At 41.1% G+C, this 68516-nt stretch overlaps 8 protein-coding genes and 1 pseudogene across 8 annotated transcripts; 8 read left to right on the plus strand and 1 right to left on the minus strand.

Annotated features, from left to right (window-relative positions):
- Positions 1-11737: 11737 nt before the first annotated feature.
- Positions 11738-12715, plus strand: LOC104919849 (odorant receptor 131-2-like). Its single transcript, XM_010731952.3, has one exon. It carries the CDS (start codon positions 11738-11740, stop codon positions 12713-12715), a length of 978 nt encoding a protein of 325 aa, XP_010730254.3.
- A 6682-nt stretch (positions 12716-19397) lies between these two features.
- On the plus strand, positions 19398-20395 carry LOC109139175 (odorant receptor 131-2). The gene has a single exon (XM_019261811.2). The coding sequence runs from the start codon at positions 19478-19480 to the stop codon at positions 20393-20395; it is 918 nt and encodes a 305-aa protein (XP_019117356.1). The 5' UTR covers positions 19398-19477.
- Positions 20396-21857: 1462 nt separating this feature from the next.
- On the minus strand, positions 21858-22562 carry LOC104939720 (odorant receptor 131-2-like; annotated as a pseudogene).
- Positions 22563-34137: 11575 nt separating this feature from the next.
- LOC113746133 (odorant receptor 131-2-like) lies at positions 34138-36220 on the plus strand. The gene has a single exon (XM_027280737.1). The coding sequence runs from the start codon at positions 35297-35299 to the stop codon at positions 36218-36220; it is 924 nt and encodes a 307-aa protein (XP_027136538.1). The 5' UTR covers positions 34138-35296.
- Positions 36221-37882: 1662 nt separating this feature from the next.
- On the plus strand, positions 37883-39611 carry LOC113746134 (odorant receptor 131-2-like). The gene has a single exon (XM_027280738.1). The coding sequence runs from the start codon at positions 38364-38366 to the stop codon at positions 39279-39281; it is 918 nt and encodes a 305-aa protein (XP_027136539.1). The 5' UTR covers positions 37883-38363; the 3' UTR covers positions 39282-39611.
- A 1841-nt stretch (positions 39612-41452) lies between these two features.
- On the plus strand, positions 41453-44084 carry LOC113746122 (odorant receptor 131-2-like). Its single transcript, XM_027280689.1, has one exon. It carries the CDS (start codon positions 42795-42797, stop codon positions 43716-43718), a length of 924 nt encoding a protein of 307 aa, XP_027136490.1. The 5' UTR covers positions 41453-42794; the 3' UTR covers positions 43719-44084.
- A 4391-nt stretch (positions 44085-48475) lies between these two features.
- On the plus strand, positions 48476-50227 carry LOC113746127 (odorant receptor 131-2-like). Its single transcript, XM_027280712.1, has one exon. It carries the CDS (start codon positions 49096-49098, stop codon positions 50062-50064), a length of 969 nt encoding a protein of 322 aa, XP_027136513.1. The 5' UTR covers positions 48476-49095; the 3' UTR covers positions 50065-50227.
- A 1383-nt stretch (positions 50228-51610) lies between these two features.
- Positions 51611-52975, plus strand: LOC113746139 (odorant receptor 131-2-like). Its single transcript, XM_027280765.1, has one exon. It carries the CDS (start codon positions 51611-51613, stop codon positions 52526-52528), a length of 918 nt encoding a protein of 305 aa, XP_027136566.1. The 3' UTR covers positions 52529-52975.
- Positions 52976-54074: 1099 nt separating this feature from the next.
- LOC113746079 (odorant receptor 131-2-like) lies at positions 54075-55442 on the plus strand. The gene has a single exon (XM_027280386.1). The coding sequence runs from the start codon at positions 54075-54077 to the stop codon at positions 54990-54992; it is 918 nt and encodes a 305-aa protein (XP_027136187.1). The 3' UTR covers positions 54993-55442.
- The last annotated feature ends 13074 nt before the right edge of the window (positions 55443-68516 follow it).

Raw genomic sequence — 68516 nt, forward strand, 5'->3', positions numbered from 1 at the left:
ATAGAAGTGTATACGGTCGTTTGTGATGGCCACAGCTGTCGCCACACAGCAAAAAGTCGGTAACCTTCTGCACTCACACATGTGTTTCCTATAGTTAAATTTTGAATTATACATTTAGTTATTAGTTTAAATGGTTTAACATTTAGTGCAATAAATCACACTTTATGTTTTCAGATAACACACTTTAATTAAATGACATACATTGGTTTCTATTTGAAGCGCCACATTTAGTTAGCTTTGTACAGTCTTCATTTATATAATTTCTATCTGTTTTCTTTGATTACCGGTGCTGCTGGGAGCTGGGAAATGCTGGGCAAAAGGATCCACCCCACAAGCTCAGCCATTTTGTAGCAGAGGATGCTGATTGGTGGCCGGCACATCGGTGGGGGGAATTTAGTGCTTTACGTTTTATTCTTTCTTTCTGCGACAGTTATATTTAACTTGGTTTGTTAAGTATGATTATGTTTATTCAATGAGTTAATTTTCCTGATTTGCTTTGAAATTAGCTGTTGTCTTTGTGTTTGTTTACCCCTCTTGTGTTGGTAGGGGCTGATCACCCATTATAAAATTTCCCTCTTGTGTTTAGTCATCAGGTCTGTTTGTTTTTGTCTTTCTGTTAGTTTGTTCAGTTGGCGTTATACAGTTTTGTTAATTTGACCTCTTTATGGCCCCTGTTCTTTATTTTTTGTTTAGAAATTTTGTTTTCTTTCATACTTTGGGTAAATAAAAACCCTTTTTTTGAAAATACTACGCTGTTGTGCTCATTGCCGGCTGACTCGGTCCTCACAGTCGTACTGCGTGTGAATGTTTTTGGTCGAAAATGCTCGTGTTAGCACAAATCTAGAGGGAGAGAGGGGAGGATGAAAATGTTAATGACGACACACTGTGATGAGCAGAGTTTCACTAGCTGGACTCTGCTTGTACTCTGGTCGTTATATTACACATTAAAGGCTTCGTGCACAGTCTTGCCTCAGAACCACCTGTTCCATTCGTCTTTTAATGTGTGCCATAATGCACACAACAACACTTGCATATTGGCTTAGGAAGTGATGCTAATAACTCATTGGTTGGTGGTGAAGGTCTTGCGACTGCAGAACAAGGTCAGGGTCATTCTTGTGCAGGTTCTGGTGATGATGTTTCTTTGCATCAACTTTTTGCTCATCGTAACTTTTTTCAGAAAGGAGTGCTTCTACAACAACCAACGCTACATCTTGTTGCGCGTACTCTTCTGTCTGATAGTTTGATTTAGTCATGTCTGATAGCTCCTCATCTTTACCCATTTAAACTTGCCATGGCAATTTTGGATATGTATCATTATCTCTGGTGTGGTACTTCTGTATAATATAGGTTACAACACCAGTTAACTCTGACAGCAAGACCCTGGAGCGATATGTGGCATCTGCATGCCCCGCGGCAGGCGGAGTGTGCTCCACACGCAGCACATGCATTGTATCCTCATCATTCACGGCCTCAGCGTCTGTACCCTGCATGGTTATTCTCTCCACCTTTTTTTGCATCAGCCTCGCTTTTTGTACAAACAACACAAGTTAGCACTGTGAGATGTTAATATTGTACAGATGGCAGGGTCATGTTCGATCAGCTGGCATGAGTTTTTTACCTTCTTGATTATGGTTATTATCATTTTATTTTCTTATGTTAAAATCATGAAGTGGCCAAAGCGGCATCAGGAAGAGGATAAAAGTCATATGGAAAGGGCTCAGGACAGTAATTCTTCATGGTTTCCAGTTGTTGCTCTTCTCACCAGATGTGGTGTCCATTCATAGAAGCCCTGTAGTTCAGATTGATTTAAATATGTATTTATTAATGTCAGATTCTATAACTACGTATTGTTTAATCTTACTCAAGGTGTCTGAGTCCGCTTATTTAGGTCCTCAGGGATGAAAATTTTTTTCAGCACTGAAAAGATATGCCTTCTTTGGCTTGTATAAAAGAAACATTAGATAAGGAATGAAGTTTTTGACTTTGACTGCAGTGGTCACTGCATTTGTATTCTCCAACCAGTATTAATTTGAGATACAATGGCAATGGCAACAGGGCATGGCAATAAGAGCATAGAAATCAAGTTTCTGTTTCTGAGGAAACAAAAGTAGTGCCACTTTCCATATAGAGCAGGTCTATATATATTGTTTATAATTATTATTTACAGATAACAGTAATATAACAATATACTGAAGAACAAAAGTTGAAGATATAATGGAGAGTGTGATCTTGGTAGTAAATGACTGAGTGTGTGTGCATGCATTAGAGTCCACGAGGCAAATTGTGACTTTAGGCTATATAATGTGGAAATGTATAATAATGTTTGAATTAAAATAGATGTGTGTTAAATGGATCTGGGTAAGTATAAGGTCACACAGAGTATATTGCTTTTGAGTGTTGTGTAACTAGTATAGTGTTTTGCAGGAGTTTGCAGGTTCAAGGCCTACACACAGAGAGAGAGACGAGCAGATAAGCAGAAAATCGGAGACCCTCCCCTTGGTTAGAACTGAAGCAAGACACAGAACATCTAATTAGTGGGATTATTATATATCTGAAGTGCCTAATATCATTTAAAGATATTAAACTGTGTGTTATGTTGAACTATTGTTTTAGAAGAATGTTGTATAAATCAGCAGAGTTGTTTTGCAGAAGTTGCTGTTTGTGTCTGAGTGCAAACCACACCTGAGTCGGTGTGTGAGCACAACAGAAACTGTTACAAAGCATCTGAATCTAGGCACAGAGTGTACTCAAGGACACGATGGTCAGAAAAGGCACACACACACACCCCGGCGTGCCGGCTGCACCCAGCAAGACTACCCCTGTATGAAGAAAGTAACAATATGTAACCGTTTGTTGTGGATTAATAAAACTACAGCGGAGCCAGAGAGAGCTCAGAACTCAGCAGGCGTGATGGTGAACAGACTGCGGAGTCGGTCAAAGCTGTGTTTCTCCCTCTTTGCAACAGGTGAAAATTGGAGTACGTTGTCTTTGTCTCTTTAAACTCAATATCTCCTCTGCTCTACATCAGGTCTACAGAATTCGGGGGGTTTGAATCACCACAACAATAATAAAATTAACCTTGACTGACATCATTGATCAGAGGGGTTTTTTTAAACTTTGAATTTAAGTGTAAAAGTTATTTTTCTTTTCTGGACTAATTTGGACATAAAATCAGCTCATAACAGTGTTTAAAACGGTCTATTAAACAGTTTTACTTTCTTTCAACGAAAAGATGTTGTGCATGAAGGTCATCACAGTGGTCCAATAATTCAGTTTAAGAAGTCTTTTATAAGAGTAGAAGAGTCTTGACCATCGCTTCAATAAAATTAAGAGGCAGAAATCTTGAGCAGAACCAGTTCATGGTAAGCATCTATTCTTTGACCAGTGGGTTAAGAGATGCAATAAGTTGAATAGAAGAATACTACAGGGACACACAAAAAACAAAATAACTAAGGCGACAAAATCCATCAGTCCAAGAAACAGTCCCAATAACTGGAATTCAACAATTACGACGTGTTCTTGTAATGAAACTCGATTCCGCGTGAAACCGGAGTAGCTTATTTTGTAGTCGATTTCCTTCCCCCCGCAATCTGGCTCTGTGCTGAATTTATGCGCCGTGCTCTGGCAAAAAATCGAAGCCTGCGGATAGTGTTGGCGGAGGGCTGCCGGACGCCGCAGTCGTTCCGGAGCTGTTCCGCATGCAGTGTATTTTAGCCTTCATGTGACGGTCAATACATTCCTCATCAATGAAGTAACCATTTGCTTATTACAGCTTCCGTGTTTCGCCATGACCTTTTAATATGCTTATACAGTATGTGACTTGACAGGAGGGTGTTTTCAGGTGTGAGCAACTATTCTTAATGTGACACCACTTCTTATCAATCAACAGTAGAATAAAACAAAAAACACTACAAAACATGAGCCACAGCCCATAAGAAATGGGGATCTTGTGAAAAAACCCTCTTTTTTTACCCCCCTGGAAATTTAGCTTGACCTGGGCCTACACCCAATGGTTGTCTAGAGGTAACCAAGTGAGGGAGGCCAGCAAGCCGCAGGATAATGTTTAAATTAGCGTTTACTCTGCTTGTACGTACTCACTCTCATTATAAAGGTGCACAACATTGATCGGGACGCTGACTGTCCTTTCTCTATCTGTCTGTCGGTCACTGCTATCTTACTACATGGAGGGGTTTGTTTTTTTTGATATGAATCAAAATTTTATTTCATCAGACTAATTTACGATGAATGTAAACTTTTGTGTTATTCATTATAAAGTGATGGCTGTAACACTCATTAGTTGGTGGTGCGGTCTCAGTGATGGGAACCATGACACACGCATTGTTGTGTCAGTTCCTGAAATAATCTTTCTGGTGCATCAACTGTTGCTCATTATAACCTTTTTCCAAAAGGGATGCTTCACTCACTACAACGCTACATCTGTATTTGCTGTTACACTTTTATCTGATAGTTGATGTTAGTCATGTCTGATATCCTGCTCATAGTGAACTATTTCATTTTCCATAAATTGGGTATGCATCATTTTAATGTGTGCACTTCTTGTATAAGATAGTTACACCAGTTTACTCTGACTGCAATGACCTGGAGCGATATGTGGCATCTGCAAGCCCCTGCGTCATTCAAGCTGTTGCTCCACACGCAGCACTATGCATTGCATCCTCATCATTCACGGTCTCAGCTCGGTGCCCTGCATTGTTTGTTCTCTCCACCTTTTTGCATCAGCCTCTTTGTTTGTTGACAAACAATACAGCTCATGCTCTGGGGGAGATATTTATGTTGCACAGATGGGCAGGATCATGTTAGGTACAGCTGTACAAACAATTTCTTTCGTGATTATGGTTATCATCATTGTATTCCGCCTATGTTAAAATAATGAAAGTGGCCAAAGCTGCATCAGGAGAGGATAAAAGTCATCATGGAAAGGCTCAAACAGTAATTCTTCATGGTTTCCAGCTGCTGCTCTGTCTCATCCAGATGTGGTGTCCATTCGTTGAGAACTGCTGGCATTACATTAAATTTTGTAGTATTTGTGTATATCAGATATACTAACACAATTATTTAATATTACTCCAAGATGTCGAGTCCTCTTATTGTATGGTCTCAGAGATGAAACCTTTTTTCATGCATTGAAAAATTATGCCTTTATTGGCTTTTATAAAAGAAATATTTGAACTTTGATTTAAAGATTTCTCTAACCAAAAATTGTCTGCAATTCACTTTTACAACAAGCAAACTGAGAATTTTTATCTGAGGTATGTTGGTGAATATAGGAGTCTTAATAAGTGATAAGCCCCATCATCAACTTTGAGTTAATAAACAGTCATCAAAGAGGCACTTAACTATAATGTCAGTACGTCACAGCTGTGTCTTATGACTGTTGATACAGTGCAAAATGTCTATCCACCTGTTAAAACTCTGAGTAAAACAAGAACATAAACAAATATGAAATTGTTTACATTCATTTAACTGTCATACTATGGGTTGACATGAGGTTCACGCAGTAATAATGGCTTGTTACAGCTGCATAACTCAGATTGTTACAATGAACCTCTGAGGGAAACTAGCAGAAAGTGGTCATGACGACACTGTAATGAGAAAAGTTTTAATGACTCTAGTTGACTCTGCTTTGTATTCCGCGCTTCTATAAACCATAACAACTGCAAGACCTCTGTCCAGTGTCTTTAGTAATGGGTGCCTCAATGCAAACAGCGACTTGTATATTTGCTTAGAAGTGATGGCTGATAACAACTCATGGTTGGTGGTGAGGTCTTGCGGCTGCAGATCAAGGTCAAGCTCGCTATTGTGCAAATTCCGGTGATAATATTTCTCTCCATCAATTTTTTTCTCATCATGACGTTTTTCAGAAAGGAGTGCTTCTACCAACTACACGTTACATCCTATTTTGCTGTTACTCTTGTCGGATAGCCGGATGTTAGTCATGTCTGATTTTTTGGTCATAAGTGAACTATTTGGAATTTACTATGCAAGTGTGGATATGGTTATCATTATCTTTGTTGTGGGAATTGTGTATAATATAGCACACACACCATTACTCTGACAGCAATGACCCTGGAGCGATATGGGCCATCTGCATGCCCTGCGTCATGCAGAGCTGTGCTCCACACGCAGCACTATGTCTTGCATCCTCATCATTCACCAGGCCTCAGCTCTGTGCCCTGCATTGTTTTTCGCCTCCACTTTTTTGCATCAGCCTCTTTAGTATTTGTACAAACAATACAGCTCGTGCTCTGTGGAGATATTAATATTGCACAGATGCAGGTCACGTTAATCAGCTGTGCATCAGTTTACTTCTTGATTATGGTATCAATCATTTTATTTTCTTATGTTAAAACATGAAAGGTGGCCAAAGCTGCATCAGAAGGGAGATAAAAGTCGTCATGGAAAGGCTCAGAACAGTAATTCTTCATGGTTTCCAGCTGCTGCGCTGTCTCATCAACAGCTGTGGAGTCCATTCATAGAAAGCACTCTGCTTAGTTTGATTTCAGTTATTTATTAATGTCAGGTACTCTAAATATGTATTGTTTAATCTTACTTACTCCAAGATGTCTGATCCCTCTCATTTATGGCCTCAGAGAATGAAACCTTTTTTTCAATGCATTGAAAAATTATGAATTCTTTTGCTTGTAGAAAAGAATGTTTGATTAATAACTTTTGAACAGATAATTGCAGAATGCACAAAAAAAAATATATTTCCTGAATAGTATGAATGTTTTTTCCCTAACTAGTTTTTATAACCTATTAGCCAATGATTTTAAGCTCCATACTGCTTTTGCTTCATCCACTATTTGAAATGACTACCCTTTGCCATTTGTAGCATCAAAAACCTCACAACAAATACAAATCATGAATCACACTGTCAACATTTGACTGAATTTGCTTATTGTGGAAGGTTGGGGTACAAAAAGCTTATCGGAGCCCTTGGAGTGGTTTATTACTGCTTTTGGCATCAGAAAGCGTTATGTGTTTATCATAAGTGTAATCACAAAGCAAGCATCACTTCACAAGAAGTGTTTCCGAACTTCCCTTTTTAGAGGTAGCAACCTTAAACATATAAGTTCACATCTATAGTTTTCTTGCCTGTTTATATCATGCATGCACACAAAGCATTAGGTGTGTGTCACGAATGTTCGATACACACTATAGAGATGTAGTCTTCATAGAAAGTTTCCATACTTGACAGCAACTTGTGAACAAAAACTAGTTTGGTTTCTAATAATTTTTATTTGTGGCAGTTTTCATAGCACTTTAAGATCACTTCACATATAAAAACATAAAAACATCTACAGAATTGTGTGCAGACTGGACGCAAAGAGGGACTCGAGATGTAGAGTCATAATAGTTCAGGCAGACTTTATTAAATACCCAACCACTCTCAGACAGAGTGACAAACAAACAGGCTATGAAAATTTTGTCTATGGAATTCTAAGGAAAACAACAAAATGGAAATAAGACTATGAATGAACAAAACAAAAGGCTATGAACTATAAACTCAAAGTGCCCCAATGGAGACTAACAAGGGCTATGAAAGATAACTGAACTACAGTGCTAAACTATGAATTACAAACAAAAAAATCACTCTCATGAGGCAGCAAATACAGGCTTTACGGCGGAAAAGGGGCAGGACAAAACAGGGACTATGGCTTGGGTGCACGCATGAACGAGACACTCCAGCACACGACAAAGGAAGACGCAGACATAAAACACATGAGGGTAATGGGGAACAGGTGGACACAATCAAGGAATCAGGAAGCCACTTGGACCAGTGACACATGAGGAAGGGCAAGTCACCCGAAGCCAAGAGGAGAGTTTAATATTTAAAATAAAACAGGAAGTAGTACATTTTCAAAATAAAAGACAAAAAACGCAGACAAGACAAAACCCCCCCCACGGTGTGGACAAACTGAATAAGGAGATAAAGTAAGTGGATGAATTTGTTGGGGGATGCAAGCCAGGATTGTGTTGCAGAGTCGATGCATGAGGTGACAAGCATAATCTAAAACTTCTGTGGCGTATTGTGCCAAGGTGGGGGGCGCTGTCTGAAATGTTTCACAAAAGATATTGTTTATGTGTGGACGAATGATAGAGGTACTGGTTTGGTGGTTTGGGCATGAAACGTGAGAAGATATTAGTCGTTAATAGATAGTCTTATAACTGTTATTACCTGGAGCAGAAATATGGTTGGAATGGTGAAATAGATGATTGACCATCAAGGTGGATCTGGAGTTGAGTGCAACTACTTTCTCAATGAATCTGGTATATCAATAGTAGGACAGAATTGTTTTGCTCATTGAGGCGAAAACTGGATCTTTTCAACATTGGTCTGAGTATGGCAAGTTTTGTGGGAGAGGAACTTACCATTGAATAGAGAGAAATCTCTTAGTACACTGTGAATGTTTTGGTAAAAAAGTTGTGTTGCACACCAAATCTAGAGGGAGAGGGGAGGATAAAAGTTAATGACGACACTGTGATGAAGCAGAGTTTCCTAGCTGGACGTCTGCTTGTACTCTGTCGTTATATATAACAAAAACATATAAAGGGCTTCGCACAGTCTCTCAGAACACACCTGTCCATTCGTCTTTTAATGTGTGCCATAATGCACACAAACACAACAGCGTTGCAGATTGCTTAGGAAGTGGATGGCTAATAACTCATTGGTTGGTGGTGAGGTCTTGCGTTGCAGAACAAGGTCAGGGTCATTCTTGTGCAGGGTTCTGGTGATGAGTTTCTTTGCATCAACTTTTTTGCTATCGTAATTTTTTTCAGAAGGAGTGCTTCACAAAACTACACGCGTACATCTGTTGTGCTGTTACACGTCTGCTGAAGTTTGATCATTATTCAATCTAATAACTGCTCATCTTCACCTATTTTGGATTAACATTGCAAGTTTGGTTGTGTCATTACAATTGTGCTTATTCTTATATGATAGTTACAACACACCAGTTATACTCTGACAGAATGACCCTGGAGCGATATGTGGCCATCTGCATGCCCCTGCGTCATTCACAGCTGTGCGCCACACGCAGGCACTATGCATTGATCCTCCATGCATCACGGCCTCAGCTCTGTACCCCTGCATTGTTGTTCTGCGTCTCTCCACCTTTTTTGCATCACCTCTCTTAGTTTTGGTACAACACAACACAAGTTATGCACTGTGGAGATGTTAGATATTGTAGATGGCAGGGTCATGTTCGATCAGCTGTGCATGAGTTTTTACCTTCTTGATTATGGTTATTATCATTTATTTTCTTATGTTAAAATCATGAAAGTGGCCAAATCTGCATCAGAGAGGATAAAAAGTCATTATGGAAGGGGCTCAGGACAGTAATTCTCTCATGGTGTTCCAGTTGTTGCCTGTCTCATCCAGATGTGGTGTCCATTCATAAAGCCGCTGTTTTCAGATGGATTTTAATATTATTTTTAATGTCAGATTCTATAACTACGTATTGTTTAATCTTACTCCAAGGTGTCTGAGTCCTCTTATTATGGCCTCAGGATTGAAAAGTTTTTTTCATGCAATAAAAGATATGCCTTCTTTGGCTTGTATAAAAGAAACATTAGATAAGGTAATGAATGTTTTGATTAATTTGATATGAAATGGCAATGGCAACAGGACATGGCAATAAAGCATAGAAAATCAAGTTTCTGTTTCTGAAGGAACAAAGTGCGCCACTTTCCATATAGAGCGGTCTATAATATATTGTTATATCATTTATTTACAGATAACAGTACTATAACATATATAATGAAGAACAAAAGTGAAGATATAATGGAGAGTGGTGATCTCGCGTAGTAATGACGGTGTGTTGCATGCATTAAGAGTCCACTGAGGCAATTGTGACTTTAGGCAGAGAAATAAAATTTAACTTGACTTGACTATCATTGATCAGAGGGTTTTTTTTAAACTTTGAATATAAGTGAAAAGTATTTTCTGGTCGGACTAATTTTGACATAAAACAGCTCATACAGTGTTTTAAAACGGTCTATTAAACAGGTTTTTACTTTCTTTCATACGTAAAGATGGTACTTGTGCGTGAAGTCATCACAGTGGTCCTAATAAATTCAGTTTAAGTCTTTTTATATAGATAGAAGAGTCTTGACCATGCGCTTCATAAAAATTAAGAGGCAGAATCTTTGAGCAGAACCATTTCATGGTAAGCATCTATCGCGTTGACCAGTTGGGTAAGAGATGCATAATTTGAATAAGAAGAATACTACGGGACCCACAAAAACAAATAACATAAGGCGACAAAATCCATCAGTCCAAGAAAAGTCACATAAATGGAATTTTTCTGGACTAATTTGACATAAAATCAGCTCATACAGTGTTTAACGGTCTATTAAACAGGTTTTACTTTCTTTCAACGTAAAAGATGGTACTTGTGCATGAAGGTCATCACAGTGGTCCTAATAAATTCAGTTTAAGTCTTTTTATATAGAGTAGAAGAGTCTTGACCATGCGCTTCATAAAATTAAGAGGCAGAAATCTTGAGCAGAACCAGTTCATGGTAAGCATCTATCTGCTTTGACCAGTTGGGTTAAGAGATGCAATAATTTGAATAAGAAGAATACTACAGGGACACACAAAAACAAAAATAACATAAGGCGACAAAATCCATCAGTCCAAGAAAAGTCCAATAAATGGAATTCTAAACAATTACGACGTGTTCTTGTAATGAAACTCGATCCGCGGTGAACACGGAGTATCTTATTTTGTAGTCGATTTCCTTCCCCGCGCAATCTGCTCTGTCCTGAATTTATGCGCCGTGCTCTGGCAAAAATCGAAGCTCTGCGTATGTGTTGTGGAGGGCTGCCGGACGCCACAGTCTTTCCGGAGCCGTGTCGCAGTGGAACCGGAGACTGTGTGAGCTGACACACTGACTAAAATTGAAACGTATCGGCCCTGCCGCCGTGGCATATTTTAGGGTTTAGTGCATGCACTAAGGCCACCAGAGTCCACGAGTTGATCTTTGTGTCTGACTATAGTTCTGTGAAACATGTTTCATATTTGTGCATGTTGAGCTTATAATGTGTAGATCAGACACATGCAAACACCTTGTTGTTCTGTACATGGAATATACTTTAACATGTATATACATGCTAGTGTGTTTAATGTCACACAAGCGTAAATGCTGCCGACCTCTTCTATGCTGGACTTTGAATCTTTGAATCTACTAGCTGTTGATATTTTGGTTAAAATTATTATCTTAGATTAATAAGTGGAGTTCCAAATTAACACTTTGGTGCATTTTATAAGACTGAAATTCAATGAATTATTTGGTTATCATTCTCCCTTTTTTAAGGGTGGTGCCCTGAGGTATTTATGATTATCTTTGGAAATTCCCATAGCCAAACTAAGTTCATTGCACTTTCATAATTTGGTGCCCAAAGATTTGTTTACTGATAGTCACCAGTGGAGATTAGCAGAAAGTTTGTGCAATGACGACACTGTTGTAAGCAACGTTTAATTAACTGTCGCTCTGCTTGTACTCTAGTTGCTATTATAATGTTGTCATGCACAGTCCTCGCTCCAAACACTGCAAAGACCTGTCAAAGGTCTCTGTCTTTGAAAATGTGTGCCACAAAGCCATGCCACTACAAGGAAGGGTTTGGTCTTTTTCTTTTGACACATTCAACTATAAGAATTTAACACTTGGCAGTACCTAAACAACTTGTATTTGTGTATTTGCTTCAAAAAGAGATGGCTGATAACAACTCATTGATTGGTGGTGGGGTCTCATCGTTGCCATTCACTGACCGGGTCATTATTGTGCAAATTCTGGTGATAATCTTTCTTTTCATCAACTTTTTGCTAATCATGACTTTTTTCCAAAAGGAGTGCTTCTACACAAGTACACGTTACATCTTATTTGCTATTACACTTTTTTCTGATAGCTTGATTTTGTTTGTAACTAATATCCTGCTCATCTTGACCTATTTAGAATTTACTCTACAAGTTTGGGTATGTATGATTTTATCTGCTTCGATGATTCTGTTTAATATAGTCACACCAGTTACTCTGACAGCAATGACCTTGGAGCGATATGTGGCCATCTGCATGCCCCTGCGTCATGCAGAGCTGTGCTCCACATGCAGCACTATGCATTGCATCCTCATCATTCACGGCCTCAGCTCTGTACCCTGCATTGTGATTCTCTCCACCGCCTTTGCAACAGCTTCTCTTAGCTTTTACACAGAACCCATGTTATGCTCTGTGGAAACATTTATGTTGTACAGGTGGCAAGATTATGTTAGATCAGCTATACAGGAGTTTTACTTCATGATTATGGTTATCATCATTATATTTGCCTATGTTAAAATAATGAAAGTGGCCAAAGCTGCCATTATATTTGCCTATGTTAAAATAATGAAAGTGGCCAAAGCTGCATCGGGAGAGGATAAAAAGTCGTCATGGAAAGGGCTCAGAACAGTAATTCTTCATGGTTTCCAGCTGCTGCTCTGTCTCATCCAGCTGTGGACTCCATTCATAGAAGCTGCTGCATTTCAGATTGATTTCATGTTATTCATTGATTTCAGGTACTCTAACTATGTATTGTTTAGTCTTACTCCAAGATGTCTGAGTCCTCTTATTTACGGCCTCAGAGATGAAACATTTTTTCATGCATTGAAAACCTTTGCCTTCTTTGGCTCGTATAAAATAAATATTCAAAAGACATAAAAGGCACCGATTCATATTGATTTATAAAGCCCTGAATGTAAGTAAATCATAAGTAACCTACTTGTTTAACTGGTCCAATAGTCATTATTTACTCTGGGAAGCACTCAAAGTCGAGAGCAAATACTAAATTAGGAAAAAGCTACTTTGAGTTTATTGTCAAAAACCTGACTGCATTGGGTTTAAGTTCAAGCTCAACACTATTTTTGTTTCTTCCATCATCATTCATTTGGGGTGACCACAACAAATATGACATAGTTGTTAAAAAGGGGACTGTAATAATAAACAGCTGCTATGCCTCATATTTGCAAAGTTTTATGAGCATCAAATGCATGTTTCAATCTTCACACTTTTCAGTAGTACACACACACATCACCACCTCCTGACCTGAACAGGCATAGACTTCAGCTACGACATCAGATTCATCTAATGTTTACTAAAGACTTTACTAAAGGCCCGAGTGCGACTGTGCTCCTGTTCACTACTGACATGGCCTGTGAATGTACACATTAAATTCTTGTTACAGTACTTTGCTACAATATCACACTAAGACTTCAAGATCATTTGAGATTGAAAAGAAATTATAATAATTTGACAATTAAAACAAAAAAATCTCCTGAATATGTCTGTTTATTTATAATTTATATAATACTTCATGGTCAGAAGCCTGACTATGACATACTTGTAGGGGACTGTGTATTAGCAATAAACAGCATATTTCTTAATATTAAAACACACACACACACACACACACAGTTATCAGTAACTATTAGAGACAAAAGTCAGCACCTCCTGCCCTTAAACAGATTTATTTATTATTTTGGTTATGGCCTACAATAACCAAGTTCTGTAATAAGACTGTTTGGCAATAAAAGCCGGTTTGCGAAATAACGTGTCTTTATATTATACAGATGAGGCTTCGACATGCTTTAGTGGGTGCGCTGCAGCGCCGGTTTGGACAATGCAACCAGCCTGGTGTTTCTGCGCTCAGAACTGTCAAGCAGGAAGAGGCAGGCTGGGGAGCTGCTCCGTGTGTTGGCTAATGACATTGAAACCCTGGCGAGGAGAGCGTATGCTCACATGTCCCCTGACGTGCAGAATGAACTAGCGAGAGACCAGTTCATCCGGGCCATAACTCCTAGAGAGCTGTGCATACAGACCCAACTAGCGCACCCTAATAGTCTGCAGGAGGCGCTGGAGCTGGCCTTGGAGAGAGAGATCGTCGGAGAGACCACAAGTGATGACAGCAGCGGCATCCCTGTGGTGAGGACTGCGGTGCACGAGAGCCCAGTTCAAGCAAAGCCGGCATGGGCAGATGAGCTTACTGAATTAGTCCGTGCTGCGTCACTGCAACTGCGGCGCAGCAGCAACCGTCCTCGCCGAGGTCCTCCTGTGTGTTGGGTGTGTGGTTAGTCCGGCCACATCAGCGTGAGGTGCCCCAAGCAGTCTGGTGTCCAGGGAAACGCCCCGGGGTCTGTGTAGATGGGACGACACAGACTCCTGCCCCTGTGTCCCACCATGCTCTGTCGCCCCGGGATGGAGCCCAGCGGTACAGACGGGGGAGCGGGGCTCCACTCCCCCCAGAAGCAGATGACATCACAGAGGCTGCGAGAGTGGTGGGCTGGACACACATGGGGGATTTCTGCCATGTCTCCATCACCCTGGCGGGAGCCCTATGTGTAGCTCTCGTCGACACCGGCTCCACAGCAACACTGATGAGACCCGACCAGGTCCCAGCAGGGATACAGCTGGAACCCACTGTGGTGAAGCTGGTGAGCTAGCCCCTATGCTTGGAAGAGGGGTGGTGGCTATACAAGTGGGGGGGCTCTCAGTGAACTGTAAAGTGTGGGTTGCAGCGGTCCAGGACCCCTGTATATTAGGACTGGACTTCCTGCGGGCCGCCCACTCTTTGTTAGACCTGGGGAAGAACACACTGACATTTCCAGGGGGGCCCACAGTTGGAATTGTGCCCCCCACCCAGGCCCCAGGGCCACACCCGCCAACCTCAAGAGCTGCAGAGGAATGTCGGGGCCCAGACCCCCAGCCCCAAGCTTTTTCCCCCACACCCCTGCCCCCCACATCCTGTATACTAGTTGTCGAACAGCCCCCTGCCCCTGATCAGCAGCCCACAGCAGGTTAGGAGGACAGACTGGCAGCAGTACGGGAGATATGGAGGCGCAGCTGTGATAACCTGGAACCCAGGCAGCAGCAGGAGTTGTGGCACCTGTTGCCGGACTTTAAAGACATTTTTGCTCTTACAGAGGAGGAAGTTGGTCTGACACACCTGGTGCAGCACGAAATTGATACCGGCGATGCACGGCCCATCAAGACACGCCCCCACCGCCTTCCCATGAGGCACCAGGCTGCTGCAGACAGCGCTATTGATGAGATGCTTAAGACTGGCATCATAGAGCCCTCTGACAGCCCATGGGCCTCGGGGGTTGTGATGGTCAATAAGAAGAGAAGTCCAAAGATGAGGTTCTGTGTGGACTACAGGCCACCAGTGTGACCAAGAAGGACTCGTACCCACTGCCCCGAATCGACGAATCTCTGGACTTGGTAACTGGCTCGTCCTGGTTTTCCTCATTGGACCTTCACAGTGGATATTGGCAGGTGCTCCTCAGCCCCTCAGCCAGACCAAAGACTGCTTTCTGTACCGGCAGAGGATTGTGGCAGTTTCGAGTCCTCTGCTTTGGCCTGTGCAACGCTCCGGCCACGTTCGAACGGCTGATGGAAAAGGTGCTGAGTGACATTCCCCGACAGGAGTGTCTGGTCTACCTGGACGACATACTGATCCATGGGGACTCTTTCCATGCAGCCTTGGGGGCCCTGCGGCGGGTTCTGCAGAGGATATCGGCGGCCGGTCTGAAGCTTCACCCTGACAAGTGCTGCCTCATGAGAAGAGAGCTGGAGTTTCCGGGGCACAGGGTTGGGAAAGGGGGCATTAGCACATTGGAGGAGAAGGTTCAAGCAGTGAGGGACTGGCCAGCCCCCACCAACCTGCATGAGCTGAAAAGCTTCATCAGGTTGGCGTCTTACTACAGGCGGTTTGTGCGCGGCTTCTCTTGTATAGCTGCGCCCCTGTTCCGCCTGCAGTAGAAGGACAGCGATTTCTCTTGGACTCCTGAGTGCGAGCAGGCCTTTAGTTCTTTGAAAAAGGCCTTGACAGAGTCTCCAGTCCTCACCCCCACCAAGCCCACTGCCATTCGTCTTGGATACAGACGCCAGTGATGTGGGGATGGGGGCGGTGCTGAGTCAGGTGGGAGTGGAGGGGGAGAAAGTGGTGGCGTACTTCAGTAAGACTTTCAACAAGGCTGAACAGTGCTACTGTGTGACACGGAGAGAACTGCTGGCTATTGTGAGGGCAATAAGCCACTTCAAGTACTATCTGTGTGGCCTGCCTTTCACTGTCCGAACTGACCACTCTGCCCTCCAGTGGTTAATGTCCTTCAAAGAGCCAGAAGGGCAGATTGCACGCTGGCTAGAAGAGCTGGCACCGTACGTGTTTCAAGTGGAGTACAGGGCTGGAACCCGCCATGCTAATGCTGATGCTATGTCTCGGTGTCCCTGTGCTCTTGACGGCTGCAGATACTGTGAAAAAAGAGAGGTTCGAGAGAAAGAGCTCCGCATGGAGGAACAAGGCTCCATGCGGGATGGAGAAAGGCCTGTCTGCAGAGAGATGCAGGTTGTTGCTGAATGGAGAGCGCAGCAGGAGCAGGATGCTGATCTGCACCCCTTGCTGAAGTGGGTGGAGTCAGGACAACAGCCACAGTGGAACGAGGTTGCTGGATGCTCTCTTGCCACTAAAGGACTGTTTACAAAGTTTGGGGCTCTACGGGTGAAGGAGGGTGTGCTCCAGAGATCCTGGAAGAAGCCAGCTACAGGGGAAGAGAGGTGGCAGGTGGTGGTCCCCAGAGAACTGAGAGAGACGGTGTTGAAAGCCTCTCATGGTACTGCTGGGGCGGGGCACTTTGGAGTCTCAAAAACACTCCGTCGCGTCCGGCAGGGTTTCTACTGGGGTCAGATGAGGAGAGATGTCGAGGACTTTTGTCGCCGCTGTGACCTCTGCACGGCACACAAGGGTCCCCTGGATCAGTCTCGCGCCCCGCTACAGCAGCTGGCAGTGGGGGCCCCGATGGAGAGGGTGGCGATGGACATAATGGGCCAGTTACCCCACTCAGACAGGGGCAACCGTTATGTTTTAGCTGCCATGGACTACTTTACAAAATGGCCGGAGGCGAATGCCATACCAGACCAGGAGGCAGAGACAGTCGCAGATGTTCTGGTGGAGGGCATGTTTGCCTGGTTTGGAGCAGCTGAGGTCATTCACAGCGACCAAGGCAGGAACTTCGAGTCAGGTGTGTTTTCTGCTATATGTGAGCGCATGGGCATGCAAAAGACTCGGGCTACTCCTTTACATCCACAGAGTGATGGGCTGGTCGAGCGGTTCAACAGAACCCTGGCAAAACAGCTTGCCATCCTCACTGCAGAACATCAACGCGATTGGGACCAGCACCTCCCTCTCGTGTTATTGGCCTACAGATCGGCCGTGCAGGATTCCACCTCATGCACACCTGCCCTTCTCATGTTGGGGCGAGAGCTGCAGACGCCAGCAGAAATGGCATTTGGGAGACCCCCAGATGCACCAGCAGTGCCACCAGGACCAGAATATGCCAGAAGGCTCCAGGACCGAATGGAGTCCGCTCATGCCTTTGCACGTGATCAGCTGAAGAAAGCAGGCATGAGACAAAAAAGAAACTATGACATGAGGGCCAGGGGAAGAGACTTTGAGGTTGGGGACTTGGTGTGGGTGTATAGCCCAAAGAGGAAGAAGGGCCGATGTTAGACAACTGGTGTAACTGTAGTTACACCAGTTGTCTAACATCGGCCCCAGTTACTCTGACAGCAATGACCCTGGAGCGATATGTGGCCATCTGCATGCCCCTGCGTCATGCAGAGTCTTAAAAGGCCCACTCTTGATCCAGGGATTTTAGCCAACTATAGACCTTTATCTAACATCCCGTTTCTCTCTACAATCCTTGAGGAAGCTGTATCCAGTCAGTTGTGTGACAGTTTATTTGAGGATTTTTAGTTAATCATAACGCATAGAGAGCATCGCTGAATGTTACAATTGACCTTCCAATTGCGTCAGACAAAGGACTTGTCTCTGTACTTGTCTCGTTAAATCTAAAAAGTCAGTGAAAAGTAAGAATAAATGTTTCCTGAGTTTGTCAGACCAAAGAAGAAAGTGTTATTAACAAAGCAGCCAAATTTGAATGATTGCAAATATCCACAAGTTTATGAAATTAGGCGCCAGCTGAATGTGCTCGAGCTATGAGGGCCCAGGATGGAGAATCCATCATAACAATCTCAAACTATGTCCATCAATTGATCGTCCCTCTAAGACCCCTACAAATCCCCCTTCAGCCTGAGCAAACAGCGGTTCCATTAATGGCAGGCATTCAAGAGTCACCTTGTGAAACTTTACCATGAATCAACCTCATGAAGCCACAACACCTGGTGTTTGTGCACCAGAACCCAAGCCACCTTTTGCTTTGCACGCTCTTGGTATTCTCCCCATCAGCTTCACGAGGTAGCCACCTGCAAAGGTTTTCTTAGTGGGGTTCAGACCACCAGTTCTGATATTAAGTACAGAGAAATGGCAGTCCATTATTACTTTAAAACATAAAGCCAATCCAGAACATTTCCAGAACTTTGAATGTGTCCTTAAATGGAGTAACAAACATCATCAAAGATTTAGAGACACTCTCAAAGTTCATCAGAAGTGCCTGAGTCGGTCTCACATTCTGCCCAACTCATCCTGGTGGATCGACTTTAAACCCCACGATAACACCACAAATACTACACGCCCAGAATTATTTAAAGAGAATCTTTTACCCATGAAGGTGTTATCGTCAACACATTCTAGTCTGGAGACACAGATGTCTGTTTACACAGATTGGAACGTCAACGGCCAGCTATCTATTATGTCTATGAAGGCAGCAACAGGTCTCTTCGACCCTGGACACCACAGTGTTGAGATAGACTGGCACCTACTGTTCTCGACCAAAGCCAAACAACTAATACTGCTGAGGACCTGAAGACCCACATGTGACCTCGTGTAACCTAAGGATAAGAAATTCCATAACAAGAACCAAGAGATACGTTTGCACAGGATTAGTTTGTTACGGTTACCGAAAGAAACACAACGAATAGATATTAGACCTGTGGAAATACTTGTGTACTGTTACTCAAACTGATTTCATGGAATAGAGAATTTTGTACTTTGTTTTCCAAAGTTGACATTTACTTTTTGAGGATCTGATGTGGGTTGGGGACAGTTGTAGCTCAGATTCAGCATCAGGGTATGTGAATAACAAACTTTATCTTAACACTGAACCTTGCCTACAACCCGGATTTGTAGCCACTGAGGGAAAATAGTGGAAAGAGGCATGACGACACTGATTAATTAGCTGCTACTCTGCTTGTATTCTCGTGACTCTTATAAAGTAGTCACACGCAACCACCGCTCAGACTCTGTCTGTGTGTCTGTCTGTCTGTCTGTCTGTCTCTCTCTCTCTCTCTCTCTCTCTCTCTCTCTCTATCTATCTATCTATCTATCTGTTTTTGGAAATGTGTGCCCCAATACTATGTCACTGCAGGGAAGGGTTTGGTCTCTTTGTGATAAGAGTCTTGTTTTTTTTTCAGGAGACACGTTGAATATTGAGAATACTCCAACAACTTGTGTATTTGCTTAGAAAAGTGATGGCTGATAATAACTCATTGGTTGGTGGTCGGGTCTCAGTGATGCTGAATGACAACACAGTCATTATTGTGCAGATGCTGGTGATAATCTTTCTTTCCATCAACCTTTTACTCATCATGACGTTTTTCAAAAAGGAGTGCTTCCACACAACTGCACGCTACATCCTTTTTGCTGTTACACTTCTCTCTGATAGTTTGATGTTATTAATGTCTGATATCCTGCTCATAGTGAACCATTTTCGATTTAGCATGCAAATTTGGATATGTGTGATTATCTCTGTTGTGGTACTTCTTTATGATATAGTTACACCAGTTACTCTGACAGTAATGACCCTGGAGCGATATGTGGCCATCTGCATGCCCCTGCGTCATGCAGAGCTGTGCTCCACACGCAGCACTATGCATTGCATCCTCATCATTCATGCCCTCAGCTCTGTACCCTGCATTGTTATTCTCTCCACTGTCTTTGCATCAGCCTCTCTTAGCTTTTACAAACAACACAGGCTATGTGCTATGGCATCTTTAATGTTGTACAGGTGGCAGGATCACGTTAGGTCAGCTGTGAATCAGTGTTACTTCTTGATTATGTTTATCATCATTGTATTCTCCTATGCTAAAATCATGCAAGTGGCCAAAGCTGCATCAGGAGAGGATAAAAAGTCGTCATGGAAAGGGCTCAGAACAGTAATTCTTCATGGTTTCCAGCTGCTGCTCTGTCTAATCCAGATGTGGACTCCATTCATAGAAGCAGCTATATTACCACATGATTTCATATTATTTATTGATGTCAGGTACTCTAACTACATATTGTTTAGTCTTACTCCCAAATGTCTGAGTCCTCTCATTTATGGCCTCAGGGATGAACAATTTTTTCAAGCACTGAAAAACTTCTTTGGCTTGTATAAAACAAATATTTGACAATACTGATTATTAGATTAATGTAGATTATTGAATATGTCTGCACTTCAGTTTTAGTAATTCAAGAAAGTTTTTTTATTATTACAAGCCTGACTGGGACTGCATTATTAGAGTGAGTTTTGTTTTCTTGCATCATCTATCATCATCCGTATTTGTTTTCTGGTACTCTGCCCTCAAAGTGGATGTGTTAGCAACAGTAAAAATGGGTGAGCATAAGAATATGAGCAACTTTGACAACTGATGTCAGGTACTCTAACTACATATTGTTTTGTCTTGCTCCAAGATGTCTGAGTCCTCTTATTTATGTCCTCAGGGATAAAACCTTTTTTCATACACTGTAAAACTTTGTCTTCTTTGGCTCACATAAAATAAATATTTGACAACGTACATTACCTACCTCCCAAATGTACTAAATGAACAGGTCATTCACTTCGACATGAGCATTTTAAGAATGTTTTATGTCCAACTAGTTTATCGTTATAATCCTTGATGTAACTGCATTGCTATTTAAATGACAAAATCAAGCTAAGCACTGCTTTTGTTTTTCTTCTTCTGTCTTCTTGCTGAGTTGTGTGTAATATTGACCCTCGTAGCAGCTAAACCTGGCAACAAATATATGGAGTTATTTTTGTCTCAAAAATAACCGTAAACGCACAGAGAGCGATCTACAAATGTTCCTTGATTTGCACACGTGTTTTGCTATCCACAAATACAAATTTCTAATTCGTAACTTGTGAAGCGTGATTCTGTATTTGTGGATCACCATTCACACACACGCTTCTCTATTCACACACACGCATCTCTTTCCTCAGTTTTGCATTTTTGAGACATTCCTGCCAAGAGCCGCACAGATCCACAAACAAATATTCGGGATTCACAAATGGCCGCCCTCCTAATTACAAATTACAAATTATTTTACAAATACACGTATATTTGGAAAAACCAAATACAAGATACGAATTAGAAATTTGTATTTGTGGATAGCAAAACACGTGTGCAAATCAAGGAACATTTGTAGATCACTCTCTGTGCGTTTACGGTTATTTTACAACACGCATGACGAATTATTAACAACGATTTAATTTCACACCCTCTCCCCCTCATCATGGAAAGCACACGAAGAAGTTCGTATGATGCAGCTTTTAAGTTGAAGGCCGTCGATCTGGCTATCCAGGAAGGAAACAGAGCTGCTGCAAGTAAGCTTGGAGTTAATGAATCCACGGTGAACACTTTTACTGCCACGTTACAGGCACTGTTCGGAAACAATCATTTCAGGTATATAAATAAACATTTACGGTACAAAATCTTTCTGTGTATCTGGTAAATATCTTATTTCTCAACATAGATATCGGCAGCTTATAGTCCGGTGCTCCTTATATATGTAATTATTTTTATTTATTTTTTAAACTTAGCGGGTGCGGCTTATATTCAGGTCCGCTCTATAGTCCGGAAAATACTGTAGTTAGAAATAAAATATTCTTAAAATACTCATGAAAACTGAAGTGCAGACATGTTCAGTAATCTACAGCAATCTAATAATCTACATTGTCAAATATTTCTTTTATACAAGCCAAAGAAGGCAAAGTTTTTCAGTACTTGAAAAAATAGTTCATCCCTGAGGCCATAAATGAGAGGACTCAGACATCTTGGAGCAAGAGCAAACAATATGTAGCTAGAGAACCTGACATTAATAAATAACATGAAATCTATTTGAAATACAGCTCCTTCTATGAATGGAGTCCACAGCTGGATGAGACAGAGCAGCAGCTGGAAACCATGAAGAATTACTGTTCTGAGCCCTTTCGAGACTTTTTATCCTCTCCTGATGCAGCTTTGGCCACTTTCATGATTTTAACATAAGAAAATAAAATGATGATAGCCATAATCAAGAAGTAAAACTGATGCACAGCTGATCTAACATGGTCCTGCCATCTGTACAACATAAGCAACTCCATTTCACATAATCTGGGTTGTTTGTACAAACTAAAAGAGGCTGATGCAAAGAAGGTGGAAAGAATAACAATGCAGGGTACAGAGCTGAGGCTGTGAATGATGAAGATGCAATGCATAGTGCTGCGTGTGGAGCACAGCTCTGCATGACGCAGGGGCATGCAGATGGCCACATATCGCTCCAGGGTCATTGCTGTCAGAGTAACTGGTGTGACTATATTATACACAATTCCCAAACCAGAGATAATGATACAATCCAAACTTGCATAGTAAATTCCAAATAGTTCACTATGACCAAGAAACAGAGATGACTAACACAGGCTATCAGACAGAAAGTAACAGCAAATAGATGTAACGTGTAGTGTGTTAGAAGCATCCTTTCTGAAAAAAGTTATGATGAGCAAAAAATTAATGCAAAGAAATATTATCACCAGGACCTGCACAATAATGACTGTGTCCCTAAACTGCAACAGAAAAATCTCACTACCAACCAATGAGCTGTTATAGCCATCAATATCTAAGCAAACACACACACTGTTGATGTACTACCAACTGTTCTAATAATTAAATGTGGCTGTCGAAAAAAATGACATTCTTATCACAAAAGACCAAACCCTTCACTGCAGTGGCATAGCATTGTGGCACATAAGACAGATGGAGAAAGAGTGAGACAGAGTCTGAGTGACGGTTGCACATGAAGGCTTTAAAGGAGAGGACATGAAAACAAACAGAGTAACAACTAATTAAACCACCACAGTGTTGTCATTGACACTCCTCCTAGTGTCCCTCAGTGGCTGCCTCTAGAGAAATCTGGGTTGTAGGCCAAGGTCAAGGCAGCTATTGCCCAATGTGGGGAAATTAGCCTGCCCAAGGTGAAAAAGTACAATAAAATGTTTTGCTAAGCATTTTAATAATTGAATGACTATTTCTGGGCTATGTTGTTATCAGTTTGCTCAAACAGTTACACTCTGGAAAACAAAGTCCACAATCTATGTTCCACAAAACCAATTTCTCTCTGTCCATCCTTGCATCTACCATGCTCATATTCTTAGGTTTGCCATTTGCCCAAAACTAAGAGAGGCTGATGCAAAGACAGTGGAGAGAATAACAATGCAGGGTTACAGAGCTGAGGGCTGAATGATGAGGATGCAATGCATAGTGCTGCGTGTGGAGCACAGCTCTGCATGACGCAGGGGCATGCAGAGGCCACTATCGCTCCAGGGTCATTGCTGTCAGAGTAACTGGTGTGACTATATCAAAAGAAGTACCACAACAGAGATAATGACACACATCCAATGTGCATGCTAATCGAAAATGGTTCACTATGAGCAGGATATCAGACATGAATAACATCAAACTATCAGAGAGAAGTGTAACAGCAAAAAGGATGCAGCGTGCAGTTGTGTGGAAGCACTCCTTTTTGAAAAACGTCATGATGAGTAAAAGGTTGATGGAAAGAAAGATTATCACCAGCATCTGCACAATAATGACTGTGTTTGTCATTCAGCATCACTGAGACCGACCACCAACTAATGAGTTATTATCAGCCATCACTTTCTAAGCAAATACACAAGTGTTGGAGATTCTCAATATTCAACGTGTCTCCTGAAAAAAAAAAGACTCTTATCAAAAAGAGACCAAACCCTTCCGGCAGTGACATAGTATTAGGGCACACATTTCCAAAGACAGATAGAGAGAGAGAGAGAGACGACAGACAGACAGACGTCTCAGCGTGGTGTTGCGTGTGACTACTTTTAAGATTGATGAGAATACAAGCGAGCAAGCAGCTAATTATCAGTGTCGTCATGCCTCTTTTCACTATTTTCCCTCAGTGGCTACAAATCCGGGTTGTAGGCCAAGTTCAGTGTTAAGATAAAGTTTGTTATTCACATACCCTGATGCTGAATCGAAGCTACAAACTGTCCCCAACCCACATCAGATCCTCAAAAAGTAAATGTCAACTTTGGAAAACAAAGTACACATTTCTGTATTCATGAAATCAGTCTGAGTAACAGTACACAAGTATTTCCACCAGGTCTAATATCCATTTGTTGTGTTTCTTTTGGTAACCGTAAACAAACTAATCCTGTGCAACGTATCTCTTGGTTCTTGTTATGAAATTTTTTATCCTTATGTAACACAAGGTCACGTGTGGGCCTCAGGTCCCTAGCAGTATTAGTTGTTAGCTTTGACTGGGAACAGTTAGGTGCCAGTCTATCTCAACACTGTGGTGTCCAGGGTCAAAGAACCTGGTGCGTCTTCCTAGACATAATAGATAGCTGGCTCCGTTGACGTTCCAATCTGTGTAAACAGACTCTGTGTCTCCAGACTAGAATGTGTTGACGATAACACCTTCATGGGTAAAAGATCTCTTTTCTCTATTTGTTGTGGTCCCAAAATGAATGATGGGAAGAAACAAAAGTAGTGTTAGCTCTTGAACTTAACCCAATGCAGTAGGTTTTTGACATAAACTCAAAGTAGCTTTTTCCTAATTTAGTATTTGCCTCTTGACTTGATGCTTCCAGAGTAAATAATGACTATTGGACCAGTTAAACAAGTAGTTACTTATGATTTACTTACATTCAGAGCTTTATAAATCAATATAATCGGTGCCTTTTATGTCTTTTTAAATATTTATTTTATACGAGCCAAAGAAGGCAAAGGTTTTCAATGCATGAAAAAGGTTTCATCTCTGAGGCCGTAAATAAAGGACTCAGACATCTTGGAGTAAGACTAAACAATACAGTTAGAGTACCTGAAATCAATAAAACATGAAATCAATCTTAAATACAGCAGCTTCTCATGAATGGAGTCCACAGCTGAATGAGACAGAGCAGCAGCTGGAAACCATGAAGAATTACTGTTCTGAGCCCTCCATGACGACTTTTTATCCTCTCCTGATGCAGCTTTGACCATTTCATTATTTTAAGATAGCGAATATAATAATTCCACACATAATTAAAAAGTAAAACTCTTGTAAGCTGAGTAACATGGTCCTGCCACTGTGCAACATAACATCTTCCAAAGCACATAACCTGTGTTGTTTGTACAAACTAAAAGAGGCTGATGCAAAGAAGGTGGAGTAGAACAACAATGCAGGGTAGCAGACTGAGGCTGTGAATGATGAGGATGCAATGCATAGTGCTGCGTGTGGAGCACAGCACTGCATGACGAGGGCATGCAGATGGGCCACAATAGCGCTCCAGGGTCATTGCGTCCAGAGTAACTGGTGTAACTATATTATACAGAGTACCAACGACAGAGATAATGATACATAGCAAACTTGCATACAATCCAATAGTTCACTATGAGCAAAGAAATCAGACATGACTAACATCAAGCTATCAGACAGAAGAGTAAAACAGCAAATAGGATGTAACGTGTCGTGTGTGTGAGAAGCACTCCTTTTTGAAAAAAGTTAACAATGAGCAAAAAATTAATGCAAAGAAATATATCACCAGGACCTGCACAATAATGACTGTGTTGTCATTTCAGCATCACTGAGACCCGACCACCAACTAATGAAGTTATTTGGGGGAAACATTGAATGAACAATGGATTGTGCTGAACGCATTCCTGTAGTCTTCTAGCTACAATCAGGTGGATCACAATAACCTCTGTGGTGGATTGTGAGGGGACTAGTAGTTGTGTGGTTGTAATGTATAGACAACGTTTGAGGTGGTTGCATACTGGTTGATGTTTTCTAGGGCACTTGTGTACATAGTCCCTGTTGCTTTGAGGACAATGTAAGTCACACGTCAAGCCGTACTAAACAACGTTTTTTTTCCGGCTCTAAGCCGCTACTTTTCCCCCACGCTTTGAACCCATGCCAGCTTATACAAAGATGCAGCTTTTCTATTGATTTTTCTTTTTGTCACCGCAGGGGGCTGCTCATACAGGAAGTGAAAAACCAAGACAGACAGGGGAAGTCAGTGCAAGAGAAAAACACGCGTGGTTTTATTTTTAGGCACATGCAAATACCACACATGACGATATTAAGAACAATGATATGTCCACAAACCCTCTCCCCCTCATCATGGAGAAGCACACGAAGACAGTTCGTAGATCAGCTTTTATAGTTTGAAGGCCGTCGATCGGGCTATCCAGGAAGGAAACAGAGCTGCTGCAAGTAAGCTTGGGTTAATGATCACGGTGAAACACTTTTACTGCCACGTTACAGGCACTGTTTTCGGGGAAACCAATATTCAGGTACGATAAATAAAATCATTTACATTTCTGTGTATCTGGGTAAATAGCTTATTTCTCATCCAGAGATATCAGCAGCTTATAGTCCCGGTGCTCCTTATATAGTAATTACGTTTATCTCATTTTTAAAACTTAGGCGGGTTGCGTCTTTTTAGTTCAGGACGGCTCTTATAGTCCCGGAAACATACTGTGTTGAGAATAAATATTCTTGAAATCTCATGAAAACTGAAGTGCGACATGTTTTCAGTAATCTACAGCAATGTAATAAATCTACACTGTCAATATTGTTCTTTATTACAAGCCAAAGAAGGCAAAGGTTTTCATTACTTGGGAAAATTGTTCATCCCGTGAGGCCATAAAGAGAGGACTCAGGGACACTGGGAGCAAGACCCAAACAATATGTAGCTAGAGGAACCTGACCATTAATAAATTAACAATGAAATCTTATTTTGAAATACAGCTCCTTCTATGATAGGGAGTCCACAGCCGTGGATGAGGACAGAGCACCGCAAGTGGAAAACCATGAAGATGTACTTGTCGGAGCCCTTGTCCATGACGACTTTTTATCTCCCTATAGCAGCTTTGGCCACTTTTCATATTTCGAACATAAAAAAATAAAATGATGATAGCCATAATCAGAAGTAAATTACGATGCACAGCTGATCTAACATGATGCCTGCCATCTGTACAACATAGACAACTCCATTTCACATAATCTGGTTTGTTTGTAACAACCTAAACATAGGCTGGATCGCAAAGAAGGTGGAAAGAAAAACAATGCAGGTACAGAGCGGAGGCTGTGAATGATGAAGGATTGCAATGCTAGTGCTGCGTGTGGAGCACAGCTCTGCAATGACGCAGGGGCATGCAGCTGGCCACATGATCGTCTCAGGGTCCATTGCTGTCAGCAGTAAAACTGGTGTGTGACTATATTATACACAATCCCAAACCAGGATAATGATACAGATCAAACTTGCATAGTTAAATTCCAAAGAGTTCACTATGACCAAGAAATCAGAGCTAGCCTAACATCAGGCTATCAACAGCAGAGACCCAGCAAATAGATGTAACGTGTGTTGTGCGAAGCACTGCTCCTTTCTGAAAAAGTTTATGATGACAAAAAATTATGAAAGAAATATTATCACCATGGACCGCACAATATAATGACTGTGTCCCCTAACTGCACCAGAGAATCTCACTACCAACCAAATGACTTTTATTAGGCCACCCACCATTCTAAGCAAACACACACACTTGTGATTGATACTACCAACTTGTCTATAATTAATGTCGTCCTGGCGAAAACAAATTGTGACTATTCTAGCACAAAGACCAAAACCCCTTCACTGGCAGTGGCATAGCAATTGTGGCACATGACGACAGTGGAGAAAGAGTTGGACAGAGTCGGAAGTGACGGTTTGTGACTATGAGGGCTTTAAAGGAGAGGACATGAATACAAACAGAGTAACAACTAATTAAAACTCACCACAGTGTTGTCATTGACACTCTCTGCTAGTGTCCCTTTCCAGCGGCTGCCTCTAGAGAAATCTGGTTGTAGGTCAAGGTCCCTATTGCCCAATGTGGGAAATAGCCTGCTTCAAGTGTGAAAAGTACAATAAAATGTTTTTGCTAAGCATTTAATAATGGAATGTACTATTTCTGGGCGTATGTTGTTATTTACAGTTGCTCAAACAGTTTTACACTACTGGAAAAACAAAGTCCACATTCCCGATGTTGCCACAAAACCAATTTTCTCTCTGTCCCATCTATTGCCATCTTACCTATGCTCTCATCTTCTTATGTGTGGCCCATTTTTCTGTCTAACACATTACTACTTTGAGGACCAAAGTTCATTCTGTCCAGTCAGGGTTATTCACTTTCACTGATTAGTGGTCTAATGTTTAACAGCTTATCAGGCTGTGGAGTACGTTGTTTTTTTGGTGTAGTCTATGGGTTCTTCAGCGGGAGCTGCCTTGTTTGCTGGTGCAAATTTTTTTCATTGCGGTACCATCTTGAGGCCTACCTTTATGGAACCACTTTGAAATGACAATTGGGATTGTGGTGAACTGACATTCCTGTAGTCTTCTAGCTACAATCGTGGGTCAAACCTGCTGTGGTGGATTGTTGATGGGCTAATTATTTGTGGTTGTCATTGTAACAAAGTTGAGGTGGTTTGATACTGGGTGATGTTTCTAGGCACTTTTGTACATCAGTCCCTACGCGGATGCTGCAAAGAATCTAAAATTGAAATTACAAAAAACTCAAACATGTAGACGAAACAGATACGGTGTAGTGATGATGCAAATGCAAGAAAAAAACAAGCAGTGTTGAATTGTTGCTTGAGTAAAATGTAGTCCCAGTAGGCTAATAAACACAGTTTTTTCACGGATTATAAGCCGCTACTTGTTTTCCCACGGCTATGAACCAATGCAGGCTATACAAAGATGCACTTTTCTAGTGATTTCTTCTTCAGCCGCCAGGGGGCGCTCTAACGAAATGCAAAAACCAACAGGACAAGGGGGAAGTCAGTGCAAAGAAAAACACACGCTGGTTTTTATTTAGCACATGCAACGCAACACGCATGACGATGATAAACAACGATTTATTTTCACACCCTCTCCCCCCATCATGGGAAAGCAACGAAGAAGTTCGTATGATTGCAGCTTTTAAGTGAAAGGCCGTCGATTGGACTATGCCAGGAAGGAAAACAGAGGCTGCTGCAGTTAACGCTTGGAGGGTGTAATGAATCCACGGGAACACTTTTCACTGCCCACGTTACGTGCAGTTCGTGAAAAATCATTTCATGGTTATAATAAAGAAACATTTACGGACAAAATCTTTCTGTGTTATCTGGTAAATAGTTATTGTCTAACATAGGATATCGCCGCTATAGTCCGGTGATCCTTATATGATGAGTATTTTTTTTTATTTTATTTTTAAACTTCAGCGGGTGCGGCGTATATTCAGGTCGCTTCTCTAGCCGGAATACTATAGTTAGAAATAAAATTTCTTAAAATACTCATGGAAAACTGAAGTGAGACATGTTTCAGTAATCTACAGCAATCTAATAATCTTAATTGTCAATATTTCTTTAGACAAGCCAAAGAAGGCAAGTTTTCAGTACTTGAAAAAAAGGTGCATCACCTAAGGCCCTATAAATGAGAGGACTCGACATCTTGGATGCAAGAGCCAAAACAATATGTAAGCTAAGAAACCTGACATTAATAAATAACATGAAATTGCTATTTTGAAATACAGCTCCTTGCTATGAATGGGGGGGACTCCAACCAGTGGGATGAGGACAGACAGCAGCTGGGAAAACCATGAAGAATTATGTTCTTGAGCCCTTTCCATGACCGATATGTTTTATCCCTCCTCCTGATGCAGCTTTGGCCACTTTCTGGATTTTAAACATAAGGAAACAGAATCACTGAGATAGCATAACAAACTGTAAAAACTACTTGCTACAGCTGACGGTAACCTGGTGCCTTAAACAATCGTGCAACTCAACATCCAAGCACTAACTGTTGTGATTGTACAAACAACAAAGAGGCTTGATGCAAAGAAAGGTGGAAAGAATAACATGCGGGACAGAGCTGATGCGACTGTTGAATTGAGGAGGATGCAATGCATAGTGCTGTGTGTGGAGCAAGACTGCATGACGCAGGGGCCATGCAGAATGGCCACATGATCGCCTCCAGGGTCATTTTGCTGTCAGAAGTACCTGGTGGTGACATTTTTAATATACACGAATTCCAAACACAGAGATATGAACATATCCAAACTTGCATAGTAAAGTTCCAAATAGTTCACTATGACCAAGAAATCAGAGATGACTAAAATCAGGCTTCAGAAGAAGTAGTAACAGCAAATAGGAGGTTGTAACGTGTAGTTGTTTGTAGAAGCCTCCTTTTCTGAACAAAGTTATGAGTGAGCAAAAATAATGCAAAGAAATATTAATCACAGGACCTGTGCACAATATATGACGTGTCCCTAAAACTGCCCAGAAAAATTCTCACTACCAACCAATGAAGTGTATTAGCATCACTATCTAAGCAAACACAACCACACTTGTTGATGTACTACCAACATGTTTCTAATAATTCAAATGTGGCTGTCAAAACAAAATGACATTCCTTATCCACAAAAAGACCCAAACCTTCACTGCAGTGGCATAGCATTGTGGCACATACAGACAGATGGAGGAAAGAGTGTAGACCAGAGTCTGAGTGAACGGTTGCACATGAAGGCTTTTAAAGGAGAGGACATGAATACAAACAGAGTAACAACTAATAAACTCACCACAGTGTTGTCATGACACTCTCTCCTAGTGTCACCTCAGTGGGCTGCCTCTAGAAAATGCGGTTGTCAAGGTCAGCAAGGTCTATTGCCCAATGGGGGAATTAGCCCTGCCAGGTGAAACAGTACATAAAAATGTTTGGCTAAGCCATTTCAATACTTGAATGTACTATTTCTGGCTATGTTTGTTCTCATGCTCAAACAGTTTTACACTCTGAAAACAAAGTCCACACTCTTGTTTCCAAACCAATTTCTCTCTGTCATATCTTGCATCTTACCATGCTCATATTCTATGTTTTGCCCATTTGCTCCAAAAGCTAAGAGAGGCTGATGCAAGACAGTGGAGAGAATAACACTGCAGGGCACAGAGCTGAGGCCGTGAATTGATGAGGGATGCCAATGCATTAGTGCTGCTGTGGAAGCACAGCTCTGCATGACGCAGGTGCATTGCAGAGGGCCACATATCGCCCAGGTCATGCTGTCAGAGTAACTGGTGTGACTATATCATAAAGGAATTACCACAACAGAGATAATGACCAACACATCCAACTGGCATGCTGAATCGAAAATGGTTCCCTCTGGCAGGATATCAGACATGATAACATTCAAACTACCGAGAGAAAGTGTAACAGCAAAAAGGATTGCAGCGTGCAGTTGTGTGGAAGCACTCCCTTTTTGAAAAAACGTCCTGATGAGTGTAAAAGGTTGTATGGAAAGGAAACTATTATCAACCAGCATCTGCCACAAAATAATGACTGTGTGTCATTCAGCATCACTGAGTAACCCGACCACCAACTACGAGTTATTCTTCAGCCATTCACTTTTCTAAGCAAAATACACAAGTTGTTGGAGTAATCTCAATATTCAACGTGTCTTTCCTGAAAAAAAAAACAAGACTCTTATCACCAAGAGACAAACCCTTCCCTGCAGTGACATAGTAATTAGGGCACACCTTTCCAAAGCAGATTAGATAGAGAGAGAGCGAGGACAGACCGGACAGACAGGACAGACATACCGACAAGAGTCTCCGTGGTGTTGGCTGTTGTGACTCCTTTTTAAAGATTGATGAGAATAACAAGCAGATCGTAGCATCTAATAACTCAGTGGCGTCATGCCTCTCTCACTATTTTCCCTCAGTGGCTACAAATCCGCCCGGTTGTAGGCCACGTTCCGTGTTAAGATAACAGTTTGTTATTCAATTACCCTGATGCTGAATCTGAGCTACACGGTCCAAACCCACATCAAGATCCTCAAAACGTAAACTGTAACTTTGGAAAACCTAGTACACAATTCTGTCATTCATGCAAATCAGTCTGAGTAACAGTACACAATATTTTTCCACAGGTTCCAATATCCATTTGTTGTGTTTCTTTTGGTAACCGTTAACACACTAATCCTCCCGTATCAAAGTTAAGTGCCTTTATATTCTTGTCCGCGCCGGCGGCGCCTTTCCCCGTGCCACGGTAACCTGGTCCTGCCATCTGTTAACATAAAACATCTCCAAAGCATCCTGTGTTGTTTGTACAAACTAAAAGGGCTGATGCAAAGAAGGTGGAAAGAAAACAATGCAGGGTACAGACTGAGGCCTGAATGATGAGATGCAATGCATAGTGCTGCGTGTGGAGCACAGCTCTGCATGACGCAGGGGCATGCAGTGGCCACATATCGCTCCAGGGTCATTTCTGTCAGAGTACTGGTGTGACTATATTATACAAATACCACAACAGAGATAGATAATGATACCTATCCAAACTTGCATATAAATTCCAAATAGTTCACTATGACAAGAAATCAGAATGACTAACATCCAGCTATCAGACGAAGATAACAGCAAATAGGATGTAACGTGTAGTTGTGTAGAAGCACTCCTTTTTGAAAAAAGTTAAATGAGCAAAAAATTATGCAAAGAAATATTTTCACCAGGACCTGCACAATAATGACTGTGTCCCTAAACCGCAACAGAAAAATCTCACTACCAACCTGAGCTGTTATTAGCCATCACTATTCTAAGCAAACACACACACTTGTTGATGTACTACCAACTGTTTACTTAATTAAAGTGGCTGTCAAAACAAAATGACATTCTTATCACAAAAAACCAAACCCTTCACTGCAGTGGCATAGCATTGTGCACATAGACAGATGGAGAAAGAGTAGAGACAGAGTCTGAGTGACGGTTGCACATGAAGGCTTTAAAGGAGAGGACATGATACAACAGAGTAACAACTAATTAACTCACCACAGTGTGTCATTGACACTCTCTCCTAGTGTCCCTCAGTGGCTGCCCTAGAGAAATCTGGGTTGTAGGGTGTAGGTCAGGTCTATTGCCCATGTGGGGAAATTAGCCTGCTCAAGGTGAAAAAGTACATAAAATGTTTTGCTAAGCATTTTAATATTGAATGTACTATTTCTGGGCTATGTTGTTATCAGTTGCTCAAACAGTTTACACTCTGGAAAACAAAGTCCACAATTCTAGTTCCACAAAACCCATTTCTCTCTGTCCATCTCTTGCCATCTTACCATGCTCATATTCTTATGTTTGCCCATTTTTCCTGTTTCTAACACATCTACTTTGAGACCAAATTTCATTATTTATCAGTCAGTGTTATTCACTTCACTGATTAGTGGTCATTAATTGTTATGAAATTTTCTATCCTTAGGTTACACGAGGTCATGTGTGGGCCTTGAGGTCCTCGGCAGTATTAGGTGTTTGGCTTGGTTTGAGAACCTAGGTGCCAGTCTATCTCAACACTGTGGTGTCCAGGGCGAGAGACCTGTTGCTGCCTTCCATAGACATAATAGATAGCTGGCCGTTGACCGTTCCAATCTGGTTAAACCGACATCTGTGTCTTCAGACTGAATATGCTGACAATACTGTAACCACCTGCATGGTAAAAAACATTCTCTTTGACTAAGTCTCGGGCGTGTAGTATTTGTTGTGTATCTTGGGGTTTAAAGTCTATACACCAGGATGGTTGGGCAGCAGAGAAGTTGAGACCGACTCGGGCACTTCTGGTGATCTTTTAAAATGCTAACAATATAACCCCCCCATAGTTGGCATCAGTGGTTTAAAATGAAAAACGCCCCCCTCTGAATTCGCATGTCATATTTGTAATGGATTATTTTTGTCTCAAACGTTGCATGTGCTAAATAAAAACCAGCGTGTTTTTCTTTGCACTGACTTCCCCTGTCTGTCTGGTTTTTGCACTTCCTGTTAGAGCGCCCCGTGGCGGCTGAAGAAAAATCAATAGAAAAGCTGCATCTTTGTATAAGCTGCATGGTTCAAAGCGTGGGAAAAAAGTAGCGGCTTATAGTCCGGAAAAAACGTTGTTTATTACGCCTGACTGTGACTACATTGTTACTCAAGCAACAATTCAACACTGCTTTTTTTTTCTTGCATTATTCATCATCATCATCCGTATCTGTTTTCTGTCATACATGTTTGAGTTTTTTTGTAATTTCAATTTTAGATCTTTGCAGCATCCAAGCCTAGGGACTATGTACAATAAGTGCCTAGAAACATCAACCAGTATCATAACCACCTCAAACTTTGTCTATACATACAACCACAAAATAATTAGTCCCTCAACAATCCACCACAGAGGTTAGTGATCCACTGATTGTAGCTCGAAGACTACAGAATGCAGTTCAGCACAATCAATTGTTCATTCAAGTGGTTCCATAAATGGTAGGCCTTCAAGAGGTACCGCATGAAAAAATTATGCACCAGCAACAAGGCAGCTCCCGCTGACAGAACCCTATAGACTACCACCAAAACAGACTCCACAGCCGATAAGCTGTAACATTATGACCACTAATCAGTGAAGTGAATAACACTGACTGACATAATGAACATTTGGTCCTCAAAGTAGATGTGTTAGAAACAGGAAAAATGGGCAAACATAAGAATATGAGCATGGTAAGATGGCAAGAGATGGACAGAGAGAAATTGGTTTTGTGGAACATAGAATTGTGGACTTTGTTTTCCAGAGTGTAAACTGTTTGAGCAACTGATAACAACATAGCCCAGAAATAGTACATTCAATTATTAAAATGCTTAGCAAAACATTTTATTGTACTTTTTCACCTTGAGCAGGCTAATTTCCCCACATTGGGCAATAGACCTTGGCCTACAACCCAGATTTCTCTAGAGGCAGCCACTGAGGGACACTAGCAGAGAGTGTCAATGACAACACTGTGGTGAGTTTAATTAGTTGTTACTCTGTTTGTATTCATGTCCTCTCCTTTAAAGCCTTCATGTGCAACCGTCACTCAGACTCTGTCTAACTCTTTCTCCATCTGTCTTATGTGCCACAATGCTATGCCACTGCAGTGAAGGGTTTGGTCTTTTTGTGATAAGAATGTCATTTTGTTTTGACAGCCACATTTAATTATTAGAACAGTTGGTAGTACATCAACAAGTGTGTGTGTTTGCTTAGAATAGTGATGGCTAATAACAGCTCATTGGTTGGTAGTAAGATTTCTCTGTTGCACTTAGGGGACACAGTCATTATTATGCAGGTCCTGGTGATAATATTTCTTTGCATTAATTTTTTGCTCATTGTAACTTTTTTCAAAAAGGAGTGCTTCTACACAACTACACGTTACATCCTATTTGCTGTTACTCTGCTGTCTGATAGCCTGATGTTATTCATGTCTGATTTCTTGGTCATAGTGAACTATTTGGAATTTAGTATGCAAGTTTGGATATGTATCATTATCTCTGTTGTGGTACTTCTGTATAATATAGTTACACCAGTTACTCTGACAGCAATGACCCTGGAGCGATATGTGGCCATCTGCATGCCCCTGCGTCATGCAGAGCTGTGCTCCACACGCAGCACTATGCATTGCATCCTCATCATTCATGGCCTCAGTTCTGTACCCTGCATTGTTGTTCTCTCCACCTTCTTTGCATCAGCCTCTTTTAGTTTGTACAAACAACACAGGTTATGTGCTTTGAAGATGTTTATGTTGCACAGATGGCAGGACCATGTTACCTCAGCTGTACAAGAGTTTTACTTTTTAATTATGTGTGGAATTATTATATTCGCTTATCTTAAAATTATGAAAGCGGCCAAAGCTGCATCAGGAGAGGATAAAAAGTCGTCATGGAAAGGGCTCAGAACAGTAATTCTTCATGGTTTCCAGCTACTGCTCTGTCTCATTCAGCTGTGGACTCCATTCATAGAAGCTGCTGTATTTAAGATTGATTTCATGTTATTTATTGATTTCAGGTACTCTAACTATGTATTGTTTAGTCTTACTCCAAGATGTCTGAGTCCTCTTATTTACGGCCTCAGAGATGAAACCTTTTTTCATGCATTGAAAACCTTTGCCTTCTTTGGCTCGTATAAAATAAATATTTAAAAGACATAAAAGGCACCGATTTATATTGATTTATAAAGCTCTGAATGTAAGTAAATCATAAGTAACCTACTTGTTTAACTGGTCCAATAGTCATTATTTACTCTGGGAAGCACTCAAAGTCAAGAGCAAATACTAAATTAGGAAAAAGCTACTTTGAGTTTATTGTCAAAAACCTGACTGCATTGGGTTTAAGTTCAAGCTCAACACTACTTTTGTTTCTTCCATCATCATTCATTTGGGGTGACCACAACAAATAGAGAAAAGAGAATCTTTTACCCATGAAGGTGTTATCGTCAACACATTCTAGTCTGGAGACACAGATGTCTGTTTACACAGATTGGAACGTCAACGGCCAGCTATCTATTATGTCTAGGAAGGCAGCAACAGGTCTCTTTGACCCTGGACACCACAGTGTTGAGATAGACTGGCACCTACTGTTCCCAGTCAAAGCTAAACAACTAATACTGCTGAGGACCTGAAGGCCCACACGTGACCTTGTGTTACATAAGGATAAAAAATTTCATAACAAGAACCAAGAGATACGTTTGCACAGGAATAGTTTGTTACGGTTACCAAAAGAAACACAACAAATGGATATTAGACCTGTGGAAATACTTGTGTACTGTTACTCAGACTGATTTCATAGAATACAGAATTGTGTACTTTGTTTTCCAAAGTTGACATTTACTTTTTGAGGATCTGATGTGGGTTGGGGACAGTTGTAGCTCAGATTCAGCATCAGGGTATGTGAATAACAAACTTTATCTTAACACTGAACTTGGCCTACAACCCGGATTTGTAGCCACTGAGGGAAAATAGTGAAAAGAGGCATGACGACACTGATTAATTAGCTGCTGCTCTGCTTGTATTCTCATCAATCTTAAAAAGTAGTCACACGCAACCACCGCTGAGACTCTGTCTGTCTGTCTGTCTCTCTCTCTCTCTCTATCTGTTTTTGGAAATGTGTGCCCCAATACTATGTCACTGCAGGGAAGGGTTTGGTCTCTTTGTGATAAGAGTCTTGTTTTTTTTTCAGGAGACACGTTGAATATTGAGAATACTCCAACAACTTGTGTATTTGCTTAGAAAAGTGATGGCTGATAATAACTCATTGGTTGGTGGTCGGGTCTCAGTGATGCTGAATGACAACACAGTCATTATTGTGCAGATGCTGGTGATAATCTTTCTTTCCATCAACCTTTTACTCATCATGACGTTTTTCAAAAAGGAGTGCTTCCACACAACTGCACGCTACATCCTTTTTGCTGTTACACTTCTCTCTGATAGTTTGATGTTATTCATGTCTGATATCCTGCTCATAGTGAACCATTTTCGATTCAGCATGCACATTTGGATGTGTGTCATTATCTCTGTTGTGGTACTTCTTTATGATATAGTCACACCAGTTACTCTGACAGCAATGACCCTGGAGCGATATGTGGCCATCTGCATGCCCCTGCGTCATGCAGAGCTGTGCTCCACACGCAGCACTATGCATTGCATCCTCATCATTCACGGCCTCAGCTCTGTACCCTGCATTGTTATTCTCTCCACTGTCTTTGCATCAGCCTCTCTTAGCTTTTGGGCAAATGGGCAAACATAAGAATATGAGCATGGTAAGATGTCAAGAGATGGACAGAGAGAAATTGGTTTTGTGGAACATAGAATTGTGGACTTTGTTTTCCAGAGTGTAAACTGTTTGAGCAACTGATAACAACATAGCCCAGAAATAGTACATTCAATTATTAAAATGCTTAGCAAAACATTTTATTGTACTTTTTCACCTTGAGCAGGCTAATTTCCCCACATTGGGCAATAGACCTTGGCCTACAACCCAGATTTCTCTAGAGGCAGCCACTGAGGGACACTAGGAGAGAGTGTCAATGACAACACTGTGGTGAGTTTAATTAGTTGTTACTCTGTTTGTATTCATGTCCTCTCCTTTAAAGCCTTCATGTGCAACCGTCACTCAGACTCTGTCTCACTCTTTCTCCATCTGTCTTATGTGCCACAATGCTATGCCACTGCAGTGAAGGGTTTGGTCTTTTTGTGATAAGAATGTCATTTTGTTTCGACAGCCACATTTAATTATTAGAACAGTTGGTAGTACATCAACAAGTGTGTGTGTTTGCTTAGAATAGTGATGGCTAATAACAGCTCATTGGTTGGTAGTGAGATTTTTCTGTTGCAGTTTAGGGACACAGTCATTATTGTGCAGGTCCTGGTGATAATATTTCTTTGCATTAATTTTTTGCTCATCATAACTTTTTTCAGAAAGGAGTGCTTCTACACAACTACACGTTACATCCTATTTGCTGTTACTCTTCTGTCTGATAGCCTGATGTTAGTCATCTCTGATTTCTTGGTCATAGTGAACTATTTGGAATTTACTATGCAAGTTTGGATATGTATCATTATCTCTGGTTTGGGAATTGTGTATAATATAGTCACACCAGTTACTCTGACAGCAATGACCCTGGAGCGATATGTGGCCATCTGCATGCCGCTACGTCATGCAGAGCTGTGCTCCACACGCAGCACTATGCATTGCATCCTCATCATTCACGGCTTCAGCTCTGTGCCCTGCATTGTTGTTCTCTCCACCTTCTTTGCATCAGCCTCTCTTAGCTTTTACAAACAACACAGGTTATGCACTGGGGAGTTGTTTATGTTGCACAGATGGCAGGATCATGTTAGGTCAGCTGTACAAGAGTTTTACTTTTTAATTATGTGTGGAATTATTGTATTCGCTTATCTTAAAATAATGAAAGCGGCCAAAGCTGCATCAGGAGAGGATAAAAAGTCGTCAAGGAAAGGGCTCAGAACAGTAATTCTTCATGGTTTCCAGCTGCTGCTCTGTCTTCTCCAGCTGTGGTGTCCATTCATAGAAGCAGCTGTATTTCAAATAGATTTCATGTTATTTATTAATATCAGGGTCTCTAACTACATATTGCTTAGTCTTACTCCTAGATGTCTGAGTCCTCTCATTTATGGCCTCAGGGATGAACTATTTTTTCAAGCACTGAAAAACGTCTTTGGCTTGTATAAAAGAAATATTTGACAATGTAAATTATTAGATTGCTGTAGATTACTGAACATGTCTGCACTTTAGTTTTCATGAGTATTTTAAGAATGTTTTATTTTTAACTAGTTTATTACCCCTGACTGTGACTACAATGTTACTCAAGCAATAATTCAACACTGCTTTTTTTTTTCTTCTTGCATTATTCATCATCATCATCAGTATCTGTTTTCTGTCATCCATGTTTGAGCCTAGGGACTATGTACAGTAAACTGCTGCTATGCCGTATTGTGTTGTGTTGTTATTATATATGTTTTTATACCATATATAGTTTTATGAGTGTTTCACATACGTCACAAACAATGACTGAAATCTATAGACTGTTTCGAGGAAGAAAATGTATGCACAAACACCACACCTCACTTTGGAAAACAAACAGAAAATGTTTTCCAGTTCATGATGGGAGATTTTCGTCAAATTAACCAAACCTCAGCAAGAAGATTTGTCCAAGTGCACCTCATAACACGACAAAAGAGACAGTTAAACACATTTTTTTTCTCTTTCTCAGGTAATGAATGAGTAAAGAAGATGAAGGACATGAATACTTTGTGCAGTTGTCTGCAGTCAGCAACAGAGCAGTTCTTAGCGTTGACATAATGCTAATGTCAGGGGTCTGGCAGATGCAGGGAAAAAATGGCAACCTTTGCAAAGTTAATTCTCAAGCAACTGGTGGAAATAGTCAGATGGAGAAGGGTACAATCATCACAGGCATGCTCCTTATGAAGCAAGGGGGACAAAACCTTGCTAACCACTGTATTGTTATACTCTGGTTTTGAAACTCTATGGGCAGAAGGGATGGGCAACTTAAATGATGGAGAGTGCCACCGTTTTTCGTTGACATAACCAGAGGACCACATAGAACCACACACTTAACCAGATATGATAAAACTGCCATTTTAAATGTTTGTGTGTATATGTTCACATGTTTATTGACCCAACATAACTTAACATATTTCATGCTCAAATGCATGTACAGTCGTCCCTCATCACGGTTCACTTTTCGCGGACTCGCTGTTTCGCGGATTTTTTTAGTGTAATTTTGCATGCTTTTTTTTTTACAGTGTACTGTAACAGTATGAACGCGCATTGTGTTCTGCGTCCTGATTAATTAAGGGAGTACTGTACAACATGCATGTAAAAAGGTGTATAAAAGTGTGTGGTTAGGGGTTTTACAACCTTAAAACATGTATAATAACTTACTTCGCGGATTTCGTTTATTGCGGGGGTCTTTTAGAACGTATCCCCTGCGATAAACGAGGGACCACTGTATAACAGTTGTAGTCTTTTTTGATAAATAGGAATTCAAAAGGTTTGAATTTGCTTCAGCAAGTTCAAGCGCAACGGCATAAAAGGCCTTGAGTGCAGACTCCTGTGTGGTTGTGGCTCTGGTAAAAAGTATCTGTTGCTTGTGTACTTTTGATTTTAGGTCAGCTACTATAGCAGCCCTTGCAGCTCCAGTATATTTCTCATATTTAGCTTTGTGCAACGTGTTGTAGTGGTGACTTAAATTGAAATCTTTCATGGCAGATAGCGTCTCTAAGCATACTAAACACATAGGTTTTTCTTTAAATTCTGTGAACAGATAGTCTTCACCTGAAACACACGATTTTCATTTTCCTCCGCTCTTACCCCTAAAATACACTGCAGAACGACACGTTTCAATTTTAGTCAATGTGTCAGCTCACACAGTCTCTGTTCTTGCTACGTCACGGCTCCGGAACAACTGCGGCGACTGTCAGCCTTCTGCAACACATCAACACATACGCAGAGCTTCTATTTTTCACGGACGCCGGGGCACGGCGCATAAATTCAGCACAGAGCAGATTGTGCGAGGAAGGAAATCGGCTACAAAATACAAAATAAAACCCAGGTGGATTTTCAAAATAAAATACTCTGTGTTCACCGTGGATCAGTTTCATTACAAGAACACGTCATAATGAGCAGGGGCGACCTGAAGTCAACAGGTGAGAGGTTTTCAGGCATCTTTTCACCCCGTCGACCCCATGGATAAGGAGAAGTTAATTCTGGAGGTCCAAAATCAACCTATCATTTATGACACCAACAAAAAAAGGCAGCCGGCAATATCACGCGATTATGCGTGAATCCGTGAGATCTCGTGCGTTCACACGACGCTCGGTGGCTGGTGGAGCGCAACAGTGCGCATCACGAACGGATTATATGTGAGTTGCGGACGGCAGAGTACGCTGTCGTTCCGGAGCGGAGCCGTTCCACCGCCGTTCCGCATGCAGTGTATTTTAGGTGTTCGGCGTGTCTGGACGTCTCTCCCTCACTGCTCGAGAAGAAGCATGCACAAGGCGGCGTCAGCATTAGAGGCACTATCTAGTGGCCAACTGTGTAATTACAACTGATGTGATGTGCCGCAGGTGACACCGTTTCATCATTTAAAAAAATTATTCTAAGGGCCACTTCGAGTGAGGGCGCGGGCCGTGTGCGGCCCCCAGTTGCCCATCCTTGCTCTATGTTGTTTATGTAGGTGCGTATGTGTGCACTTGTGTACCTATCTAAATGTGGACTTTGTTGTTGGTAAACATTCACCAAAAGGGGACCAGGAAGCCAGCAGGAGACATTCTTTAGGTTACATGTTGGACAAGCATTAAATCATGCTAGAATCATGTCTAAAGCACTCTGGTACTTCTATCTTTTTTTTTTCCTTTTTTTAATTTCAGCTAAGAGGGGACCTACAGGTATGTGAGTGGTTGAATCTCTTTAATACTGAAGGGAGGTCATTAAACAGACCACTTATTGAAGAAACTTGAATGAGTTCTTGAGTCATGGTTTGTAACAAATTATAAAACAACTTAATGGGTTTCAAGCTTGAAAAAAAGAGAGAGAAAAAAAAATAAAATCAAATAAAATGGTCAGAAAATGTCTTTTTATGTTTAATAGATCGCTAAAGACTAAATAATGATTAGAAATATTTTGCTCTAAATAATTCAGCAATTATTACTCAGTTATGAGAATATGAGGAAAGAGGAAAGCCAGACCTCAACAAGTCCACTGTAGTGTTATAAGCTATCTCTGTGGTGTCTGTCTGTGCCTGCATGGTGCGGGGGGTGCATGTAGGTGTGTGTCTGTATGTGTATGTTATTATTATATTTTCATTTATATTTGTCTTTACAGTAATTTCTGTACGTCTGTAATTTGACCACATCGATAAAGTTTACCTTGAGTACAGACAAGATTTGTCTAGAGACAGCCACGAGCAGACGAGCAGATTGTGGTGATGACGTCACTGTGGTGAGTTTAATTAGTTGTTACTCTGTTTGTATTTCTGTGTCTCCTATAAAGTCTTCATTCACAACCGTCACTCAGACATTGTCTGACTGTCTCCATCTGTCTTGTTTGCCACAATGCTATGCCACTGCAGTGACAGGTTTGGTTATTTTGTGATACGAATGTCATTTTTATTTTTTTAATTGTTAGAACAGTTGGTAGTACATCAACAAGTGTGTGTGTTTGCTTTGAATAGTGATGGCTAATAACAGCTCATTGGTTGGTGGTCAGGTCTCTCTGTTGAAGCTTTGGGACACAATCATTATTGTTCAGGTCCTTGTGATAATATTTCTTTCCATCAATGCTTTCCTCATCATAACTTTTTTCAGAAAGGAGTGCTTCTACACAACTACACGCTACATCTTATTTGCTGTTACACTTCTGTCTGATAGTTTGATGTTAGTCATTTCTGATATCCTGCTCTTAGTAAACTATTTTAGATTTACTATGCAAGTTTGGATATGTGTCATTATCTCTGTTGTGGTTCTTCTATATAATATAGTCACACCAGTTACTCTGACAGCAATGACCCTGGAGCGATATGTGGCCATTTGCATGCCCCTGCGTCATGCAGAGCTGTGCTCCACACGCAGCACTATGCATTGCATCCTCATCATTCATGCTCTCAGCTCTGTACCCTGCATTGTTATTCTTTCCACCTTCTTTGCATCAGCCTCTCTAGGCTTTTACAAACAATACAATTTATGCACTGTGGAGATGTTCCTGTTTTACAGGTGGCAGGATCATGTTAGATCAGCTATTCATGAGTTTTACTTCTTGATTATGGTTATCATCATATTATTTGTCTATGTTAAAATCATGAAAGCGGCCAAAGCTGCATCAGGAGAGGATAAAAAGTCGTCATGGAAAGGGCTCAGAACAGTAATTCTTCATAGTTTCCAGCTGCTGCTCTGTCTCATCTACCTGTGTGGTCCTTTAATAGAAGCAGCTGTTATACAAATAGATTTCATGCTATTTATTAATGTCAGGTTCTCTAATTACATATTATTTGGTCTTACTCCAAGATGTCTGAGTCCTCTTATTTATGGCCTCAGAGATGAAACGTTTTCTCATGCACTGAAACATTTTGCCTCCTTTGGCTTGTATAAAAGAAATGTTTGACAATGTAGATTATTAGATTGCTGTAGATTACTGAATATGTCTGCACTTTAGTTTGACATGAGTATTTATTTTTTATCTGTTGACTATTATAAGCCTGACTGTGACTGCATCCTTAGTCAAGTGACAATTCAAAACTACTGTTATTTTCTTTCTTTCTTATTTTCTGGCAACATTCATCTGTTTTCGCTCATCTGTGTTTGAGTTTTATGCAATATTGATTTACTATGTTACTGTAATTTTAGATCTTCCAAGCCTAGCTAGAAATATGGCATACTGTATGCACAATAAACAACTGGTATGCCTCAGTTGTTTTAAGTGCTGTTTATATTAAAGTTGTAAAGTTTTATCAGAATTTTACATACTTCATAAACACTGAATCAAATGTACAGCATGTTCTGGAAAAAAATGTATACAGAGAAAAAAAATGTTCATCTCCTTTGTCTTGTGTAAAAGAAATATTTAAAAATGTAGATTATTAGAGTAATGTAGATTACTGAATATGTCTGAATTTTAAGAAAGTTCTATTTCTATCTAGTTTTTTGTATTATAAGTTACTGTTATTCAAGCAACAATACAACAATGCTTTTGTTTTCTTCTCATCATCTGTATCCGTTTTCTGTCATCTATGTTTGAGTTTTTTGTTATTTGAATTTCAGATGTTTACAGCATCCAAGCCTAGCAAACATGTACAAATACTACTTGTTAAAAAAGTGACTGTATATACAATAAACTGCTGCTATGCCTCATTTTTTTATCTCTGCAGTTTATATTGAAGTTATAAAGTCTGAGGTTTTTTTACATACTTCCCAAACAATGATGGAAATCTACAGAATGTTTTGAGGAAAAAAAATATATATAAATGCACAAACACCACACCTCACAGAAGAACACAACAGTGAACAACACCACCATCACCCCTTTGAGTCCTTGAGCTCCTGAGAGAGTAAAGAAAAGAGGTTATTGCATGTTAACAATTCTGTGAGCCTGCTCCTCTTACTATCTGTGTAAACCTCGGCAAGAAGATGGATCCAAGTCAACAGATATAGGCAAAAGAGACAGTTTAACTTTTTTCCTTTTTGTCAGAAAATGAATGAAGACTAAAGACATCAATACATTATATTTAGATATATACTGTAAACATGACATGAATATAGTACTATATATATAGTACTCTTATTTATGGTCTCAGGGATGAAACATTTTCTCAATCACTGAAAAATTATGCCTTCTTTGGCTTTCATAAAAGAAATATTTGACAGTGTAGATTATTATCATTATAAAAGCGGAAATAAACATATAAAAACAGGATTTGGTACAGTGACAAGAGTAAATGCAGGTTAGGGTCACGTTTTAGGTTTAAATGCAATAATTGATTGCATTCGTATTTTCAAAACATCATACTAGGTTTTTAATCCTAAACTGAAGAGATGTGTAGAGACCAGTTGGTTTGTGAAATATAGAATTGTGGCCTTGAATTGTTTGAACAATTGATAAGAGCATAGTCCAGAAATAGTACATCCATCTATTAAGATTAAACAGTTTAATTCTTTCACCTAAATTGTTGTATAATACTGTGGTTTTGGCAAGCTCGCTTGTGTATGTGTGTGCAAACTTGCTTGCCTATCTAACTGTGGACTTTGCTGCTTTTGCACATTCACCAAAAGGGGACCAGAAAGTCAACAGGGGACATTTTTCAAGTCACTTGTTGGACAAGCATTAAATCATGTTAGAACATGTATAAATTGCTCTGGTATTTTTATTTCTTGAAATTTCAGCCAAGAGGGGACCGATATGTGTGTGCTCAGTAGTGCCTCTGCTGACTGGAGCAGAAAGCAGAGCAGAGAACGATCCACACGTCATTTCTAACATTCCCTCATTGTTTGAATGTCTTTCAGACTAAAGAGAGGTCATTAAACAGGCCGATTAGTGAACACCACAGGCAAAGTATCAGTTTAGCCCATGAATCCATCTGGATAGTCTCAGTTTCAGAGACATTTCAGGCTGACCGTGGAGGGTTTACCCGATCTGAGTGTCTGATTGGCGGCAGAGTTGTGGAGTCACCCCCAAAATCCACCGGGCCTGTTCGTGGCACATTGTGTGAGTGTTGCGTCATCGCAAGTAATACACAGTCATTCTAGTCACTGTATCAAACCCCACCGGCTCCGTCGTGGTCCGTTTCAGACGTGTCCCAGAAGCGTCTCAATGCTCGACATATGTGAATTACGCGTCTATTTTTGACGCTTCACAAGAGTAGCACATGTCAATTTACACAGTCCACCTCGAGCGGGCGGAAGTCAGACACAGAAAAAACAAAGATAATCCGGTGGATTTTCAAAATAAAATACCCTGTGCAAGCTACCAGTCGTAAAAGCAGACAAAAGCGAAACTAATTAACTATGTAACATATTTACACATGTAAAAGCATGTTTAGAAGAATATACACTGGGAAAATTGTGAGGGACCAGACAAAGGGCAGTCGGAGGCGAGGACCCTGGCGACCCCCGGTTGCAGAAGCTGGCTCTTGGGACGTAGAACGTCACCGCTCTGGTGGGGAAGGAGCCTGAGCTGGTGCACAAGGTTGAGAGGTACCAGCTAGATATAGTCGGGCTTGCCTCGATGCACAGCGTGGGTTCCGGAACCAGTTTCCTTGAGAGGGGCTGGACGCTCTACCACTCTGGAGTTGCCCCCGGCGAGAGGCGCAGAGGGGGGGTGGGAATACTTGTTCCCCCCGGCTCGCCGCCTGTACGTTGGGGTTCACCCCGGTGGACGAGAGGGTAGCCTCCCTTCGCCTGCGGGTGGAGGGACGGGTCCTGACTGTCGTCTGGGCCTATGCACCGAATGGCAGCTCAGAGTACCCACCCTTTCTGGAGTCTTTGGAGGGAGTGCTGGAGAGCGCCCCCTCTGGGGACTCCCTCGTCCTCCTGGGGGACTTCAATGCTCACGTGGGCAGCGACAGTGAGACCTGGAGGGGCGTGATTGGGAGGAACGGCCCCCCTGATCTAAACCTGAGCGGTGTTCTGTTATTGGACTTCTGTGCTCGTCATGGATTGTCCATAACAAACACCATGCTCAAGCATATGGGTGTCCATATGTGCACCAGGACACCCTCGGTCGCAGTTCTATGATCGACTTTGTGGTCGTGTCGTCGGACTTGCGGCCACATGTTTTGGACACTCGGGTGAAGAGAGGGGCGGAGCTGTCAACTGATCACCACCTGGTGGTGAGTTGGCTCCGATGGTGGTGGGGACGGGGTGCTGCTGACCTCGACTGGGGACGTCTTGGGTCGGTGGAGGGAATACTTCGAATCCCACCAGCACGTCTTCCCTTGAGGAGGCAGAGTCTGGGGACCCTGTGGCGGTCTCGCCCATCTCTGGGGCTGAGGTCGCTGAGGTAGTCAAAAAGCTCATTGGTGGCAAGGCCCCGGGGGTGGATGAGGTCTGCCCGGAGTTCCTCAAGGCCCTGGATGTTGTGGGACTGTCTTGGTTGACACGTCTCTGCAACATCGCGTGGACATCGGGGGCAGTGCCCCTGAATTGGCGGACCGGGGTGGTGGTTCCCCTCTTCAAAAAGGGGGACCGGAGGATGTGCTCCAATTATAGGGGGATCACACTCCTCAGCCTCCCCAGGAAGGTCTTTTTGGGGGTCCTGGAGAGGAGGGTCCGCAAGATTGTCGAACTTCGGATCCAGGAGGAGCAATGTGGTTTTCATCCTGGTCGTGGAACTGTGGACCAGCTCTATACCCTTAGCGCGGTCCTGGAGGGTGCATGGGAGAATCAGCACCTCCAAATCCAAGGCCATGGTGCTCAGCCGGAAAAGGGTGGAGTGCAGTCTCCGGGTCGGGGATGAGATCCTGCCTCAAGTGGAGGAGTTCAAGTATCTCGGGGTCTTGTTCACGAGTGAGGGAAGGATGGAACGGGAGATCGACCGGCAGATCGGTGCGGCTTCCGCAGTGATGCGGACTCTGCACCGGTCCGTCAGGGTAAAGAAGGAGCTGAGTCGAAAGGCGAAGCTCTCAAATTACCAGTCGATCTACGTTCCTACCCTCACCTATGGTCACGAGCTTTGGGTAGTGACCGAAAGAATGAGATCGCGAATACAAGCGGCCGAAATAAGCTTTCTTCGCAGGGTGGCTGGGCTCTCCCTTAGAGATAGGGTGAGAAGCTCGGCCATCCGCGAGGAGCTCAGAGTAGAACCACTGCTCCTCCGCATCGAGAGGAACCAGATAAGGTGGCTCGGGCATTTCGTGAGGATGCCTCCTGGACGAGATGTTCCGGGCACGTCCCTCCGGGAGGCGGCCCCGGGGAAGACCCAGGACACGCTGGAGGGACTATGTCTCTCGGCTGGCCTGGGAACGCCTTGGGGTCCCCCTGGGATAGCTGGACGAAGTGGCCGGGGAGAGGGAAGTCTGGGCCTCCCTGCTGAAGCTGCTGCCCCCGCGACCCGACTACGGATAAGCGGGAGAAGATGGATGGATGGACACTGGGAAAATGTCAAATCGCAATGCACCGCATACAGGCGCGGTGGATATTCCCAGTCAGGCTCAGTTGTATAAAGGAAACAACAGCTTACTTTGCTTCTTCGACTGTTGTGTCATAAATTATTGTGTGTGTTGTTCCACTTCAACAATTAGTCTCTCATCGTTCACGTTGAGACCCTTTGATCGATTGACTGCCCACCTGGTGCCACCGGTCATGATGTAATGTTGATGTGAAGTTGTGATAGGCTACATGAACTGCGTATTGTGCTTTATTTTGAAAGGAGGAAAAGTGTATTATGTTGATTCTGTGTCGGATTTCCTGTCTAGTGCAATCTGCTCTCATGCAGTACTGGATTCCCTCTGATTCTGGCCATATGTAACAAGTGGAGCACAATCTGAACAGCTTGTTAAAATTCAGACCCAACAAGTCCATTGTAATCCTATACTCTAATTTTGAAATGCTCTGTGGTGTCTGTGTGTGTACGTGCATGTGGGTATCTATCTGTGTGTGTTTTAGGGATGTGTGTGGATTATATTATATTTGTATTCATATCTGTCTTTACAATTAACTTCTGTTCTTCTCTAATTTGACCACACCAATTTCCATACTTGGCATAATAAAGTTTACCTTGACTACAGACTAGATTTGTCTAGAGACAGTCATTGAGGGAGATGACCAGAGTGTGACGATGACGACACTGTGGTGAGTTTAATTAGCTGTAACTCTGTTTGTATACACATCACTCCTATAAAGGTGTTATGCAGAGCCCTGGCTCAGACCGCTGCTAAGAACTCCAGCCACTCTCATCTGTCTTTTGTGCCACAGTGCTAGACCACTGCAGTGAAGGGTTTGGTCTTTTTATGATACTAATCTCAATTTGTATTTGATAGACACATTTAATGATTAGAACAGTTGGCAGTACATCAGCAAGTTGTGTTTACTTAAAAAAAGTGATGTCTAATAACTCTTTGGTTCTAAGTGAAGTCATTCTGCAGCATTATAGAGACATATTCATTTTTGTGCAGGTTTTAGTTGTGATGTTTCTTTGCATCAACTCTTTGCTCATCACAACTTTTTTCAGAAAGGAGTGCTTCTACACAACTACACGCTACATCTTATTTGCTGTTACACTTCTGTCTGATAGTTTGATGTTAGTCATGTCTGATATCCTCCTCATTTTTACCCATTTTGGATTTGCTATACAAGTTTGGATATGTATCATTATCTCTGTTGTGGCAATTGTGTATAATATAGTTACACCAGTTACTCTGACAGCAATGACTCTGGAGCGATATGTGGCCATCTGCATGCCCCTGCGTCATGCAGAGCTGTGCTCCATGCGCAGCACTATGCATTGCATCCTCATCATTCACAGCCTCAGCTCTGTACCCTGCATTGTTTTTCTCTCCACCTTCTTTGCATCAGCCTCTTTTAGTTTGTACAAACAATACAGATTATGTGCTATCCAATTGTTTATGTTGTATAGATGGCAGGATCATGTTATCTCAGCCGTACAAGAGTTTTACTTCTTGATTATGGCTATCATCATTTTATTTTCCTATGTTAAAATCATGAAAGTGGCCAAAGCTGCATCAGGAGAGGATAAAAAGTCGTCATGGAAAGGGCTCAGAACAGTAATTCTTCATGGTTTCCAGCTGCTGCTCTGTCTCATCCAGCTGTGGAGTCCATTCATAGAAAGCACTCTGCTTCAGTTTGATTTATTGTTATTTTTTCATGTCAGGTTGTCTAACTACATATTATTTGGTCTTACTCCTAGATGTCTGAGTCCTCTCATTTACGGCCTCAGAGATGAAACATTTTCTCAAGCACTGAAAAACGTCTTTGGCTTGTATAAAAGAAATATTTGACAATATTGATTATTTGATTGATGTAGATTACTGAACATGTCTGCACTTCATTTTGACATGAGTATTTAAAGAATGTTTCATTTTTATCTATGTTATTATTAGAATCTTGGCTGTGACTGTATTGTCATTCAAGTTACAATTGAACACTACTGTTGTTTTGTTGCATAATTCATCATCCTCCATGTTTAAGTTTTATGCAGTGTTGATTATGTTGATTATGTCATTTTGGTTTTAGATCTTCCAAGCATCCAAGCCTAGATACAGATATGACAAACTATGTACAATAAACAACTGCTATGCCTCATTTGTTTTCGGTGCTGTTTATATGTAAGTTGTAAAGTTTTATCAGCATTTTAAATACTTCACAAACAATGACTCAAATATACAGTATGCTTTGAGGAAAGAAATGTATACAGAGAGAAAAAAGAAGTAGAGAAGACAAAGTACAATGTACACTACACTTACACACATAGCACTACAGTGAATGACACCATCATCACCCCCTTGAGCTCCTGAGACAGTAAAGATCATGAATGGAGTTACTTATTGCAAGTCAACACTTCTCTGAGTCTGCTCAAAAGAGACAGTAGTTAAATACTCCAAGACAGACAGGATGATGATTATAATAGTACAGTTTAAATTGCTTTTGGCCTACAACCTCAATTTGATTGCCACTGAGGGAGGGACACTAGCAGACAGTGTAATGATGACACTGAGTTTACTTAGCTGTTGCTTTGTTTGTATTCTAGCTGCTGCTATTTTTTTGCTCTTTGTCAGAAAATGAATGAAGATGAAAGACATGAATACTTTATATTTATATATAAACATAACATGAATATAGAAATATACGGGGGAGAACATGCAAACTCCACATAGAAAGGCCCCTGCCGGGGTTCAAAAAAGGGACTGTCTGGCTGTGAGGCAACAGTGCTAACCTCTGCACCACCGTGCAGTATTTTATATATATATGTATATCGTATACTTTTCAAGCTCCATGTCTTACATCTATGTCTGTATGTACATCAAGACATCAAGAGCAAAGTGTAAAGTGTAAACTCACTGTGTGCACATACACCTGGCCAATAAAAGTGAGTGTATGTGCATATGTGTATATATCTGTGTGTGTTTTAGGGATTTGTGGGGATCATATTTGAATTTCTATCTGTCTTTACAATGAACCACCCCAATTTCCATACTTGGCGTAATGAAGTTTACCTTGACCATGAATTACAGACTACATTTGTCTAGAGACAGCTACTGAGGGACACTAGTAGATTGTGGCAATGACGACACTGTGGTGAGTTTAATCAGCTGTTACTCTGTTTGTATACTCATCACTCCTATAAAGGTGTTATGCAGAGCCCTGGCTCAGAACACTGCTAAGACCTCCAGCCACTCCATCTGTCTTATGTGCCACAGTGCTAGACCACTCAGTGAAGGGTTTGGTCTTTTTATGATACGAATCTCTATTTGTATTTGAAAGACACATTTAATTATTAGAACAGTTGGCAGTACATCTGCAAGTTGTGTTTACTTAAAAAAAATTATGTCTAATAACAGCTCTTTGGTTGTTGGTAAGGTCATTCTGCTGCATTATAGGGAGATAACCATTGTTGTGCAGGTTTTATTTGTGATATTTCTTTGCATCAACTCTTTGCTCATCATAACTTTTTTCAGAAAGGAGTGCTTCTACACAACTACACGCTACATCTTATTTGCTGTTACACTTCTGTCTGATAGTTTCATGTTAGTCATGTCTGATATCCTCCTCATCTTGGCCCAGTTTGGATTTGCCATGCAAATTTGGATGTGTGTCATTATCTCTGTTGTGGTATTTGTGTATAATATAGTTACACCAGTTACTCTGACTGCAATGACCCTGGAGCGATATGTGGCCATCTGCATGCCCCTGCGTCATGCTGAGCTGTGCTCCACACGCAGCACTATGCATTGCATCCTCATCATTCACGGCCTCAGCTCTGTACCCTGTATTGTTATTCTCTCCACCTTCTTTGCATCAGCCTCTTTTAGTTTGTACAAACAACCCATGATATGTGCCATCAAGATTTTTATGTTGTATAGATGGCAGGATCATGTTATCTCAGCCGTACAAGAGTTTTACTTCTTGATTATGGTTATCATCATTTTATTTTCTTATGTTAAAATCATGAAAGTGGCCAAAGCTGCATCAGGAGAGGATAAAAAGTCGTCATGGAAAGGGCTCAGAACAGTAATTCTTCATGGTTTCCAGCTGCTGCTCTGTCTCATCCAGCTGTGGACTCCATTCATAGAAAGCACTCTGCTTCGATTTGATTTAATGTTATTTGCTTATGTCAGGATGTATAACTACATATTATTTGGTCTTACTCCTAAATGTCTGAGTCCTCTTATTTATGGCCTCAGAGATGAAACATTTTCTCAAGCACTGAAAAATGTCTTTGGCTTGTATAAAAGAAATATTTGACAATATTGATTATTTGATTGATGTAGATTACTGAGCATGTCTGCACTTCATTTTGACATGAGTATTTAAAGAATGTTTCATTTTTATCTATGTTATTATTAGAATCTTGGCTGTGACTGTATTGTCATTCAAGTTACAATTGAACACTACTGTTGTTTTGTTGCATAATTCATCATCCTCCATGTTTAAGTTTTATGCAGTGTTGATTATGTTGATTATGTAATTTTGGTTTTAGATCTTCCAAGCATCCAAGCCTAGATACAGATATGACAAACTATGTACAATAAACAACTGCTATGCCTCATTTGTTTTCGGTGCTGTTTATATGTAAGTTGTAAAGTTTTATCAGCATTTTAAATACTTCACAAACAATGACTCAAATATACAGTATGCTTTGAGGAAAGAAATGTATACAGAGAGAAAAAAGAAGTAGAGAAGACAAAGTACAATGTACACTACACTTACACACATAGCACTACAGTGAATGACACCATCATCACCCCCTTGAGCTCCTGAGACAGTAAAGATCATGAATGGAGTTACTTATTGCAAGTCAACACTTCTCTGAGTCTGCTCAAAAGAGACAGTAGTTAAATACTCCAAGACAGACAGGATGATGATTATAATAGTACAGTTTAAATTGCTTTTGGCCTACAACCTCAATTTGATTGCCACTGAGGGAGGGACACTAGCAGACAGTGTAATGATGACACTGAGTTTACTTAGCTGTTGCTTTGTTTGTATTCTAGCTGCTGCTATTTTTTTGCTCTTTGTCAGAAAATGAATGAAGATGAAAGACATGAATACTTTATATTTATATATAAACATAACATGAATATAGAAATATACGGGGGAGAACATGCAAACTCCACATAGAAAGGCCCCTGCCGGGGTTCAAAAAAGGGACTGTCTGGCTGTGAGGCAACAGTGCTAACCTCTGCACCACCGTGCAGTATTTTATATATATATGTATATCGTATACTTTTCAAGCTCCATGTCTTACATCTATGTCTGTATGTACATCAAGACATCAAGAGCAAAGTGTAAAGTGTAAACTCACTGTGTGCACATACACCTGGCCAATAAAAGTGAGTGTATGTGCATATGTGTATATATCTGTGTGTGTTTTAGGGATTTGTGGGGATCATATTTGAATTTCTATCTGTCTTTACAATGAACCACCCCAATTTCCATACTTGGCGTAATGAAGTTTACCTTGACCATGAATTACAGACTACATTTGTCTAGAGACAGCTACTGAGGGACACTAGTAGATTGTGGCAATGACGACACTGTGGTGAGTTTAATCAGCTGTTACTCTGTTTGTATACTCATCACTCCTATAAAGGTGTTATGCAGAGCCCTGGCTCAGAACACTGCTAAGACCTCCAGCCACTCCATCTGTCTTATGTGCCACAGTGCTAGACCACTCAGTGAAGGGTTTGGTCTTTTTATGATACGAATCTCTATTTGTATTTGAAAGACACATTTAATTATTAGAACAGTTGGCAGTACATCTGCAAGTTGTGTTTACTTAAAAAAAATTATGTCTAATAACAGCTCTTTGGTTGGTGGTGAGGTCATTCTGCTGCATTATAGGGAGATAACCATTGTTGTGCAGGTTTTATTTGTGATATTTCTTTGCATCAACTCTTTGCTCATCATAACTTTTTTCAGAAAGGAGTGCTTCTACACAACTACACGCTACATCTTATTTGCTGTTACACTTCTGTCTGATAGTTTGATGTTAGTCATGTCTGATATCCTCCTCATCTTGGCCCAGTTTGGATTTGCCATGCAAGTTTGGATGTGTGTCATTATCTCTGTTGTGGTATTTGTGTATAATATAGTTACACCAGTTACTCTGACAGCAATGACCCTGGAGCGATATGTGGCCATCTGCATGCCCCTGCGTCATTCACAGTTGTGCTCCACACGCAGCACTATGCATTGCATCCTCATCATTCACGGCCTCAGCTCTGTGCCCTGCATTGTTGTTCTCTCCACCTTCTTTGCATCAGCCTCTTTTAGTTTGTACAAACAATACAGGTTATGTGCCATCAAATTGTTCATGTTGTATAGATGGCAGGATCATGTTATCTCAGCCGTACAAGAGTTTTACTTCTTGGTCATGGTTATCATTATTTTATTTTCTTATGTTAAAATCATGAAAGTGGCCAAAGCTGCATCAGGAGAGGATAAAAAGTCGTCATGGAAAGGGCTCAGAACAGTAATTCTTCATGGTTTCCAGCTGCTGCTCTGTCTTATCCAGCTGTGGAGTCCATTCATAGAAAGCACTCTCCTTCACTTTGATTTAATGTTATTTGCTTATGTCAGGGTCTCTAACTTAATATTATTTGGTCTTACTCCTAGATGTCTGAGTCCTCTCATTTATGGCCTCAGAGATGAAACATTTTCTCAAGCACTGAAAAACTCCTTTGGCTCATATAAAAGAAATATTTGACAATGTTGATTATTTGATTGCTGTAGATTACTGAATATGTCTGCACTTTACTTTTACATATTAGTATTGTATGAATGTTTTGTTTGTTTTTTCTCTAGGTTATTATTATAAACTTTGCTGTAATTCTTGTTATTCAAGTGACAGTTCAACTTGCATCATTCTTAATCATTATTGTGCATTTTCTGCCATCTGTTTGAGTTTTATGCAATATTGATGGTAGTTTTAATTGTAATTCTGATTTTAGATCTTCCAAGCACCCAAGCCTAGATACAGATATAGCATACTGTATGTACAATAAACAACTGCTATGCCTCATTTGTTTTCAGTGCTGTTTATATTAATGCTGTAAAGTTTTATCAGCATTATAGATACTTAACAAACGATGACTCAAATGTACATCACCACATCCCTCTAACCATTTTGGAAGACAAAGTACAATGTACACTACGCTTACACACACACAACACGACAGTGAATGAGCCCTTGAGCTCCTGAGACAGTAAAGATCAGGAATGGAGTTACTTATTGCAAGTTAACACTTCTGAGTCTGCTATCAACATGTTTATGTTGTATAGATGGCAGGATCATGTTATCTCAGCCGTGCAAGAGTTTTACTTCTTGATTATGGTTATTATCATTTTATTTTCTTATGTTAAAATCATGAAAGTGGCCAAAGCTGCATCAGGAGAGGATAAAAAGTCGTCATGGAAAGGCTTAAAAACAGTAATTCTTCATGGTTTCCAGCTGCTGCTCTGTCTCATCCAGCTGTGGAGTCCATTCATATAAGCTGCTGTACTTCAGATTGATTTCATGTTATTTATTAATATCAGGTTGTCTAAATTCATATTATTTGGACTTCAAGATGTCTCAGTACTCTTATTTATGGCCTCAGGGATGAAACATTTTCTCAATCACTGAAAAACCTTGCCTTCTTTGGCTTGTATAAAAGAAATATTTGACAATGTTGATTATTATTATGATTCTAAAAGCGGTACAGTGACAAGAATAAATGCAGGTTAGGGTCATTTTTTATGTTTAAATGCAAAAATAGATTGAATTCATACGTTCAAAACATCATAATAGGTCTTTAATTCTGAGCTGATTGAATGCTTACCTGTTACTTAAAGGGCAAGAGATGTGTAAAGACCAATATGTTTGTGAAATATAGAATTGTGGCCCTGAATTGTTTGAACAACTGATAAGAGCTTAGTCCAGAAATATTACATCCATCTATTATGATTCTTAGCAAAAGAATTTATTTCTTTCACCTAAATTGTTGTATAATACTGTGGTTTTCGCATGGTCGCTTGTGTATGTGTGTGCAAACTTGCTTGCCTATCTAATTGTGGACTTTGCTGCTTTTGCACATTCACCAAAAGGGGACCAGAAAGTCAACAGGGGACATTTTTCAAGTCACCCTTTGGACAAGTATTAAATCATGTTTGAACATGTCTAAATTGCTCTGGTATTTTTATTTTTTGAAATTTCAGCCAAGAGGGGACCGATATGTGTGTGCTCAGTAGTGCCTCTGCTGACTGGAGCAGAAAGCAGAGCAGAGAATGATCCACACGTCATTTCTAACATTCCCTCATAACAAAGAATGTTTTATATATGTAAACAGAGGCAAGATGATCCAGACTTGACCTACCAGAGGGCAACATAGGTGATATCCAAGACAGCTACAATATATATATATATATATGAACCAGCTGCTCAGGGATGGGACCCACCCAGAGTGGCTAACCCAAGGCAGGACAGTCCTAATCATGAAGGGCCCCCACAAGGGACCCATCCCATCCAACTACCCGCCAATTACCTGTCTCTGCACAACATCCCATCCAACTACCCGCCAATTACCTGTCTCTGCACAACATGGAAGGCTCTGTCAGGCATCATTGTGGCAAAGATGAGTAAGCATGTGGCTCAATACATGAGCGGGGCACAGAAAGGAATTGGCAGTAACACCAGGGGAGCCAAGCACCATCTACTGGTTAATAGAACAGTCGCCCGAGACTGTAAGAAGAGAGAGACCAAACTGTGCACTGCCTGGATTGACTAGAAGAAAGCCTACGACTCAATGCCACACACATGGATACTGGAATGTCTGGAACTGTATAAGATCAACAGGAACCTAAGGACCTTCATCCAGAACTCAATGGAAATGTGAAGACAACCCTAGAGGCCAATTCAAAGCCCATTGCCCAAGTCAGCATCAAGTGTGGCATATACCAAGGAGATGCGCTATCACCACTGCTGTTCTGCATAGGCCTGAACCCCCTCAGTCAGATCATCACGAAGCGCAGGTACGGGTACCGATTCCGTAGTGGGGCAACAATCAGCCACCTGCTCTACATGGATGACATCAAGCTGTATGCCAGGAACGAGCGAGAAATAGACTCACTGATCCACACAACCAGGATCTACAGCGGTGACATAGGGATGTCATTCGGATTGGACAAGTGTGGCCGGATGGTCTCAAACAGAGGCAAGATGATCCAGACTTGATCTACCAGAGGGCAACATAGGTGATATCCAAGACAGCTACAAGTACCTTGGCATCCCACAGGCTAATGGAAACCATGAAGAGGCCACAAGGAAGTCAACCACAGCCAAATACCTCCAGAGAGTAAGGCAGGTCCTGAAAAGCCAGTTGAATGGTAAGAACAAGGTCCAAGCCATCAACATGTACGCACTACCAGTCATCAGATACCCCGCTGGCATCATGAACTGGCCAAAGGAGGAGATAGAAGCCACAGATATCAAGACTAGAAAGCTCCTCACCATGCATGGAGGGTTCCACCCCAAGTCCAGCACCCTGAGGCTATACACTAAGCGGAAAGAGGGAGGCCGAGGGCTAGTGAGCGTCAAGGCCACGGTCAAGGATGAAACATCGAAAATACGAGAATACATCAGAGAGATGGCCCCGAAGGATGAACTGCTAAGTGAATGTCTCAGGCAGCAGAACCCTGATGAGGGTGCAGAGGAGGAGGAACCAACATCAGTAAGAAGGAACTGAAACTTGGAAATGTGGTTTAGCGGAATGGATTGGAAGAGGTCAAGGGTTGCGTGGGTCCCCGTGGGGAGTGGGGGCACTTGGGGCAGTAAACCGCCAAACTGGGAGAGTGGCTCGCAGCAATCCCAGGAACAACATCTGAAGCCCTCAGTCCAGAAGAGTGCAGTCCTAGGAACATCGAAGATACTGCGCAGACCCTCAAACCCCAGGCTCTGGTAAGGACCGAGCTTTGAGGATGACACGGATACCACCCCGCGGGGGGTGAGAAGAATTTTATTTTATATATAGAGATGATATAAGAGGGAGAGGGCCGTGGTTCGAGGGATAGCGTCTTGCATTTTTTCCTCATCATTATTTAGTATAGGTTCATGTCATGTTGTATATATAAATTATAAATATCATTCATTCTTTCTGACAAAGAGCAAAAAAAGCAGCAGCTTAAAACACAAACAAAGCACCAGCAATTAAACTCAGTGTCATCATTCACTTTCTGCGAGTGTCCCTGCCCTCAGTGGCAACAAATTGAGGTTGTAAGCCAAAAAGCAATTTAAACTTACTATTATAAATCACATCCTGCTGTCTTGGAGTAGTTAAACTACTGTCTCTTTTGCAACTCAGAGAAGTTGTTAACTTGGCAATAGTAACTCCATCCTGATCTTTACGTCTCAGGAGCTCAAGGGGTGATGATGGTGTCATTCACTGTAGTGGTGTGGTGTGTAGTGTAGGTACATTGTTACTTTGTCTTCTGTAATTCTTTTCTCTCTGTATACATTCTTTCCTCAAAGCATACTGTATAGTTGAGTCATTGTTTTCGACGTACTAAAATGCTGATAAACTTTGCAACTTACATATAAACACCACTGAAACAATGAGGCATAGCAGTTGTTTTTATTGTAAATAGTTTGTCATATCGTATCTAGGCTTGGATGCTTGGAAGATCTAAAACCAAATGACACAATCAACATAACAACACTGCATAAAACTTAAACATGGAGGATGATGAAAGGCAACAAAAACAACAGTAGTGTTCAATTTAACTTGAATGACAATAAGTCCACAGCCAATGCTTAATAATAAAGAGATAAAAATGAAACATTCTTAAATACTCATGTCAAAATGAAGTGCAACATGTTCAGTAACTACATCAATCAATAATCAATATTGTCAAATATTCTTTATACAAGCCAAAGAAGTTTCAGTGCTTGAGAAAATGTTTCATCTCTGAGGCCATAAATGAGAGGACCAGACATTAGGAGTAAACAAAATATGAAGTTAAGACAACCTGACATAAGCAAATAACATTAAATCAAACTGAAGCAGAGTGCTTTCTATGAATGGAGTCCACACACTGATGAGACGAGCAGCAGCTGGAAACCATGAAGAATTTACTGTTCTGACCGCTCTTTCCATGACGACTTTTTATCCTCTCCTGATGCAGCTTTGGCCCACTTTCATGATTAACATAAGAAAATAAAATGATAATAACCATAACAAGAAGTAAAACTCTTGACGAGCTGATATAACAGATCCTGCCATCTATACAACATGAACATGTTGAGGGCAACATAATCTAGATTCCTCCTCCTCTGCACCTCATCAGGTTCTGCTGCCTGAGACATTCACTTAGCAGTTCATCCTTCGGGGCCATCTCTCTGATGTATTCTCGTATTTTCGTATGTTTCATCCTTGACCGTGGCCTTGACGCTCATCAGCCCTCGGCCTCCCTCTTTCCGCTTAGTGTATAGCCTCAGGGTGCTGGACTTGGGGTGGAACCCTCCTCAGGGGAGGAGCTTTCTAGTCTTGATATCTGTGGCTTCTATCTCCTCCTTTGGCCAGTTCATGATGCCAGCGGGTATCGATGACTGGTAGTGCGTACATGTTGATGCTTGGACCTTGTTCTTACCATTCAACTGGCTTTTCAGGACCTGCCTTACTCTCTGGAGGTATTTGGCTGTTGGTTGACTTTCCGTGTGGCCTCTTCATGGTTTCCATTAGCCTGTGGGGATGCCAAGGTACTTGTAGCTGTCTTGGATACACCTTATGTTGCCCTCTGGTAGATCAGTCTGGATCATCTTGCCTCTGTTTGAGACCATCCGGCCACACTTGTCCAATCGAATGGACATCCCTATGTCCACCGCTGTAGATCCTGGTTGTGTTGGAGCATGAGGAGGGTGATCTATTTCTCTCGCTCGTTCCTGGCATACAGCTTGATGTCATCCATGTAGAGCAGGTGGCTGATTTGTTGCCCCACTACGGAATCGGTACCCGTACCTGCGCTCGTGATGAATCTGACTGAGGGGGTTCAGGCCTATGCAGACCAGCAAGTGGTGATAGCGCATCTCCTTGGTATATGCCACACTGATGCTGACTTGGGCAATGGGCTTTGAATGGCTCTAGGGTTGTCTTCACATTTCCATTGAGTTCGGAAGAAAGGTCCTAGGTTCCTGTTGATCTTATACAGTTCCAGACATTCCAGTATCCATGTGTGTGGCATTGAGTCGTAGGCTTTTCTTCTAGTCAATCCAGGCAGTGCACAGTTTGGTCTCTCTCTTCTTACCAGTCTCGGGCGACTGTTTCTATAACCAGTAATGGTGGCTTGGCTCCCCTGGTGTTACTGCCAATTCCTTTCTGTGCCCCGCCTCATGTATGAGCCACATGCTTACTCATCTTTGCCACAATGATGCCTGACAGGGCCTTCCATGTGTGGCAGAGACAGTTAATTGGCGTAGTTGGATGGGATGGGTCCCTTGTGGGGGCCCTTTCTATGATTAGGACTGTCCTGCCTTGGGTAGCCACTCTGGGTGGGTTCCCATCCCTGAGCAGCTTGGTTCAATATATATATATATTAATATATATATATAATATATACATATATATATATATATATAATATATATTGTAGCGTCTTGGATATCACCTATGTTGCCCTCTGGGTAGGTCAAGTCTGGCATCATTTGCCTCTTGTTTACATATATAAACATATAATATATATATATTATATATATATTAAATATATATATATATCTATATATATTATATATATAAATATATATATATGATATAATATTTTGTAATCTTTATTTAGACTACTCAAAGTGAAGTCCACTCAGTTTTTTAGTGATTCATTAAAACACAAAAATGAAAGACCATTTTAGTTCTGATTGTATTCTGGTTGTTGTTTTTTAATTTCTTTGTTATGAGGGAATGTTAGAAATGACGTGTGGATCGTTCTCTGCTTCTGCTTTCTGCTCCATCAGCAGAGGCACATTACTGAGCACACACATATCGGTCCCCTCTTGGCTGACAAATTTCAAAAAATAAAATACCAGAGCAATTTAGACATGTTCAAACATGATTTAATACTTGTCCAAAGGGTGACTTGAAAAATGTCCCCTGTTGAACTTTCTGGTCCCCTTTTGGTGAATGTGCAAAAGCAGCAAAGTCCACACTTAGATAGGCAAGCAAGTTGCACACAATACACAAGCGACCATGCGAAACCACCGTATTCTACCAACAATTTCGTGCACCGATAAATTCTGTTTGCTGAAGAATCATAATAGATGGATCCGTATACTATTCTGGACTAAGCTCTTTATCAGTTGTTTCAAACAATTCAGGCCACAATTCTATAATTTCACAAACATATTGGTCTTACACATCTCTGCCCTTTAAGTAACAGGTTGAAGCATTCAATCAGCTCAGAATTAAAAGACCCCTTTTTAATTAGATGTTTTTGAAACGTATGAATTCAATCTCATTTTTGCCATTAAACCTAAAAATGACCCTAACCTGCATTTATTCTTGTCAACTGTACAGCTTTTAGAATCATAATAATAATCAACATTGTCAAATATTTCTTTATACAAGCAACCAGAAGGCAAGGTTTTTCAGTGACTGATGATTGGAAGAAAATGTTTCAGTCCTGAGGCCATAAATAAGAGTACTGAAGACATCTTGAAGTCAAATAATATGAATTTTAGACAACCTGATATTAATAAATAACATAAAGCAATCTGAAGTACAGCAGCTTATATGAATGGACTCCACAGCTGGATGGAGACAAGCAGCAGCTGGAAACCATGAAGAATTATGTTTTTTCAGCCTTTCCATGACGACTTTTATCCTCTCCTGATGCAGCTTTGGCCACGTCATGATTTTTAACAATAAGAAAATAAAATGATAAAACATAATCAAGAGTAAAACTCTTTGCCACGGCGGAAGATAACAATGATCCGGCCATCTATACAACATAAACATGTTGATAGCAGACTCAGAAGTGTTAACTTGCAATAAGTAACTCCATTCTGATCTTTACTGTCTCAGGACCAAGGGCAATTACTGTCGTGTTGTGGTGTGTAGTAAGCGTAAGTGTACATGTACGTGTCCTTCCAAAATGGTTAGGGATGGGTTGGTACATTTGAGTCAGCGTTTGTTAAGTATCTATAAGCTGATAAAAAAAAAATTTACGCATTAATAGAAAAGCACTGAAAACAAATGGAGGCATACATTGTTTATTGTACATACATTATGCTATAGCTGTATCTAGGTCTTGGGTGCTTGGAGATCTAAAATCAAATTACAATTAAAACCTACCTCATATTGCATAAAACTCAAACAGATGGCAGAAAAATGCACATAATGGATGAAGAATGATGCAGTTGAAGCTGTCCTTGAATAACAAGAATTAACAGCAAAGCTTATAATAAGACCTAGAGAAAAAACAAAAAAACATTCAGACATCTAATATGTAAAAGTAAGTGCAGACAATATTCAGTAATCTACACAATCAATAATCAACATTGGTCAAATATTTCTTTTATATGAGCCAAAGGAGTTGTTTTTCCAGTGCTTGAGAAAATGTTTCATTCTCTGAGGCCATAAATAGAGGACTCAGCATCTGGAGTAAACCAAATAATATTAAGTTAGAGACCCGGGACAGAAGCAAATAACATAATCAAAGTGAAGGAGAGTTGCTTTCCTATGAATGGACTCCCCAGCGGGATAGACAAGCAGCAGCTGGAACCCATGAGAATTCGGTTTGTCTGAGCCCTTCATGACGACTTTTTTATCCTCTCCTGATGCGCTTTGGCCACTTCATGATTTACAATAAGAAAATAAATAAGATAACCATGACCCAAGAAGTAAACTCTTGTACGGCTTGGAGATAACATGATCGGCCTCTATGACAACATGAACATTTGATGGCACATAACCGGTAGTGTTTGGAAAAACTAAGAGGCGGATGCAAAGAAGGTGGAGAGGAACAAACAAGGCAGGGCAAATAGCTGAGGCCGTAATGAGGAGATGCCAAATGCCATAGTGCTGCGGTGTGGAGCACAACTGTGAATGACGCAGGGGCATGCAGATAGGCCACATAGTGCTCCAGTCATTGCGTCTAGAGAACTGGTGTAACTAATATTATACACAATACCACAACAAGATAATGAACACACATGCCAAACTTGCAATGGCAAAATCCAAAATGGGGAAAGATGAAGGAGCTATCAGACATGACGACACGCAAACTATCAGACAGAAGTGTAACAAGCAAAAAGATGTAGCGTTAGTTGTGTAGACCACTCCTTTCTGAAAAAAGTTAGGATGCAAGAGTTGACAAAAATACTAATCACTCAGGACCGAACGTATAAGCTACTGGTACGAACTGCAGCAGCAATTGACCCTTAACCACCAACAAAGTTTGTTTTATGCCTTACGTTGTTTTAAATAACCAATTGTAGTATGCATGTTAATCAATAAAGAGTCGGCAAACCTCAACTGGTGGATCCTATCATTAAGTACCATAATCCGAGCACGGAGTGGCTGGAGGGTCTTAAGCGAGTTCCAGGAGCAGGGCTCTCATAACACCTTTATAGGAGGATGAGTTAGACAAACAGAGTAACAGCTAAGTAAACTCACACAGTGTCGTCATTGCACATCTCTAGTGTCCCCCATATGCTGTCGCGGACAAATCTAGTTTAGAGTAGTTCAATGGGTCAAGGTAAACGTTATTATATGCCCAGTATGGAATATGTGGGCAATACAGAAGACAAGTTTATTGTAAGGACAGATGAGAATACAAATAAATATCCCCACATCCCTAAACCACACAGCTACTACCGACCAAGGCACGTACACACACACACACACCACAAGAGGTTTTCATACCAGAATATAACAATACAATGGACGTGTTGGGGGTCCTGGATTTTAAACAAGCTGTTCAGATTTTCAGAATAGAACCAGAATAATTTTTATTGGCTAGGTGTATGTGCACAACAGTGAGTTTTTACACTTTTACGCTTTGCTCTTGATGTCTTGATGTACATAAAGACATAGACGTAAGACATGGAGCTTGAAAGGTAAAAGATATATATATATATATATAATATATATAATATATATTATATATATATATATATATATATATATATTATATATTATAATGCGGCCCAGTGTGCACAGGGTAGCGTTGTTGCTAAAAGCAAGAAAGTTTCCTCTTTCTAACCCTGGCAGGGGCCTTTCTATGTGGAGGGTGCATGTTATCCCACCGTAGATTTATATAGTTATGTCATGTTTATATATAAAGATTATGATCATTATTTTCATTCTTTCTGACAAAGAGCAAAAATAGAGAAGCTAATACACACAAGACAGCGAACCATGTCTAGTACAGCTTTTCTGTAGTGCCCCCTCCCTCAGTGGGCATCAAATGAGGTTGTAGCCAAAAGCAATGTAAACGTAACTATTATCGCATCATCCGCTGTCTTATACTCGTTCTGAGCAACTCAGAGAAGTTTAACTTGCAATAAGTAACTCCATTCCGTCTTGTACTGTCAGGAGCGCGGTCAAAGGGGTGATGATGGGTGCAGTCACTGTAGTGCTGTGTGTGTAAGCTGTAGTTAACTTGTACTTTGTCTTCTCATGGTAGAGGTGTGTGTTTATGTAACATTGATGTCATTCTTGTTCCCTCAAGACAACTGTCTAATTACATGTCCTGACGTATCAAAGCTATCACATTGCAACTAATTAAACAACCATGAAAACAATGAGCATAGCAGTTGTTATTGTACTAAGTTCTTATCTGTATCTAGGCTGGGATGCTTGGAAGATCTAAAACAAAATTACAATCAATCAATACATCAAATGCCATAAAACTCAAACATGGAGAGATGACTAATAATGCATACAAACAAGTTGGTAATTGTAACTTGAATACAATAGGCACAGCACAGTCGTATAAATAACCATAGATAAATTTTTAAGAAACATCTTATAAATACTATCAAAATTGAATGCAACATGTTCAGTAATCTACAGTCAATCCAATAATCATGTGTCAAATAGTTCTTTTCAACAAGCCAAAGAAGTTTTTTCAGTGCTTGAGAAAGAGTTGTCATGCTGAGGCCGTAAATGAGAGACTCAGACATCTTAGGAGTAAGACCAAATAATATGAAGTTAGAGACCCTGACATTAAAAGATAAATTAAATCAAAGCGAAGCAGATGCTTTCTCTATGATGGAGTCCACAGACTGGATGAACGGCAGAAGCAAGCAGCTGAGGACCTGAAATTACGTCTGGAGCCCTTGTCCAGACGACGTTTGTATCCGTCTCCTGATGCAGCTGTGCCCACTGTCATGATTTTAAACATAGGAAAACAAAATGAATGAGAGTCATATCCAAGAAGTAAAACTCCTGTACGGCTGAATAACATGAATCCGCGCCATCGATATAAAATGAACATTGGATAGCACATAATCTGAATGTGTTGTACAAGCTAAGAGGCCTGATAGGCAAAGAAGGTGGGAGATAACAACAATGCAGGGTACAGAGCTGAGGCGTGTGAATGATGAGGATCAATGGCATAGTGCGCGTGGGAGCACAGCAGTAATGACGCAGGGGCATGCAGATGGCCACAATATACGCTCCAGAGGTCATCCTGTCAGAGGTAACTGGTGTAACTATATTAATACCAAAGTCCACACCAAGATAATGATCATCCACAACTTTGCATAGCAAATCCCAAATGGGTACAAGATGAGGAGATATCAGACATTGACTAAACATCAAAGCTACAGACCAGAAGTGTAACAGCAAATAAGATGTAGGCGTCCAGTTGTGTAGAAGCACTCCTTTCTGAAAAAGTTGATGATGAGCAAAAGAGTTGAATGCAATAAATATCTACAACTAAAGACCTGAAAACATAAGATGTGTCTAAGCTGCAGAATGACTTCACTAACGAACCAATAGAGCTGTTTATAGCAGTACTTTTTCAAGAGACACAAACTTGACACTGAAATGTAACTGCCAACTGCTTCTAATAATTAATGGTCCTGTCAAATACAATTGAGATTCCTATCAAAAAAAGACAAACCCTTTCACTGCGAGTGGTCTGGAGCACAGTGCATGAGCCAGGGCTCATGCATAACACTTGTAGGATGATGAGTATACAACAGAGTAACACTAATTAAACGCACCACCACGTGTTCGTCCATGTCACACTCTGTCATCTCCCCAGTAGGTCTGTCTAGTGACAAATCCTAGTCTAGTAGTTAAGGTAGTACTTTTATAATGCCAAGTATGGAATTGGTGTGGTCAAATTACAGAAGAACAGAAGTTAATTGTAAAGACAGAATATGAATAAAAATAAATAGAATCCACACACTCCTAAACACACAACAGATACATACCCACATGACGTAACACACACAGACACACAGAGCATTTCAAAATTAGAGTATAGGAATTAAATGGACTTGTGGGGTCTGAATTTTAAAAAGCTTGTTCAGATTGTGTCTGCACTTGTTTTACATAAGGCCAGAAATCAGAGCGAATCCAGTACGCATGAGATCAGATTGCACCATACCAGAAATCTGACACAGAATCAACATAATGTAACACTTTTCCCCCTTTCAAAATAAAGCACAATCGCAGTTCATGTAGCCTAATCACAACGTAATCAACATTACTCATGACCGGTGGCACCAGTGGGCATCCAATCGTCAAAGGGTCTCAACAGGAACGTGAAGACTAATTGTTGAAGTGGAACACACACACAATACTTTAATGAATAACACAACAGATCCTTTTTATAATCTCGTCTACTGTACGGCGGAGAGCAAAGTACTGTTTGTTGTTTGTTTTCCTTTATACAACGGAGCCTGACTGGGAAATCCACCGTGCCTGTTTTTGGCGGTGCATTGCGTGAGCAGTTTCAGAAGCAGCCGGTAGCCCGCCAGACTTTGTTTACTTGCTCAGTTTGGACCATTTTCCCAGTGTATATTCCTTGTAAACATGCTTTTTAACATGTGTAAATATGTTTACATAGTTAATTAGTTTTAGCTTTTTGTCTGCTTTTACGACTGGCAGCTTGCACAGGGTATTTATTTTGAAAATCCAAGGGAATTCTCTGTTGTTTTTTCTGTGTCTGACTTCCGACCGCTCGAGGTGTCTGCGTAAATTACACGTTGCTTGCTCGTGTGAAGCATCAAAAAAACGCGTAATTCACACATGTCGAGCATTGGAGACGCGTCTGGGACGCGTCTGAAACAGACCACGACGGAGGCCGGTGGGGTTTGATACAGTGACGAGAATGACTGTGGATTACTTGCGATGACGCAACACTCACGCAATGTGCCACGACAGGCCCGTGGATTTTGGGGTACTCCACAACTCTGCTTGCCAATAGATACTCAGATCGGTAAACCCTCCAACGGTCAGCCGAAATGTCGCTGAAACTGAGACGATCCAGATGGAATCTCATGAGCTAAACTGATACTTTGTCTGTGGTGTTCACTAATGGCCTGTTAATGACCTCTCTTTAGTCTGAAAGACATGCAAACATGAGGGAATGTGAGAAATGACGTGTGGATCGTTCTCTGCTCTGCTTTCCTCTCCAGTCAGCAGAGGCACTACTGAGCACACACAAGTATATGGGATAAGAAGGGGTGAGGGGTGGAAAGGATGGAAAAAGGAGGTGAAGGGAAAAAAGAAATAGAATAAAGAGCGGAAGGTGGAGAAGGGAAGAGATATGGGAAATCGGTCCCCTCTAGTGAATTTTTCAAAAATAAACTACTAGAGCATTAGACATGTTCTTAACATGATTGAATGCGTGTCCAAGAGTGAATGCAAAATGTCCCCTGTTGACCTTTCCCGTGGTCCACCTTTTTGTGACTGTGCAAAAATGAAGCAAAGTCCACAGTTAGAATAGGCAAGCAAGTTTGCACCACACACACAAGCAAACATGCAAAAACGACAGTATTATACAACATTGTTAGGTGAAAGCATTAAACTGTGTTGGCTCAGAATCCTAAGATATGGATGTACTAATTTCTTGACATAAGCTCTTAATCCGTTGGTTCAAACAATTCTATATTTCACAAACATATTGGTCTTTACACATCTCTTGCCCGTTAAGTAACAGGTACGCATTCAACTCAGTTCAAATTAAAGACTATTATGAATGTGTTGGAACGTATGAAGGCCATCGAATGTTTGCATTTAAACAAAAAATTG

The sequence above is a fragment of the Larimichthys crocea genome, chromosome VII (assembly GCF_000972845.2).
Source record: "Larimichthys crocea isolate SSNF chromosome VII, L_crocea_2.0, whole genome shotgun sequence".
Classification (NCBI taxonomy): Eukaryota; Metazoa; Chordata; class Actinopteri; family Sciaenidae; genus Larimichthys; species Larimichthys crocea.

Bases quoted from the DNA above. Each gene is read 5' to 3' on its own strand.
- LOC104919849 (XM_010731952.3), top strand. From the start codon at position 11,738: ATGGCTGATAACAACTCATTGATTGGTGGTGGGGTCTCATCGTTGCCA.
- LOC109139175 (XM_019261811.2), top strand. From the start codon at position 19,478: ATGGCTGATAATAACTCATTGGTTGGTGGTCGGGTCTCAGTGATGCTG.
- LOC113746133 (XM_027280737.1), top strand. From the start codon at position 35,297: ATGGCTAATAACAGCTCATTGGTTGGTAGTAAGATTTCTCTGTTGCAC.
- LOC113746134 (XM_027280738.1), top strand. From the start codon at position 38,364: ATGGCTAATAACAGCTCATTGGTTGGTAGTGAGATTTTTCTGTTGCAG.
- LOC113746122 (XM_027280689.1), top strand. From the start codon at position 42,795: ATGGCTAATAACAGCTCATTGGTTGGTGGTCAGGTCTCTCTGTTGAAG.
- LOC113746127 (XM_027280712.1), top strand. From the start codon at position 49,096: ATGATTAGAACAGTTGGCAGTACATCAGCAAGTTGTGTTTACTTAAAA.
- LOC113746139 (XM_027280765.1), top strand. From the start codon at position 51,611: ATGTCTAATAACAGCTCTTTGGTTGTTGGTAAGGTCATTCTGCTGCAT.
- LOC113746079 (XM_027280386.1), top strand. From the start codon at position 54,075: ATGTCTAATAACAGCTCTTTGGTTGGTGGTGAGGTCATTCTGCTGCAT.